At 46.9% G+C, this 70,413-nt stretch overlaps 4 protein-coding genes across 4 annotated transcripts; 1 reads left to right on the forward strand and 3 right to left on the reverse strand.

Moving 5' to 3' along the window:
• Positions 1-4,451: 4,451 nt before the first annotated feature.
• Positions 4,452-18,726, reverse strand: LOC309414132 (HORMA domain-containing protein 1-like; the record flags this gene model as incomplete). The annotated part of the gene is made up of 13 exons (XM_082011414.1): positions 4,452-4,532; positions 6,412-6,495; positions 7,223-7,299; positions 10,834-10,897; positions 12,059-12,312; positions 12,905-13,056; positions 14,944-15,011; positions 15,675-15,701; positions 15,803-15,823; positions 16,223-16,259; positions 17,791-17,854; positions 18,181-18,325; positions 18,694-18,726. 13 exons carry the CDS (start codon positions 18,724-18,726, stop codon positions 4,452-4,454), a joined length of 1,107 nt encoding a protein of 368 aa, XP_081867540.1.
• An 11,123-nt stretch (positions 18,727-29,849) lies between these two features.
• Positions 29,850-42,416, forward strand: LOC309414220 (uncharacterized protein; the record flags this gene model as incomplete). Its single annotated transcript, XM_082011517.1, is given in 13 exon segments — positions 29,850-30,058; positions 30,457-30,518; positions 30,899-31,058; positions 32,521-32,777; positions 33,614-33,687; positions 34,108-34,202; positions 35,079-35,196; positions 35,850-35,958; positions 36,321-36,482; positions 37,428-37,685; positions 40,492-40,705; positions 42,089-42,354; positions 42,357-42,416. Coding segments are annotated over 13 exon segments (1,938 nt in total). The 5' UTR covers positions 29,850-29,955.
• Positions 42,417-48,169: 5,753 nt separating this feature from the next.
• LOC309414133 (Golgi phosphoprotein 3-like) lies at positions 48,170-53,793 on the reverse strand (the record flags this gene model as incomplete). Its single annotated transcript, XM_082011415.1, has 4 exons — positions 48,170-48,597; positions 49,107-49,221; positions 49,431-49,562; positions 53,611-53,793. 4 exons carry the CDS (start codon positions 53,791-53,793, stop codon positions 48,170-48,172), a joined length of 858 nt encoding a protein of 285 aa, XP_081867541.1.
• A 2,231-nt stretch (positions 53,794-56,024) lies between these two features.
• Positions 56,025-70,300, reverse strand: LOC309414203 (HORMA domain-containing protein 1-like; the record flags this gene model as incomplete). Its single annotated transcript, XM_082011500.1, has 13 exons — positions 56,025-56,105; positions 57,985-58,068; positions 58,796-58,872; positions 62,408-62,471; positions 63,633-63,886; positions 64,479-64,630; positions 66,518-66,585; positions 67,249-67,275; positions 67,377-67,397; positions 67,797-67,833; positions 69,365-69,428; positions 69,755-69,899; positions 70,268-70,300. The coding sequence occupies 13 exons, from the start codon at positions 70,298-70,300 to the stop codon at positions 56,025-56,027; spliced, it is 1,107 nt and encodes a 368-aa protein (XP_081867626.1).
• Between the last annotated feature and the right edge of the window lie 113 nt (positions 70,301-70,413).

Here is a 70,413-nt window from a genome sequence, read left to right on the forward strand (position 1 = left end):
TGCACCCTTTAGGAACAAGTTCTCCAGAAAAGGGTGTGGAGGTGAACGAAAGTTTCAATTCACTGGGCTGAAAGGCACGTTACTCCTAGAAAATTTTAAGGGGTCTGAAATCAAACAAGTCAAAAGCTCCTGGGTTACTTTCAGCTTCTGGAATCAGATTAGTTAGAAATTACAGGCTAGTGTGCAGCCAGTTCATCCTAGACGGACATACTGGTTACTTAAAATAATGAAATTACACTGCGAGCTCATTGGATTTGGCTAAAATTGTCTTGGTTTTTTTCCAATCATCAAACCATGAGTGAACAACAGAGCTAGGAAAACCCAATGCCTGGGAGTCCAGCTCACGGCCAGGCTACTGCTGCCTCTGGTCTTCCTTTCGAGATGGAGGAATGTAGAAGGCCAGGGGGGGAAATTATGACATGTTTTTTTTCACAGCTGTTGTGCTCTCCTAACTTCCTGGTGGCTGAAGGACCGTTCCCAGGAATACGTTAACCAAGCCAAGAACACTAAACATAGCCCAGGAACAAAGCAGACCATGTCACGCTCCTAGGCTGCTCTCAAATACTTGCTCAAAAATTATTTGCATGACGTTCTCTTTATAGCCCTGCTCTCCTGTTACTTCCTATTCAGCTCAGCAAGTCCTAGATCTTATCTGGGTTCATTAAACAGGACAGCTACAAGCCTCGGTCACTCACACAACCCTCAGCCCTCCCCTGCCGGATCTTACAAGCGTGATCCACGTCGGAAGCCATGGCCTGAGCAGGTCTATGGGAGAGCAAGGCACCAGCTCAGACTAAGCCAGCAGCAGCAGGGCCCTATGTCAGGCACCTCGCAGGGGCTTAATTTCAACCCAGAGAAACAGATGAAGAGAAAGTGGCCCATCCACCACAGCTTTGACAACCACAGTCTCTCCTTTCCTCAGCGTGAGAGACGGGCTCATTGGAAGAGTGCTCCTGGAGCTGAAAAACCTGTGTTCAAGGCTCTCTGCCATTATATCACAAGAAGCACCCTGGGCAATTGGTTAGCTTCCCCTTGGTCTCGATTTCCCCATCTGCTTGACAGGAATAGCAATATCAGATTCTCCCAAAGGGATCAAGATGATGCATGCACTAAAGAAGACAAGGCAGGTAAGAGCCAAGCAGCTCAGAGAACTCAACACAAGATGTCTTCTCCTTTCCCCACGGCTCGTTCTAGGCAGAGTTGAGAAACGAGTTTCCACCGGCTGAGAAGCACGAAACAATTCAGTTTGATCAGGGTCCCGTTCTGCCAGAGAACAACCCCCTGAAAATAACTGCCTGTGAAGTCTGTCTGCTGCTGCCAAGGAAAGCCATCAAACCGGCACACGTGGGTGAGATGAGTGCCCAGCAAAGGGCTTCCCATCCAGCCCCACGCCCCGCAAGCCTGGAGCTGCACAACACCACTCTTGCCTGGCTAAGGAAACTACCGGCCTGAAAACAGAGATGCAGCTCCTACGTCCTTTACCATTGCTGTGTTCAGGCCTATCCTGCACCTACTTTCAACTCCCAGTCCAGCTGCCTTCCCTCGCCTTGCCCTCTTCTGCCCTTGCCGTTTATTCGCATCAATTTTTAACAAAGTGGAAACAGCGCTCCAAGCATCCCTGTGTTTCAGCTGATGGTTTCAGATAAGAAAGCGCACTTGGGCTAGGGAAGAGGACACTTACCATCTGACGCACAAAGGTGAGGCTCCTTTTACCCCATGTCTTTGACCCTGGCGAAAAACAAGCCCACCTTTGCTCTGCAAATGGCAGTCGCACAATACCATAAGGCATCCCTCGCCTCCAGCCGCTTCTCACAGTCCCTGTGGCAAAGCTGGTGGGACAGTACTTGCAAGCAATCTCCACAGATCAGTTTAAACTACAGACAAAGGGGGTCTGCACTAAGCAGGCTGGCTTTGTTGAAGCGGATTCAGAGGAAATCGTACAACCCCTTCTGCTGCTCACCGAGAACCTCACCTCCAAGTACACCAGCACAGCGCTACCACCACTGCACATGCAGCCATCAGAGACGCCTGCCTTACCTCCTTGTCCTTCAGCCCCAGAAGCAGCGCCTCCTCCATGAGCGTGAGGCGGATATCTTTGGGGTCCTCAGGATCATCCTCATTCAGGTCTCTGTCCACAGCTGCGTCTTCCTCACTGTCAGGCTTCTTGTCCGAGTTCCTTCCCACCTCAGCACGCCGTGCTCGGTGCGTTAGCGTTGTCATCTCCCCCCTCTGCCTGGGCACACAGAAAACCAAGGTCTACCCCATTTCTAAAAACCATGGAGTACGACAGTGCTAAGTCCCAAGACCCAAAACCCAGGCTCCAGGGAGGCACAGACAAGGACAAGGGACACTTGCCCCTTCTACCCAGGAATTTTCAGCTCCCCCGACAGCTGTACAAGAGTCACTCACAGGGAGCAGCCAGACCAGGTGCTTGAGGAGATGACTGCACATTGAAGGCGAGGGGGTAGATCTAAGCCACAGCCGAATCCTTTCACTAGGGGACCCCCCAGCCGTGCACTCGCAACAGAGATGAGGTCCCGCACCCAGACAGGACGTGGGACACCTGGCAGCGTCCCAGGGCCATGCAGAAAACCAGCACCCTCCTTGGCACGACTCTTTCTCACCTCCGCCCTGTGCAACCCGCTTGCAGCTGATTCCTTTTTACGGAGGTTAACGAGCTGCACATTCAGGTTCACACTGCCAGGCTGCCAACCCCAAACCTCCCACGAGCACCCGACACCCCACTCAGCAGTAACGAGATCCCACAACAAATTCCCTGCGACATGTACAACAGCAGCACGCGGAAGGAACAGCCGTGCCCCTCCCCGCACGGAGTTTCAGGGCTGAGAAGCAAAATACGGTTTCGCATCTCCCCCAACCTTACCCCTGCCCGGCGAGTCCGTGCCAAACCTCCCCCACTCCTTTCCCTGCGACCAAACTTCGGGGCCGTGCGGAGGAAAAGCTTCCTGGTGGGGCAGGGGGAGGGCGGGAGCGGCCCGGCGGCTTCCTGGGCTCCGGTAACCCAGCCCGCAGCGAGGCGCCGGCAAATGGGAGCCCGCACGGCCGGGAGCCTCCAATGAGCGCAGCCAGCGGGGGGATTTCCCCTCCTCCTCCTCCTCCCGGGGAGGAAGGCGGTGCGCGTGGAGCGTGTGCTGGCCCCGTGGGAGGCGGCGGTTGCGGCGGCGGCCGGACCGGGCAGTTCTCTGCTGTCGAAATAAACAAACGGGTTCGCAACCAGCCGCGGGCAGCGCCCGCGATCGCTCAGGAAATCCCAGGGAACCGGTTCAGCGCGGTGGAAAGAAACGCGAGCGCCGGCCTCGCACAGCTGCCTCCCCCCCCGAGGCCCGTTTCAACCTCTTTTTGTCCCCTCTCGCCTTGCTCTGGCGCGCTGCCCGCGCCCCAGCACCCCGCACAGGCGCGGCCCCAGACAACCGCTGGCCGGAACGGGAGCGAGCAGCCCGCGCCTGCAGAGCGAGAGCCCCCGGTGTCCGCCAACCGCCACAGCAGAGACACACACAGCAACCGGAATGGGCCCAGCGTTTTAATTAAGATAAAGACATTCTTGAAAGTAAAATGTCAAGAAGAGTCCAGCTATCCCCACCTGAAGACAGCAACAGCTCTTCATGCAGAAACAGCCTCACTCCAATTCACTTACAGTACAGAGAAAGTAACACTGTCTTGTTCGGAAAAGAAATGGCACCACATCCAACTTCTGCAATTAATCATTACATACACATTTCTTCAAATAATCTCACACCATTGTAACAGATGCCTGCCCGGTTAATACTTCATTTGTAATTACACATCTCACAGCTGTACAGAAATCCCTATGTTTTGGCATGAAATAATGTAACTGAAGGTATGAAGAATGCTTGTTTTTCACTTGAGTCTGGTGCCTTCAGCCTGGAAGAAATGCAAATAATCAAGCCCCCCCCAACTGTCCCAGTAATAAAAGCAAAAAATGTAGTATTGCTGTAACTATATGTAACAATATAGTCCTCCTGAACCCACTCAGCAAAGCTCTGGAAATCAGCCCATGACTTGAGGAGGTTCCAGACAAGGAGATCCTCAGCTTTGAAATACGGCCCAAAGTTACCCATGAAACCTCATGTGGTGGGTAATTAACATTATACAATCACCATCAGGCCTTAAACACATCATAAACAGGGCGTTCAATCCCCCAAATCCCCTTTGTTACAGAAATTATCAGTTACATCAGTAGTCAGGTACCTTCGGTCTTTCCTGATGGGGTACAACCTCCTAGAAGAAGTCAGTTCTGATGTCTTCAGCTAGGCTTCTTAACAGATTCTTTCATTAAAATACTCACTATTTTGACTACAAAAATGGAACAGAAAAGATACCTAAAAGATATTTAAATATGAACATTCACATTAAACAACAAAATGGCAGTGGTGTGCAGAACTCCAAACAAACAGCAGGAAGACAGGTATCTAAAACCGCTCCTTCGGTTCACTGATCTTTCTCCTTTTTGGCACCACATCCTGACTAGATGAGAGTTCAAACTGATGAACCTGCCAAGGAAAAACAAATATTGCATTACAGGCTGACACACAGCAGACTGTGGCCTGCTCCATGGCACTAGCAAGTTTAACATGAGAAAAGCCCACCCTGGACAAGACATCAAGAGCTGCATGTCGAGCATCCAGCTCAACCTTGCTATTACTTGGTCCCTGCCCAGACATGCTAAGCCTGGAGTAACACCTGGGTACTATTTTCTGTCAGAATTTACCTTCCCTCCAAACTACTGAAGGAGGGCTGGGATGCATTTATGCTGTAACAGCAGGACCTCATGTGTGTCACAACTTCAAGAGAACATAATGAAAGCCATTCCCCTTCCACAGAGGCAACACACCTCAAGTCCAATTCCATGACCAGCTGGCAGCCACCACAGTGGCCCCATCTGCAGAGTGCAGAGCCAGGCAGCACCAGGTGAGCTTCGCACAGCAGCAGAGCACCCCACACCAACAGGGGAGGGGGCTCAGCACCACACAGGCTCACCTGAGTTTAATCCAGTTATTTTTGACTTGCACACATGTGAGGAGATGACAATTCAGCCTTTAGCTCTGCTGTTGAGTATTTAAAGCAACTATGCTTTGTTTAAATTCTAGTATTAAGTTCATTAAAAAAACCCTTTTCAAAAGAAACAGTGATAGTGAGCATTTTTTTTTTGGCATCAGTGAACAACAAAAAAATACCGCATATGACCTTGGGCTTGGAAGTAAAAAACCCTCTATTCTGCAGTGAGCAGCACCTTTATAAGAAGATTGAATCTACTGGCTTTATTCTGAATTTTCACATCTCCACTCCATGCCTTTGTTGCGAACTCCGTTAGCCCTTTTCACATGCAGCTTCCATACATAGATATTTTTAAAACACAGACCAATTTATCTTTTGGATTTCTTTAGAGCATTCTGCTGAGGAATAAATTTTGCATGCTCCCGAGCCCAACTTCCATCAACCTTTACAGAAATAAGGCAACTATTAGTTTAGGAGAAAACTACTGGCAAAAGTTGAGCTGCACTTTACGAACCCTTACACAACAACTACTGCACTAAAAATGAAGGAAGGGCTTTCCTGGGCAGGCACAGGAGGGGTACCATTTTCCTTGGCCTTGACACACAACTTCCCATCCCGACTGTAAACGAAGAGCACTTATTTACTAGAACGGTAACATTCACCCCACATCTTCTGAGAAGAACCTACCAGTAACCCTGAACAGGCGCAAGCTGAGCGTTGCTGACACCTTGTCAGGGCCACCCAGAGCCTCACAAAGCTGAGGCCACCAAGCTCAGTTGGTAAAGGCAGCGACTTGGGGGCCCCCAATACCAGCCCCAAAGGCCAAGTTCCAGCCTGAAGACAACTTCTGCTCCACCTTGTGCAAGGCTGGAGGAATTTGGCTCCCTGAAAGGAGCACTGACTACAGGACTCATCTGCTGCAATGCAATTAAGCGAAGACAGACTGGATTTTTCTTGGTATGAATGAGTCAGATGAGGTTAGAATTTTGGCCTCATGTATTCCAAGTAAAATCACTAGCAAGCATATGGTACACCTGGCTGGGGATCTCTGCTGACACACACTCCTACCAAAAATGCCTTAAACCCGCAGGTAATTTGGCTAAATGCATTCTCAAGATGGAAGTCAATCCTAATGAATTTTTCTCAACCTGTGTTAACTGCATCAACACTCAGCTTTTAACTCTTTGGAACATATTTTTTTTTTGACACTAAGAATCCAGATGCATTGAATTTAATGGGAATTTTAGAAGTTATGAGAAATTCATTCTGTCAACATGAATTATAAAGCTTAGTGTTTTATTCACTGTTTAGAACAGGAAAAGGCTTAAAGAACAGAAATAGAAAGAACAGAACTAGATAAAAAACAGTACTAACAGTGCTGGTTTGAAATATCTTTCCACTTCTTGTCCTGCTCTCTGACACATTAAGTTCAGATGTCTTACTTGCCAAATGATCAACCTAAAAATCAGAAAATGTAAGTTGCCTTGTGATAGCAGTAAAAAAAAATATATTGGAGGCTACAGCAGGGTTCAGTGCTGTAGCATACAAAGAGCTCTGGCTCTGCTCACCACAGCATTTGAGCTGAAATTTAAATACAAGAGTATACCCACTGAAGTCAACAGCAGCATTTACAGCTGAATGTGTCAAAGAGCCCTGACAGATCAAAGCATCAGTTATTTTTGCACAGTAAGTCACTCAGTTACCTAGGGCTATTCCATTTTAAGAAGTCTTAAGGACCTGCGTTTGAAGTAGTCCTCCACATCTATACACCATTTTGATATAGGCAGGGAATATAGCCCGAGTTTTAAGTCTGAGTAGTAAACCTGCATTTTAAGTTTTAATCAACCTTTAAACAAGGCTTGGTCTGTCAGAATTCACAGAGAAATTTCTATCAGGCAGAGTGTTTAGTTATGGCAGTTTATAAACATGGAAATTGCATTCACATTTTTCTTAATTCATCAGACCAGCTGTTTGGTTTGAAAACTGTATGACGGGAACAGCCTCTTGTTATTGCTTTAGAATATTTACAGTGTTTTACAGAAACAGTTAAGTAAAATGTAAAGGCATTATTACTGGCTGCGGTAAATAAACCTTTAGCAGATTACCTATTAATCACTCGAAGTAGGAAAGAAGCTTCACAAGAGCTCTAGTAAAAATTTAAGGTGACGGAGTGCAGTTTTCATACCTGAGGATTAGAAACACACAGATTCTGGTTCCCTCCAGCCTTTGTAACTTCATCTTCTTCACAAGTCAAACTTAGTTCTATAAAAGAGTTGTCAGTAAAGCACACTGTCAACACCAGACTAACAGCCTCTTAACTGCTGTTTTGCCACAAGGAGCACATGTGCTTTATAAACACGGGGAACTGGTGCTTCAAAAGGGCTCCAATTCTCTGTCTGCAAGTCATTAATTCCACAACTATTACACTCTTACATCTTTAATTCAGCGATTTCCTATCACAACTTCCTATCACAGGAACACAAGAGATGCTTATTGTTATGTAGTACAGATTTATGCACAGGATCTTTGGAAGAGTGGGCTTGATCCCCAGACTCATTTATATACCGTACTGCTAAAGGCTCATCTACATTGGGATTTGCTTCCAAGCTAAAAAGCCTCACAAACCCGTTTTGCACTGCAGAACGGGCAAACGGTGCCACAGGGCCACGCTGGCACAGCTTCTGCATATTCCGAACTCGCTGCCAGCGGATGGCTCCCATTTTGTAACCCAAGCGAGCACTCTGGCTGCAGTGCCTGTAGCTACAGTTCCCCTTGTCACTGCCTGCAGCTGCATGAACAGGCCACGAAGAATAAGCAGTCAGCTCTGGAGGTTTTTTGTTGTTTCTAATCCATGCTGGTTTTTCCTAGGACACAGATAAAAGCATGTATTGGTTATAGACGACTATGCTTCAGACTGAAGAACATCGGGGTGTCATGCTTTTTCCTGTGTCTTGTCACTCCTGTAAATAAAACATTACACCAACTCAATAAGACAAGGAATTTGCTGCATTTTTGCATGGTTTGGGAACTCCTAAGAATTTCTCAAAGCACCACATACAGCTTTATGGGGTTATTCCAGTTCTGCCTGGAATAACCTATGCCCACCAGCATCGTCAAGATAAAAATGCTCATCTACACATGCTGTTTCCTACACGTTTCCATGATTATTTTCAAACAGCGTGGAAGCGTTACCTGTTTTTGCAAAGCTGCACATTTCTAAAAAAACAAGATAAATGCCACTATTTAAACACACAGCACAGTGTTCAATGTTGGGCTTGAATGACAGGACAGTCCAACTCATTTTAAAAAATCCAGGCTCAACTTGCTTTGTCCAACTGCCTTCACAAGCACTCAGACACCATGGTAGCCCCAACAAGCCGCTAGTCTTGTTCAGGTTGAGAGGACCAAAAGCCTCAGCACTGACACAGTTGCCACTTTCATAGTTCTGTAGAAAGCAGCATGTCAGGAAGTTTCTGCAAAAACTTAGCGTTTCTGAAGTCTGCAGAACCAGAGTTGTATTTCAAAGTAGATGCAAGCATTCAGAAGAGCGAACAGAGCAAGCAGCAGCACTAATGGGCATTTCTTCTAGGAGTGCCATATATTCATTATCTCCACAGAAGCCTCAACCTCTGCTACAGAAAAAAAACATTTTATATAGGCTTCTCATCCAAATAAAAGACTGTATTTGGATTTTGGTCATAAAGCTTGTTTGTTTACTTCAGTCTTGAGAATTCTGTTCCTTTAGCTATCCTATTTACATCAGCATATCAGAGCACTTCTGAGCATACTTATCTACATCATCTCTACTTAATCTTCTTCCAAAAAGGGCACTTATTTCCTCTTTGGACCTTTCTTTGCTATGTTTGAAGTGCTCTATGTACAGCACATGGGTACCAGTATAGTCTGGCTGCTTCCTATATGGCCTCTCCAAGATGGGGAGACCAACAAGCAGCAATTGATTCTTCAGTTCATTTGGTAGCAAAGCTCAATCTTTGAGCTCCTGGGCTATCTTGGGGAATCTGAAGATAAATAATCTACTTTTCATCCTAGTGTCTCTAAAATCTTAGAAGGGAAGCTTCTGCTCGGAGTCCCTGAGGACAGTTTGCTGTCTCATGTTTTGACTTTGAGACGGTCTGGGTCTGCATCTTGGAGCACAGACAAAAACACAGTAGAGAGGTTCCAGAGCATGTTTCTGGTAGTAGCTGCAGTCTGGGTGGTGTAGCCAGGACAGTTACTTTATTGGCACTTCTGCATTCAGAGCTCAGTGGAGGACATTTATATGATTGTAAGCAAACAGTACAGAACCTATCTCTTTATAAAGGCAAAGAAAAATCCAACAAAACAGGTGCTGCTGTTTTTCATCAGAAAGGATGAGCGGGTACTTCCTAATGTCTGCACAGCAGGAAGGGCATAACGGTTTATTTGATAACAAGGGAGAAGGCAGCTTTGCCTTGCAGTGTTAAGAGTCCTCAGAGTGCTTCCAAAATAGAAGATTTCCTTTATACTCTCTGCAAAACTCAGTTCAATTTCTTATTGAAATTGTTACATGAAACTTTTTAAAATAAAAAAAAGAAAGTGGTTTTGGTACCTTCTTGAGAAGTGCTGCCTTACAGGCCTCCACCTGGAATTTGCTTTTTGCTGCTACAGTTTTACACTGACAGATTTTACAGTGTTGGGATTTTACTTGAGGAAACTCAGTTTGCTGAGATTCATACTAACAAAAATGCTTTGCTAGAACTTGTACTTATTAAAACTAAAGTTAAAAGAGTTCCCTTGCAATTACCAAAATGCTCCATATAACACACAGTAAGAGAGAAGGGCACACAGGTCCAGAGTAGGCTGTGAAAGCAAGCAGCTAGAAAAGGCACTGAAAAAGCCAGCAGCACAGACATAATCACACAATTATTCATAAAACAAAAATATTGAGCTTAAGTAACCAATTGTATTAGGAATAGCAAGCCACAGTAATCATAGAATCATTAAGGTTGGAAAAGACCTCTAAGATCAAGTCCAGCCATCAACCCAACACCACCCTGCCCACTAAACCATGTCCTGAAGTGACACATCTACACATTCTTTGAACACCTCCAGTGACGGCAACTCCACCACAAGTAATGAACACCTTCCTTTGTACAGAAGAACATGCATCATACAGATAGATATTTATACATGGTATCATTCAGTCTACCACAATGTAAAAACTCTCTGTACACAAGCCCTGATGGTCTCAGTTCCTCCACAACCACAGACTGAAGCACACGTGGATTGTAGAATCAGACCACGCGCCTACTGTAGTCAGAGCTTAAGCAAAGAAGGTGGCTAAAGTGGTATTTCTGCTAAACTTATTTAGTGGCTGAAGCTGTGAGCGTACAGTCCAAACAGCCGATTTAAACAAAAATACTCTTGGACCATTTTTTGCATGGAGAAATCTGCTTCCCACATCTGCATTAATGGAATTCAAGAGCACAACACCTCTGCAAGCTTTATGTGGAAATTAAATATATTAGTAAAATAACAGAAACAGCAAGAGAAACCAAATAAAATTTACTTCTAAATATAACCCATTAAATTTAGCTTATCTGATAAAATGGAACAGAAGATCAGAATTTTACAACAGAAGCATGAAAAGGTGCATTTGCTAACCAAGTGCTTCACAGAACAAAGCCACGATAGAAAATAAAGGCACAGCAATGTATGCAAAGAAAAAGTGAATAGCGATCTACATCAGAAAATTGAGTTTTAGTAACATCAGGAAAGAAGCACAAACTGAATAGACTTGAAAAATGTAAACGTTACCTTGAGCTTCTGAAATATTTACATTATTCTTATCTTCTACTTTGTTATCCAAGACAGGATCCTCCTAGGTTAAGAAAAAGGTCTATCACTTACTGCAGTCAAGTAAGGAAGAGTGTTGGTACTCACACTTAGGGCCAGAGCTTATTACATGGATTCTCAGTGGAACAAACCGTTTTCAAATAATTGCATCTGACATGCAACGTACAGACTAGCTCAGTGTCAATTATTAATGCCAGCACACATTTAACTCACCAAGGAAAACATACGTAAAAAATACTAAAATTGGAACAATAGTATTGAAAGGATACATCAATTACCTCCATCCTATTGCCTATGGAACAGCAACTTAGAGGCATATGCAGATTTTGAGGGCCAAGCGGTTTATTTCCAACTCATCACCTACAGGGCTCCCTAGCAATGCTAACTGAGGGGGGACAAAACCCTGAAGCTCCACCTCTCTCACCTACGGACAGTATAAATTAGCACACATAGTTGCACATTCTCACATGATTAAAAGTATTTGCTGCCTGCCTCCACTGACCCTAGAAACATATGCCTCCAACTGCTGAAGCCTGCACAAGCACAGTCCCAAGAGCCATCTCGGGTGCTCCAGCATCCGCAGCAGGACACACAACTCTGACGCACTCGTGCCTTCAGCAAGCTTTGCTTTGTGCTTTTTTCTAGGCAAATTTCCCCAGGGAAAAATCCCAAAGCCGAACAGAGTTTGTTTTAACTTTAGCTGTGGCATCACTAGCTGTAGCTCTACATATACTGCTGTACAAGAGGATCCCAAAGCAAATTTATTGCCAGTCAATACTTTCTGGCTGCAGCAGCCAGAACTGGGACTGCCATGGGATACGTCCAGGGAGGTTCCACCCGTGTCCTGCGCGTGGAGCTGAACAAATGGCCCCGGCACCCACAGCACAAAGCTACCCCTCTGCTTTTCCTCTCAAGTCTGAGACATGACTACCAACAACACTGCTGCTGACAGGCATTATGCTGATACGCTTCTTCGATACTGCTTTAACAATGACAGATTATTAGCTGGAGCAGTAAAATTAAAGCAAAAAATGTCTCTAAGACATTGTCTTGCCTAAATGGATCTGGAAACAGAGTTTTTAAATAATGTTATAGTAAGACATGCAGTAAAACAATTAATGGCCCTTTTCTAGACCATAGGTCACACAAAAATTCAACAAGCTACACAAAACATTTGCACCCTTACATTCATGTCCTGGTTCTCTTCTGGATCATCTCTGTCAACTCTAACATGCCTCTCCAGGTGCTCAGTCTCTCTATGCTTTAGGATGCTTTTATCAACATTTTCCATTCGTTGTTTTTCAGTTGTAACTTTAACTTTCAGCATATGAAAAGGCGTTGGCACTTCACCCACATTCAGATACATAGGCTCCCCCTCAAATATCATCCCCTCACATTCACCCTCCTTAAAGCCAGGAGGTTGGTAATCAGATGGTGTAACTGCAGAAAAGAATTAAATGTGTTAGTTTTACAAGAACATGTTTCATTTTAATTTTAACTTGTGTGTCAAAGACTTTTCCCCTTTAAACAAAGGGCTACTCAAAGAACAGTGTGGGGAGGGGAATTACCAATATTCAACTTCTAAATGAAATTCTTTTCCCCCTACAGAACAGGCAAAACCCACTTAAAGCTATTTGAAACAGTTTTTACATGCAAAGAGATGAGCTAGCAGCTCTGATTTTGTTGTAAAGCAGTAATACATCCTGAAAGCAGAACTACATTTAAATAGTCATCCAGACTAGAACTAGTCTGGCAATCACGTTCTATACTAACATACTCAGGAAAACTCAGTTTGTTTTTAAAACACACTGAAAGCCTTGCTCCAACAAAGTCAGTGACAAGATTGTGTTCCTACAGCAAGACCAAATCCTTTCTCATGACAACTTTTAAAATCCAAGCAGAAAGACAGATGCAAAGTAACATCATTTAACAAGTCCCAGTAACCATAACGAATATACATTAAAATATTTCTTTGAACTTCTTTCCAATGTCTGAACACAGTTGATAAATTAAGGTAATATGGAAATACTACCTTCATCATAATAGAACAGCTTCATAGTCAGGCAAACATCATTTGGTAATGGACTCAGATTTTGCATCAGAACAAAAATCTTGCGAATAAGGAGGATACTGGCTTTCTTGGTGTCTGCACAGGTGATTGTGGAATCACTCCTTTTAGTCTTACTAAAAATGGACAAAGTATTCAGATTATTTTTTTAATGCAGAGTAAGCTGTTCCTCGTATTACGATACATGACCCTTTAACAGACTGTGAATGTCAGAAGCAGACATCACATTTATTGCCTGAGGTCTGAGATTACAAGCACTGCAATTCCTTATACTGTTTAAGTGACCTGCATGTTCTCTGCCCCTCAGAAGATCAAATCCTGAGACAGGGACATCACAAAAGCGTCATGGTTCAGCAGCTGTGGCCAACTTACTGTATTTTACATTACACAATGCTTAAAAAAACACCGAATCTGATAGAAAGAAAGAAGTAGGTACTTTTGAAAGCCCCAATTCTGCAAAGCCTTACGTACTTGCTCTCCCTTAAATAAAGCAAGTGACAAGAATGGTTACTGATAAGAAATGTGGGCCTAAGTGACTCTTGGCATCCAGCTCTGACATTTCCATGTCTCTGTTCTACCAGCAGCTGACCTAAACCCCATCTTATTGCCACTAAAAACACTCTCCCTCTACTCCCCTGCTCCTCAGCCACACAGCTCAGAGAGGGACTAGAGGACCTGAAGAGCCAGCACAAAGCAACTCAGTTATTCCATTGGATAACCCTGTGTTTCGGAAGCATGCAATGCTTATGGAAGCATGCACCTTAACTGCCGTGTTTCAAACGTCTCGCTCCTCTGCAGATGGTCATCTCCTTCCCTGCAGGGTGTCAGAAGTAGGCTCATGCCTTGTATTTTCAAATCAGTCTGGCATGACTTCATGCTAACGCACTAAGGCAACGTGGTGTGGCTGAGTCGCATCCCCTTCCACTAGTGTTTTTTTACATGACTTCGAACTTTTTTCAGAGGTAAGTAACTGACCTCAGCCCAAAGGGCTTAGGTCTGCAGCACTGCAGTCTTCTTTCTTTAATTTAAAAAGCATTTTACACAGGAGGAAAGTCAGGAGAAGTTTGTTAGGTATGAACTTGCTACATTTCAAATACTTGTCTTAAAATAAGCCATTTCCTTGCAGCCGTGACTGACCAACAAGCCCCTACAACGGAATGAGGCCCACTGGAGATGGGCAAGGGTGATGTGCTCATGAAGCTAGGGAATAACACAGGGCATCAACCACCACAGCTGTTGCAAAGGAAGCCAACTTTATCTCAACACACAGGGGACCCGAGCATGGCCTTCATTTTAGATAAACAGCTCTATGTCAGATGAGTGAATCAACTGGTGGTGTAACTGTTTCTTCCAGAATTCATTAAAAGCATGTGAATGTCTCCTTGAGTCAGCCAAACCAGTATGGGGGGGAAGTGAGTATGTGGCTCAGCCCCAAAAAGTATAAAAACTAAAAAAACAAAAGAATTCCAGAGAGCAATGGGCTGGAGCTGGCTTCAAGCTGCATATTCCTTCCCCACGACTGGGGATGCCCGGCATCACGGCAGTGAGCACATTAGAGACCAGTGACGGGAATCACATTGGTATTGATTCAACTGTGTATTGCAATAGCTATGCTTTGCTAAGCACAGCTTACATTTGTATTGTGTTTTCACTGTATTTTGTATCATCTCTGCTAAATAAGAAACCCCATGTAACATCAAGTATCTTCAGATCAGTAAATCTGATATTAAACATTTCACCCTCCAGGCATGGAATATCTTCGAGGACCTGGTCAGAGAGCATTGGACTCTGACACTAACAGTCATCTTTTGAGTGTGTATTTAAAAATACGAACATACTCTGACAAAGTTACCATTGTATTTTAAGAGTAAGTCTAACCTAGTAGTATCTGTTGATAAAATTAATCTTCAGATCCAGAATTAAAAAAGGAAACAAAGAGATCCAAAGTTCTTACTTTCAGCTGTATGCAAAACCACAGAGCAGAATAAAGTCTGTGACAGTACCTGCTGAAATCCAGGAGTGGCCCATTGTGGGTGTACTTGAATTTGAAGTGGTAACATTCCGTAATTGTCTGCAAACAAATCCAGTAATTAAATTATTAGCTGTCAAGCAAACTACTACTACTATTTCTGCCTAGTAATTATTAACTTTGCATTTAAAGAAAATGATAGTCCAACTCTTGATCCACTCACATGCGCTAAATACAGCTTTCCAATGCTACAACAACTAACAGTATTAATGTATATAGTTGTCATCAAATAAAATTAAGATCTACATTATTTTCCAGGAATCACCATGATAAACTCATGTTGCAAAACATTTTAAGTTTTTTTAATGAAACATTCATTCAAATTTTAATCACTGTGAAATGTTTCACCCACATTAACAGAGACGTAGTGACACCCAGTGGTTAGTTAAAACTTACTGCGTTTTTCAGAAAGAAGTTCCATAAGTTTGTTATGCAGAGTTAGGACAATGCATCTTTATTGGCCATTTAACTCTGCAACACCACCTTGGGTTTCTTGTACTGGCCTGAAAACAACCTGACACTAGATCCTCAAAGGCAGTTCACTACATGGCAATTCGGGTAAGCTCCTGTGATTCTTGTATTTGATATTTTAAGACAACATTCACATTAGCGCACACCAAAAGGACAAGTACTATTGCTTGTATACACATTTCACTATATCCATACTATCGTTAGTCATCCGGTAAAATATTCTAGCAGATTTACCTGAGGATCTTCTGGATGGGTATAGACCTGTATTTTTAAAGTAAACAGAGGAAACAGAGTAAGAACTGTACACATCTCTAAGCACCTACCTTAAAAAAACATGTACCTTACTTTTCAAGGATACTTACTGCTAGGACAATCATTCTTAGCTGTTGGAAACATAATTGAGGAAAAAGAACATTAAATGTATTCCATAGGCCATTTCTGTTTACCAAGTGTTCTGTTTCTATAGCTCTGGAAACCAATACAGACAACTAAGGCCTGTTTGAAGAGAAACCGCTTCATACACTTAACTCCTTATCTGTTTAAGAAAGGACTTAACTGGAAGAAGAAAATTCCTACATATCCCTGGCTTTAAGTGTTTCTGTTTACAAAGAACATTATCCTGAAATGTCTGTGCATCCCACATTGTAGCCAGCTGTTTAAACATATTGAAGCACAGCTATTCCCTAACCATAAAGTCCTATAACTACACTGGCAGCTAATGGACTTGCATAAATGAATGTTTCAATATTTTTAAAATAGCTAAATGATACTGGAAAACTTACGTATTTCTTCTGCAAGGCATCGTAGCATCCTAACATCCTGCAAAAATCAAACATTGTCCATCTACTACTAATCTCCATTTGCTTTGCTTCTGACTAAACAGTCCCCAAAAAAAGCCTTCTGATTTTATTAGAGCAATAAATACTCATTCCATTAGTGTCTTATTAGCAATGATAAGAAATTACTATCTCTGTAAACCAAATAATCTTAAACTCTTTGCAAAGTAAAAACATAATCTGTAAGTAAATAATTCATCAGTAAAAACATAATGCAAACGTACACCTACCATTTTCAAACTTTAACACGTGTATTCATAAACAAGTTTATAAATAAGTACTTCGGCTGAACATCCAACATCTCTGAAGCACAAAGGAATTATGGCCCTTATTTTGATGTTGCAATTTACTTTATGTAACATGCAAACAACAATCAAATAGTGAACCAAAACTTACCCTATTTTTTCCTAACATTTCCTTTGAATATAGTCAACAAGGAAAAATTGGGTTTGGTGTGTACCTGATGCTGAGTTAAAGGCTACTCACCTCTCAACTCCAAACAGGTAGCACACACCCTTCACAAAAAACAGGGAGCTTTTCCTTGTCAGCACCCATGCCACTGCCCTCACTAGTGTTTGACGCGTAAGAGTAAGGTGAAATGCACTTGGTGCCACTTCAGTTTCCTCTACCACAGAAGATCAATTAAGAAATTCCAGAGTACAGTAAAGGAAGTCTTCCCCCACCCCAGTGACAGCACATGGACAGAGTGGATGACTAATTTCACCTTTAACATCAGAACTCAGACCCACATCTCCAAACACCTCAAAACTGGCAGCAGCTGCAAACCCCTTCTGCTGAATGCAGCATTATTTCCAACACCCTACCTTGTACTACAACTAGTAAAAGTGTGGAAAGAAGAAAGCTGGTCTTTATACAGGTAAAAAAATAGGAATGTGCATAGAAAGCAAAGGCCTTATATACACCCTTTTTTAAAAAGCAAGAAGAGCAGCTGTGAATAAGTCTCACAATTACTGTGAGCAGGAAGAAAATAAAAATATCAAGTGACATCTTTACACTCAACTATGAGTTTACAAGTTGATAGACTCATTTGCAGACACAGTTCTGCCTTGAATATAAAGGCCAACAGTTACCACTTTCTTATACAAGTCTAAGAGCAAGATCTATAAATTCAAGATGCAAAATGGTAACACTGCAACTAGAGAGGATCTACTGGTTAGATTTCTGCATTTATGTGCGCCCTTCAGCACTCATACACCCACAGCTCACTCTCCAAACACACACTTGTGCTCTGCTAAGCACCGAGTTGTAAGTCTTTCTAATAAGAAAGGCAACTGTATAACTATTACATCTCTACTGAAAAACACACATTTTGACTTTCTTTAAAAAAAGAAAATTGTCAACATAGTAAATACCATGCACTAAAAGCACTGCCTGGGCAGTTGTTCACTCACAGCGAGTGAACTTTTCTATTTGTATATGCAAACAACCAAAAAAGGTATCTTTCAGAATTGACATGCTATGGAAGTGTTATACATGCACTGTAATTAACATACCATTTCACCAGCTGAGTAGAGCCAGGACAGTTCTTGTCCTCCCTCAGAATTTTGACAGAGACATCTCAAAAAAAGAATATATACATGCATATTTACTTAGGACAAAATATAGCTATGTGGCTAAGAAGGTGACGTTCATCCCCTAAAAGTATGTAATCAAAAGCAAACTAAAATTAACATTACCAGCAGATGTAGGCATGGTTTTAATTGCTGAGTTTGCATTTCGTTAGATAGCGGTGATGCTGCAATGAATGTATTAGTGAAGTTTCCATTACAATCATCGAAAATGGTTATTACCTTTAATGAAAAAGACCAAGCGGCTTTAAAAACACTCATCAACTTCATAACAACCCTATAATTTTGCAAAGAATCATGAAAACAGCTTGTTACCATCCATGTATCTTGTTCCGTAGGCACTTTCAGGAAAGATTCCTCTCAGGTATGTAATGCAGGATACTGCTACCGCCAGGAGCCTCTTCACTAGCATCAGGGATTGCTGTTCAGTAGATATTTTGTTAGGAAATACAACTGCACTCTGAAAGTTAGAGAAAAAAAGAATTAATCACTGCCCACAACAACAAGCTTGTACAGTCTACAGTCTGGTCCAACGCCTACTTAACATTTTAATTTAATGGAAAAGCATGACTCTTGTCATTTATAAAGTTAAGCTTATTCCTAACACTGGGCATTGCTATGTTTTTAGGACATAGCTGATTGCTACCAAGTGCATGACCACAAAGTTCAGACTCAAGCATCTTTATTCATAGTTAAAAGACTGAATCAGCCTGTAATTTTCAAATGAAAAATATTACAAAGCACCTGGGTGCCCTATTTCAGCTAAAATGCAGTTATTTCTCCAAATCAAATAACATACTGTGCTGAAATACACAAGAAAAATCATACCACACAATTCCTTTGCTTCTGAGCAGTTGCCATTTTGCAGATACTCTTCTATCTGCTAAGGAAAAAAACTGCATTAACACATGCATGGCCATCATTAACGAGTGCATACGAGCCCAGACCACAGCTATTCAGCTTCAACAAATCAGTAGGTGAACCTACAAACAGTTCCTGCACAACTAATCTGTATCAGTTCAAATAAACCCCATAGATTTAAGGAAACCAAGCAGGAATGGTTCATCTGGTAATCACCAGCAGTAGATTCCTGATTTTCACACCAGCACAAACCTGCCCCAAGGTCACAGTATGCAATAACTGGAATATTGTGGGCCTGTCTGTAAGAAACATGAGCCTTTGAAAGCAATGCTCTGAAGTGCTAACTGGCACCCAACCTAACAGACTTTGGAAGGACCCTTACAGGCTCTCCACATTTAAGTCACCTCCAGCCAAAGTTGAGCCATCACCTTCAGAAAACACCTCCAGGCTTCTTTTCCTCTGTAATTTAAACAAGTATTGGAGAAAGAGACACCTCTCCAGCTATTCTGTTGAGGCATGCTTCCAGTAAACCTTTAACCCTCAGCACCATCAGCCTGACTCCGTCAGACAAGCCTTCCCCAGAATGCAAAAACAAAACGCATCCATGCCTAAGGACATACTAAATACCCTGCCCAAGCAGAAGGCTCACCCTGCCTTCACCAGAAGGCACACAGGGAACTGAGCTCCCCCTCAGCTGAGCCTCCAGAAACCCACCTCATCTCAGGCAGCGGCTGCACTCAGGACCTCTGTGAGAAATGTAACACTAGACTAGCCCCTTCCCAGCAGCACCACCACCACTCAAAAAGACAACCCGCCCCCCCCCCCCCCCAAGGTGGCCACCCACAACCTTAGGCAGAGAGCAACAATATCGGGGGCGGGAGGGAAGGGGCAGCAAAACCCCGCAGGAGGCGAGGAACAGAAGAGCACCCTCGCACCCGGAAAGTGCAAGCCCGCACGTACTGACACACCCACCCGCGAAAACCGCCAAGCGCCGCCAGCACCCGCCCTCCCCCTCCGCTTTTATAAGGCAAGGCGTCGTGTGCAAACAGAGGGGCGGGGCTCGCCCTCCCGGCATGAGGGCCGTGCGCAGCGCCGCCACATAAAGCCCCCTCCCTCACCACCCCCACCACCCCCACCACCCCCAAGCCAAGACGGAATTGAAGTCGGCGGCGGGGTTGGGTTTAACCTACACAGGCGCGTTAAAGCAATGCGTTGTGGCTCTCTTACCGCTTTAGCCCAACTAAATACAGAAGTGATTCACAGCAGGTGTCGTTCACTAAAGCATTTTTAAGCCAGCGTGTAGGCCTTATGTCAATGTAATTTATGCTTCAATGTAAAGAAAAGGTTTTAATGAGATTGCAGTCTCAACCAACACTTTATACATGAAGACCTTTTTTCCTTCAGAATTGGTTTTATCTCCCCGTTCGAGGCAAGCACTGTACTTGATCGCAGGTTGTGCTGTGTGGGTGCGATGGCAGCTGAAAGTGCCAGTGACAGCATCTGTATTTCAGTGTCACGACCACCAGAGCTTGCATCAATGTGAAACCACGGCCAGTGGCTACTTTCCCTGCCCGCACTTTGGCAGCAGCGGGATGGTCCATATCTTCCACTCCCAAATAAGAAACAAAACAAAAATAAAGAGCAGCCAGCCTGGGTGAGGGCCTCAGTGGGATGATGGGAGGCCAGGACACTTGGCCTCCAGAGACACTGTCTTCAAGGAGATGAACCGCGCCTGAAGCTCTCCTCCAGCAGCAGGAGATGTGTGCAGAGCTTTGTGATCACCCAGTCAGCTCAGGGGATCTAGGCCCTGCTTCCTAAATAAACTAGACATATTAAATAGTGAAGGTGTGGGAGGGAAACATGGTTTGTGAGAGGTTTCCCACCTGGGGGAGCCCTTGAAACACCATCCTTTTCACAAGCAAATGTTTCAGTCCTGCTTTTTTAGCAAGAAGAATTCACCATGCCACAGGCAAGCAAACTACGGCATAGCTGCCAGGGACAGCAAACGGGCAAATTTGAGCGTCAAACAGCTGGGCTGTATGAAAAGGGAGCTGAAGCATTTTGTGAAAGGTACCCACTTGGGGGAGCACCGCTAGATGGCAAAGTACCAGCTTAGAGCCAGGCCAGCTGGAATTCCCTCTGCCACCTATTCCTGCCTCCAGATACACATACAGGATTTTCAGACAGTGAAAGTGATCTTTAATTCTTCAGCGAAAGTCTACAATTCCATCAACAATGCACAGAGGTAAAGTGATTTCTGTCTCATGGTCACAATACTCAGTACTGAACTGGAGGGAGGAAAATCAGAGAATCACAGAATCATTAAGGTTAAAAAAGGACCTTCAAGATCATCAAGTCCAACCGCTAACCCAACACCACCATGCCCCCGAAACCATGTCCCGAAGCGCCACATCCACACGTTTTTTGGACACTTCCAGGGATGGTGACTCCACCACCTCCTTTGGGCAGCCTGTGCCAATGCTTGACCACCCTCTCAGTGAAGAAATTTTTCCTAATATCCAAACCTCCCCTGGTGCAACTTGAGGCCATTTCCTCTCGTCCTATCGCTGGTTACTTGGGAGAAGAGACCAACACCCACCTCACCACAACCCCCTTTCAGGTAGTTGTAGAGAGCGATAAGGCCTCCCCTCAGCCTCCTCTTCTCCAGACTGTACACCCCCAGTTCCCTCAGCCGCTCCTCATCAGACTTGTGCTCCAGCCCCCTCACCAGCTTCGTTGCCCTTCTTTGGACACGCTCCAGCACCTCAATGTCTTTCTTGTACTGAACACAGTATTCGAGGTGCGGCATCACCAGTGCCGAGTACAGGGGCACGATCACTTCCCTACTCCTGCTGGCCACACTATGTCTGATACAGGCCAGGACGCTGTTGGCCTTTTTGGCCACCTGGGCACACTGCTGGTTCATGTTCAGCCGGCTGTCAACCAGCACTCCCAGATCCTTTTCCGCCGGGCAGCTCTCCAGCCACTCCTCCCCAAGCCTGTAGCGTTGCATGGGGCTGTTGTGACCAAAGTGCAGGACCCGGCACTTGGCCTTATTAAACCTCATACAGCTGACCTCTGCCCATCAATCCAGCCTGTCCAGATCCCTCTGCAGAGCCTTCCTACCCTCCAGCAGATCAACACTCCCACCCAACTTGGTGTCCCATCTGCAAACTTACTGAGGGAACACTCCATCCCCTCATCTAGATCATCGATAAAGATACTGAACAAGACTGGCCCCAGAACCGAGCCCTAGGGAACACCGCTTGTGACCAGCTGCCAGCGGGATTTAACGCCATTCACCATGACTCTCTGAGCTCGGCCGACACATTTCTTGTGTCCAAGAAATGAGCAATGTGGTGCAAAGGTAGCTACTATCAATCTGGGTAAGAGAAATACACATGGGGAGGGGGACACACTTTTTTCTGTACTGATGCTTTCAAAAGGAAAGACTGATACTTGAGTATGTGAAGTACCTCAGATCACTGAGTTCTCCTCACATTTACAGTTTTCATCTCAAAAAATGGGGATGGAGAGGGTAGATTAAAGCTGTAAGGGACCAGAACATCAAGTATTTGTCCCTACCTAGTCAGTCTGATCTGCTTGGTATGGCAAGGGAAGGAAAGTCCTTGGTCTTCCCTTGGAGAGGCAGGAGAATTCATGGCAGGTTCTCGCTTTGGGAAGGACGGCTTGATGTGTGATAGCTGGAGTACTGGAGTGGCTGCAGGCCACTGGGCTGTACAGATCCTCCCCTGTCTGCACTAATGCATGCTTTGGCCTCCTGACAAGGCAAAGGAGAGGCACTGGAGCTCTGTTGGTACCAACTGCCGAGCAGTCTGAGCTGGAGTAGCTCTGAAGGGGGGTGTCACATGCGGTTGGGGGGAAGGTCTAATGCACTGACAGTATTCAGAGCTGCTGGAGGTGGATGCACTAGCCCAGATGTGTTGGGATCACCCTGCATGGCTCGACCTTAAGGAGAAGGAGCTGTGGCACTGAGAAGCTGGTAAACAGCTGGATATCTGCACGGCTCGGCCTTGAGGAGAAGGAGCTGTGATAAACAACTAAGAAGAAGCGAGGAAAACAGGAACACCTGCAAGCAACAATCCTGACTGTGTGAGGGGCGCGTGGACAGCGCGTGATATTTTGTATATAGCCAATTGCAATAGTGTGTGTAACAAGTTGTAACCAATCATGAGTGTGTGCGCAGTGACTAAGCGAAAATTATGATATATATTGGAGTCAGACAAGACAATAAACGGCTTCGGAATATAACTCTCATAGAGTTGTGAAGTCCATCCTTCTCCCGCAACTGGTGACCCCGACATGATACGATCTCTGGGATCTCATCGTTGAACACCGGTCGAGCGCAGAGGACGCCGCAGGAGAAGCCCGGTTGGAAGAATTGCAGTCAGCGGGACTGACGCAAGGAAAAAGAAAAAGGAATACGTTGCAACGGAGAAGCACCCAGCGAGGTGAGGTGAGCAACCGGGGCGGCATGGGGCAGAACACATCGCGTGAAGAAGGGGCGATAGTCAGACTCCTGCTGCATATGCTCTCTAAGAGAGGACTGAAATATGATGAATATACACTTAGAAGGCTTCTAATTTGGAGCCGAAAGAAAGGGTACCCCCCCGATCCGTCTGTGGCGTTTAGGGCAGAGACGTGGGAGGAGATAGGAAAAATGTTATGGGAGCATATTGAGAAAACTGCTGCAGAGTTAGTGACGGCGTGGAAGTTGATATTAACCACATTAAAAACCTTAAAGGCAGAGAGAAAAGCTGCAGCTGATGTGGAGGAGGCTGTTAAACTGCTTTCAACCAATCCCTTCTTAACCGAGTCAGAGGGTCCGGGACCTTCAGCGACTCCGAATGCACCGCCTGAGGTGCCAGATGCACCGGGTGAACTGGCCGCATTAGATAAGTCAGAGAAACAGATCTACGATGATATATATGAGGGCAAGACGGGACAAAGCTGCCCAGAACAATGTACTCAATGTTCCTCTGTGTGCCCATGTGAAAGATTGATGGGGCGGGCTTCACCACCCCCGAAACCACCCAGACTTAACCAATCAAAAGCCGTAGTTTTGAAGCCCTCAGCCGAGCCCCTGCCACCTTTACGGCCCCCGTTGCCTGATAGCAGCGACGAAGAAGAGCCTGTTGTAGAGACTATAGGGAGGCAAGAGCCTAGAATGAAAGGCGACCCTAGAGAGCGGTGGAAAGACGTTTTTTTAGGAGCGATGAAAGACGAGGAAACAGAGTTACCGATGGCATTTCCTGTTAGTGTACAGCCTCACGGGCCCAATCGCTGGGACCCATTTCACTGGGACTTGATTAAGAAAGTGCGGAAGGCAGTACAAAATTACGGCTTGCAATCACCTTTCACGCAAGCTCTATTAGATAACATATTCACGGGAATGATTCTTACACCATGGGATTGTCGGCAGATGATAGATATGTTGTTGACACCAACCCAAAGGTTATTGTGGGCAGACAGATGGTATAAACTCTGTATGCAAGAAGCCCTGAGAAACCTGGAGCGTCAAGACGGCGATCCACTCCAGAACATTACTATGGAACAAATGACAGGCCAGGGACTGTTTGTGGATGTTAGATTGCAAGCTCAGCTGCCCTTAGAAGCCTTGCAATTAGTTGGGCGACTAGCATTGAATGCGTTGTGAACAGTCCCTGAGGAGGGAAAGAGGCAACCATCTTACACTCAAATTAGACAAGGGAGAGATGAACCATATATGTCTTTTGTTGATCGTCTGAGAGACACTTTGAATAAAGTGTATACCAATGAAGAGGCAAAACTAGCAGTGTTGTTGAATTTAGCAGTAGAAAATGCCAATGTAGATTGTAAAAGAATTTTGTTAACTTTGCCAAAAGAAGCAACGTTAGTACAAATGGTAGAAGCCTGCAACAGAGTAGGCTCTGCCACACATCAGGCAGAAACACTCGCAAGTGCCTTTGCAGCAGCAATTAAGCCATTTATAAATGGAAAAGGGGAGAAAAAATGTTTTAATTGTGGAAAAACAGGCCATTTTAGAGCTCAGTGCAAGGCCACAAGGAAAGAACCTAGGCAGATTGAGACAGGTCATAAATCCTTCCAACAAGGACCCTTTCAGCAAGGAATAGGCCCAGCAGGAGCACCGTGTGGTCGATGTCAAAAATTTGGTCATCAAGCCTCAGAACGTTGTTCAAAGTATCATCGGGATGGTATGAAATTGGGAAACGGGCGACCGAGCACGAAGGCACCCCACACGACGACACAAATGGGGAAGCACCACCAGGCTGCTTGGCAAGCCTCAGCGCCCAAACCAGAGGGAGCGCCGGAATGGACGTGGAAACAACAGTAGAAGTTACCTTATGGGACATGTCGGTTTATGATGTCCCGACTAACGCAAATGGACCATTAGGATATGGATTGAGTGCTTTGTTATTAGGACGATCTTCAGCAACAAAGTAGGGACTTTTTGTTCTACCTGGAGTCATTGACGAAAAAGGCCATATTGTGCCAACCACTAGTCCTTGGAACACACCTGTTTTTGTGATTCCAAAGAAAAGTGGAAAATGGAGACTATTACATGACTTGTGAGAAGTCAATAAGGTATAGTGGACATGGGAGCCTTGCAACCAGGGCTACCATCTCCCTGTATGATACTGAAGTATTGGAAGCTTTTGATCATAGATCTCAAAGATTGCTTTTTTACAATCCCTCTGCATGAAGATGATGCCAAACATTTTGCATTCTCAGTCCCAAGTACAAACAAGGCGCAACCCATGCAAAGATATCATTGGACAGTATTGCCACAAGGCATGAAAAATTCACCCACGATGTGTCAAATTTATGTAAATTGGGCTTTACAGCCAATCAGAAAAAGGTGGCCTCAATATCTCATCTATCATTATATGGATGACATATTGTTGGCCGGTGATCAATTAAATCCGGAAGAAATGATCAGGGAGCTCGTTGAGCTTTTAAGACAAAGTGGGCTGCAAGTGGCGCCAGAAAAGATACAAGCTGAAGCGCCTTGGAGGTACTTGGGGTGGATGATCACTGAAACGTCGGTAACCCCCCAGAAGGTTGAATTAAGAATTCAGATTAAAACATTAAATGATGTACAAAAATTGGTAGGAGATGTTAACTGGATTCGACCTATTTGTGGGATCACAAACCAAGATATGGAGCCCTTGGTTCAGCTCTTGCAAGGGGATAGCAGGTTAAACTCTCCTCAGCAATTGACCAAGGAAGCCTGGGAAGCAGTAGCAAACATTTCTGAAAAGGTAACTCAAGCATTTAGTTCTAGGATAGACCCCTCGATAGGGATCACTTTGGCAGTAGTCAATCATGAGCGACATCCCTATGCGCTTATAATACAGTAGATAACAAAGCTGGAATCAAAAGCTGAGAATTTTAGAGTGGGTCTTTTTACCTCAGTAGCACAGAAAAACCATCACCATGAAAGTAGAGTGTTTTGCAAATTTGATTATGAAAGGGCGCAACAGAATTATTGATATGTCGGCAAAGGACCTGAAAACGATTTTAATACCATTACAACAAGAATATTTGACTTGGGCTTTGCAGCACTCGGTTCCCTTCCAAACTGCATTAGCAGAATTTGAGGGTGACATTTAGATTCATTATCCATCACACAAAATGTTTACCTTTAAAAAAACCAAAAAAACTCCCCAAAAACCCCCCCAAAAACAACCCAAACATGAAGTAGAAGAAAAATCAAAGTGTAGTCAATATCCAGTTCAAGGTGCTACAGTATTTATGGATGGTGGTGGGAAAACACGCAAGGCAGCAATAGTATGGCGAGAGCATGGCGAATGGAAAGAACGGGTACTTGTCGTGCCAGGATCAGTTCAAAAGGTAGAACTACAGGCAGTAATTGAAGCCTTTAAATTATGGTCTGAAGAACCTGTGAATATAATTACTGATTCTTTATATGTAGTTGGAGTACTCCAAAGATTGGAAGGTTCAATCCTCAGACAGGTACAGCAGGAACAGCTATATCAACAATTCAGAACGCTTTGGGTTTTACTGCAGAAAAGACGACATCCTTATTACGTTATGCATATACGCAGCCATACCAACCTTCCAGGGGAATTGGTGGAAAGAAATGCAAGAGCTGATCGGCTGACTGCCGCAGTATGGGCTGAACCTGCTCCGGACCGTTTAGGTCAAGCACAAGCCTCTCATGCCTTTTTCCATCAATCTGCCAAAGTTTTAGCGAGACAATTTAATCTAAGTGCAGGTGACGCTAGAGCTATTATACAGACTTGTGCTGATTGTCAACAAATAGGCCCAGGAATCGCAATTACAGTTAGTCCCCGACGATTGCATTCGCTACAACCTATGGCAGATGGATGTGACACATGTTGCTGACTTTGGAAGATTTAAATATGTTCATGTTTCAATTGATTTCTATTCTGCAATAGTTTGGGCCACTGCACAAACAGGAGAAACTAGTAGATATGTACAAAAGCATTTGCGAGCTGCATTCGCAGCCCATGGTATACCCCTACAAATTAAAACCGATAATGGTCCTTGTTATGTAGCCCAGTCAACCCAAAGTTTTTTTGCTCAATGGGGAGTGACACATGTTACTGGAATACCACATTCCCCAACTGGACAAGCTATTGTTGAATGAATGAATCATTTCCTGAAGTGTTTATTGCAAAAACAAAAAGGGGGAGAGGCTACCATACCACCCCAAGAACATTTGAATAAAGCCTTATATGTGTTAAATTATTTCCGTCTAGCAGAAGGAGAAACATGTAAAAGGAATGACAGGAAGTCTGTTTGAGTTAACACAAAATGTGCAAGTAAAAGTTAAAAATTTGGAAAAGAATATGTGGGAAGGACCTTTTCAACTGCTAACCTGGGGACGAGGTTATGCTTGTGTCATTGCAGATTCTGGAACTCGTTGGGTACCCACAAAATGGGTAAAACCATGGGTGAAACAGTCACCATCGTCATCGTCGGACACATCTTGACACTATCAGGTGTCATCGCAATCTGGATGCCACCTCAGCCAAAAGAAAATGTATGGGTAAATCACACTGAAATTAGCAGTATCATGAGAGGAACATGGAAAGCTTTTAGGGCAAACCGCTCTATAACTACAAATCCTTTGGTAAGATATAATATTGGTTTTCATAGCTTTATACAAGCACTTTTTCCATCACTAGAAGTAGCTTCTATCGCTAGGAGTAGTACAGCTAGAATTGTTTACCTTGTAACATTCTGCTATTAATTTAAGCATAGTTGATATGTGACTGCTGGATTATGGTAAGATGCCGTGTGAACAAAGCCTTACGAACCAATAGACGGGGTGGCTGTGGCGCGTGCAGCACGTCTGGCCAGCGGGCACATGCGCCATAGGTTCCCTGTGTTGAAAGGTGACAACCGAGGCGTGTTCCGACACTCGCTGGCCACGTGTGTCGAAACTTGTTCCTTGGCAAATGTATAAATACCGGGATTTCCCGAAGAGCAGGGGGATCGGTGTATGGCAAGGCCATCGTTGCCTCCGTGGGGACGCCCACGTAAAGCTGGCACCTACCGACTGCTGGGCTGAGTTCACGGCACAGGACAATACAAGCATGTACAGATGGTCCATCTTCCTCACAGTCCTTAGGTTGCAAATGATCCATCAGGTTTTGTTTTTAGATAAACAAAAAGGGGGAGATGTTGGGATCACCCTGCATGGCTCGACCTTAAGGAGAAGGAGCTGTGGCGTTGATCTGCATGGCTCGACCTTAAGGAGAAGGAGCTGTGGCACTGAGAAGCTGGTGAACAGCTGGATATCTGCACGGCTCGGCCTTGAGGAGAAGGAGCTGTGATAAACAACTAAGAAGAAGCGAGGAAAACAGGAACACCTGCAAGCAACAATCCTGACTGTGTGAGGGGCGCGTGGACAGCGCGTGATATTTTGTATATAGCCAATTGCAATAGTGTGTGTAACAAGTTGTAACCAATCATGAGTGTGTGCGCAGTGACTAAGCGAAAATTATGATATATATTGGAGTCACACAAGACAATAAACGGCTTCGGAATATAACTCTCATAGAGTTGTGAAGTCCATCCTTCTCCCGCACAGATGGCTTACTTCCACAGTGCTGTTGCTGCTGTAATAACAACTGCAACATCAGTTAATATATGGAACCATCCCTTTTCCCTCCTGTCCCCCTCATCTACCACATGTTCTCATCTTTGTTGTATCAGAAGCATCAGGGATGCTGGGCAGACTTACCACTGGAATACACCCCTCCCCACCACACAGCCTTCACTCAGCTGATACCTATTTCTAGTGGCCTAGCATAGGTGCTGCTTGATGGTCTTTTGTGAGTAGTTTGGGGCTCTTGCACAACTTGCCAGTGGTGTTACTGGGGTGGGTGGGTTGTGTTTTTAAGCTCCAGATTGTTTTTAACTTGTTACCAGGTTGACTCCCTAATTCAGCTTCATCACCTTGAGGACCTGTGGTAGGTAAGGCAGAGCCTTCACTACTCCTGCCTGTTCTCCACATTCCTTTAACAGCCACAGCGCTGCGGGGCCAGCTGGACAGCCAGAAAGTACAACCTGGCCTGCCTGCCATGTGCCCTTGCTGCTGCAGGATTCCCTGGACCAGTCCCTACTCTTGGCATAACAAATGGGATGTCCTTTATTACTGTAGGCACCACAGTTTTACTCGGAAAAAAGAGGTGGCCCTGCCTGAGCAGCGGGGTTAGATCAGAAGACCTCCAGACGTCCCTTCCAACCTCAACCAGTCTGTGATCATGTAATTCTGTGTCCCCGTTTCCACTATGTGGTGACATCTTGGAGGCTCTCCCTGCCCCACAGCCTTCTCAGGGAGTGAGGATTGTGTGTGTGTTTTAGGGAGCAGCCCCCTTCTTACTGCAGGACCAAACCTGGCCACACCAGTGGGTGTGGGGTCATGTGGGGACATCCCTCTGTGACCCCAGTCCGTGTCACAGAGCCCCTTCTCATCATAAGCCCCAGACCCTCCCTTCACTTCTCTGCAAGGCCCCGGCAACCTCTCAGATCCAGGGGACGTGCAAAGTCTCTCCTGTACCTCAGAGACTCAGAGGACAAAGGGAGAGAGTGGGATAGTGCAGGAGCTGTTTGGTAAAGCACAGGCAAGGACATTGGAGAGGGAGTGTTTCCCACTAGGAGACATCAAAATCCTTCCCTTGGCAGCCTTGCTTGCTGACCCAAAGCAAGAACATGACAAACGTGGAAGCGCTGATCACTAACATCGAGCTCTGCAGCAAGGTTGATAGCTACGGCATGGTCACATTTCCCACCCTCAAGAAGCTTTCCTTCAGTGGTAAGGACTTTGGGAGCTCTCCGACGAGCATCACCACAGACAAGCTGAATGGCACAAATAGTTGTGGGAAGTGGAGTTTGTCCCTAGGGGGGAGGCCCTTAAGGACACCCTGAGCCCCGCGGAGTCCGGTGCACGTAGCACCTTCCCCTTGCTGTGGTGGAAGTCCCATGGATGGGTTTCCCTCAGCAGTGGGTCACACCCAGGGCTCTGGCTCTGAAGGGAAAGATGTCCTGCTGGAAGAAGACCGAGGCCAAAGATTTGGGCTGTGTCACAGATGGGTTTATCCCATGAGCCTTGTTGAAACACACTTGCATCTACAATCTGCTTGTCTACAGATGTGCTGACGGGACGTGAGCTGGCTGACTTAGAGCTTGACGTGTCTTTCCCTTGCTTTCCAGATGTCGTTACTATTTGGAGCACTGTGTCTAAGCATGTTCGGCAACAGCTCCTGCAGAGAAAGGTGGGATCCTACCCTACTCCTCCTCTCAGCCCGATGGCTTCAGGGGTCACAGCATCCCTGTGCCAGCAAGTGCCATTGTTCTTCCCAGAACTGCATTGCCATTTACAAATTTGCCACAAATGTGCCAAAGACCAGCTTCTCCGTAAATTGAGACACATTAAATAAATAACTAAATAACTAAATAAATAAAATCAGTACCATAAAATACCTGTTTTATACATATGCAATATATAAATACAGAAATAAAAGTCTGGTTGAGGTGTGCAAAAGTGTTCTGCACCAAGAGTCGGCCGGGCACAAGGTGCGCCCCTTGCAAGCTCTCACAGGTCCTCACTTTGCTTTTCAACCTACAAATGCTTGCCCTTCTCTTCTTTTTCCAGCCTCAGGCTGTCAGCATAACAGGACTGGGGACGTTTTATATCCAAAAATGGCGCTCTCTTGAAAATGGCGAGGTGCACACATTTCAGAGACCTATGTTTTCACTGTCCAGGACTATTGCAGAGATCCGTGAGCTGCAACATGCTTCTGCACCTGTTCCTGGTAAGAACAGCAATGAAATTCTTTGTTTTCCCCTACGTCCATATATTTGGGGTTTATACTGGTTGCTGTTTAGAGGTGTGATAAATGATTTAGTCCCAAACAGGATTCCAATTCAAGTTTACAATTTATTAAACGAATAGAGGCAAGCAAACAGTGCTGGGTGCACCGGGAGTCTCCGCTCCACCAAGACGCACGCAGTACAGTTCCTGTTCTTGGTTTATATCCTGTCTGCTAATACATATTCATGAATAGGCGTGTCATCTTCTTCGGCGCATGCCCTCTTCTCCTTCTAGAGTCTTCTCGAATCTTCCTCGGTGTGCCCCCAGGATGACCCCAAACTTTATGCATGCACTTTACAAGTTTCTCTTTACACAATACTATGCGGTCAGTGGTCAAACTGGTTTGAGCTGATATACCAGCAAAGTAGTTTAACTTTCTCCTGTAAAATACCCCTTTTTATGGTGCAGGAGAAATCCATAAAAGTCCAGAAGGTTACACTTCATCACACGAATCAGATGAACATATTTCACAGAGGCAATGATGGACACATCAGAGGCCTTCTGAAGGCCCCGAGAGCAACCTCTGTGGGATGACACAAGCAGCCCACCAAGTAGTAATGCCTAGAAAGGGGCCATTTCTTTCGTACTAGTTTTTATTAAGGCTGTACAAAGTTAGACCATCTCTCCATGATCTGCTTTAGCAACTGGCTTCATGCCAGCCACGTTATTGATTTGTAGGATGCCTGCTGGCTGATGGTCATTTATTGGAACTGTTTAGCATAAAGCTGTTGAGGTGATGCTGATGCTTTGTTCTTGTACCACGTTGGATTTTGTTGAGGCAAATGCCCACAGGCCCATAGAGCTTTTTTTATGCAGAGAAGTCAAAAGAGGTCAAAGTCAGCTGTGAAGAGCCTTGAACGAGAGATGGAAATGATAGCTAGCACAGAAAACTGACAACAGCCAGATTTGCTGCCATTTCTGACCATTGCTGCCATTGCTGAATCTGCAGTGTGCCATTGATGAGGCCTGCACAGCATTAAGAGCTTGATGGTTTATTTGTGTTTATATCCAAATCTCCCCAGACCAGGAGTGTGCTACATGTGGGCTCAGCTCCATGGCCCAGCACGCTCCACTCTTCCCGTGGGAACCAGCCCCATTCTTCCCTCCTTGTCCTGCCCTCCTCTGCAGTGTGGACGCAGATGGCGAAGGTCCTTGGACACAGATGGCCAAGGTCCTTGGTTCCTGTATCTGTTTAGGGAATCATGGCTGCAGCTTGGCACATCCATTAATGGAGTGATTTGACCTTAACTTGAGGAGGGGCCTACATCAGCTCCTTTAAGGAGCTGCACCAGGTGGTTAGACCAGTCAGTGCTATAGCAGTGTATTTTGCCTGGGAGCTGCTGGCACTTTCTTTGAGTCTGTTCAACTGCTGCCTGAGTTACAGTCTTCCTCCTCTTTTCCAGGCGAGATTAAGAAAGTGTCTGTGAGCTACAAGAAGATCCACTCAGATGTCCCCTATTCTGAGGAAGTCGTGCAGAACTGTGTGCAGGAGACCCTGAACTTTCTCTACTTCATCCTAAAAAACAGACAAGACGTGAACTTCATTTTAAAGGATTTTGGCACTCTTGCTATCCGGGGAACAGAAGTGACAATGGCATTTTGCAAAGACTTTTTACTAAGCCTCAACGAGTCTACATACGTGGTAGAGAAGTTGCTCACTGTAAGTTTATTGTTTTTCCAGTGCTACTTAGGGTGGGTTTGACATCCCATGAACAGACTGAGGAACTAAGTCCTGCTGGCCAGCTGTAACCTGCTGGGTCACTTGGGCTAGGCATGGTCTGTAGCAGTGAAAGCTTTCTGTAGCTTCTTTCTTTTATTTGCTGTGGTTCAAGGTGCTGGACAGGTACGCAGTACTACTTTTGGTGGGCAAGGGAAAGCGCTGAAAGGGCCTTGCCATGAAATAAGAAAAAGGCTAAAGCAATGGCAGGGGTGATGGTGTCCACCCAACACTCTGGACATGAGGCTGAGGTGCAGAGACAGCAAGGCCTTGCTGAGACCAGCCCCTCGTGGCTACTGGCACGCTCTTGGTGTAGTTCTTCTGGCCTGACGGAAGAGAAGGAGCCGGTGGCTGGGTTCCTCCATACTGCAGAGGCATGCAGGCTCTTTGGAAGTCTTTGGAAGGATTCTGGGGATAAAACCAGCTCAGAACCATTTGCTCTCAGTTCAGCAATAGTTAAAGCAAGCCACCTCACTGCAACCAGCAGCCAGGAACCCAGGCTCATAATGGGTCTTCCCTTGTGTTTGCCTCCATTGACTTCTTCCCTGGTAAACAAGGAGTCTCCTGCCTGACACCATCAACTCTTGTCCTTGCAAAAGGGCTGGCAATGTTCCTCACCCTAGCAGATTCTATGCTGCGCAGCTTTTTTAGCAGGGGGCTGAGGCACTTGGCCAGAAGTTTGCTGAGAGGCCATTAATTCTTGGAGCTATGGAAAGGCCATTGTGAGCAATGAGTTAGTTTCCCTGGAGTCACATCAGATGTTCCTGTCCTTGTTGCAGAAGAAATGGGTGATATTGGACAAAGAAGTCACTCTTTCTTCAAGCCATTTTGGCCATGTCCACCAGTTTCCACAGTGAGTATATTTGTTTCTGCAGCCCTTGTCTGACCAAGCACAGATGTGCTCTTTCCACTGGTAGAGACTGCCAAAACATTTAACAGAAGTAAGAACCTTCTATTTCTGTTGTTCTGAATATAACATGGAAAGCTCCTCTTAGAGGGTGGATCAAAGACCAGATGCATGCAAGTCCTCTGTCTGTGATATTTCTGTGCCTTCTGTGAAACTCAGGTGAATCAAAGTATCTCCAAAACATCTTCCTGAGTCAAAATGGCACAGGAGGACTGAGGCAAAAAACCAAAACATCTGTCTAGCAAGGGGCTGCTGAGCCGTTCCCGAGGCCAGCACTGCTCGGTGGTTCCCTTAATGGCCTAGGACGTGAGGCTGGCTCTACAGAGAAGCCCTTTTCTCAGAATGGTGCCTTCCTCCTGCTTCCAGGTTTGAGATGAGGGCAGTGCCTCGAAGAGCTTCTCTCACAGATGAAGAGATATTTACAGGAGGCGAGAGTGCTTTGAGCAGCACGGGAGTAAGAGGTAATGTTAGCGACTGATTCCTGGCAGATATTTGTGCATTCGTCTGTCTTCATTACTGATAGGTGTTTAGGGCCCAGGCTACAATAGATGCCTGGGATGGCAGACGCACCCTGTGTGCCTCTGTTTACCTCTCTTGATTGTCTCAAGGGACTCGTTTTGGAGCAAGATCCCAGGGGGCCTCAGTACCACCAACTGCAGTTGATGGTGTTGAAGTATGTCTTACCCCTGCACTCCATGACCTGGAGGATACCTCTTCCATTTCAGGAGTTTGTTTGTGCAGGGAGGAGTAAATGTTTGCGGAAGTAGATCAGCACTGTGAATCACAAACTGCCTTGAGTTGTGGGATGCTGGGGGGGTGGTGTATCTCTTGGAAGCACTGTGGCGTGATTCAATAGAAAAATCACATAGAGAACAACTGTGCAAAGGTTGCTAAGCTGTGCCAAGACCTCACTTCTCTTTTAAAGTTGGGAAGTCTATCTCCTCAACCTAAATTTCTCAGGAACATCAGAGCTATAATGTATTTAAGTTGAATGTGCCAGGATAGCAAATTTTTTTATACCAAACATGTCTGCAACACCAAGAAATTGTTCCTCCAAAAGAGACTGTTAAGCACCAGGACCCGTCTCCCCCTGAAGGCCACTGTGTGCAGAGGAAAGACTAGCCACAGCAGGAGAAAATCACATCAAAGAGAATAATGTGGCTATCAAGTGCTGAACAGGATCAAAGGCTAGTGTCAGGAAGGGCTTAAGATCTCCCTCTGAGAAAACAGGTCTCAGAAGGAATGCCAGTGAGGCCTCAAACAGCTTCTAACATTGCAGAGCAGATCTGTGCCTCCTCCTGCCTGTTCTAAGAGGTTTTCTCCTTTCATGCTTGCAGCAGCTGTTCATCGCACATTGCACCTTCTGCAAAGGCGCGTTTCTCCAGACCACTTAGCCAGAGCTGAGATGGAGGAAGAAGCAGAGGAGAAGACAGAGGGAGGAGGGCCTCCTGGCAGGTGAGACTCTGAAAGGACTCAATTAGAGTGGTCTTGTGCTCTAGTGCTTGTGCGGGATGTTTTATAGGTTTATACAATAATGGAGGTTGGAAGGGCTCTTGGGAGGTCCTAGTCCAACTGGCTGCTCCAAGCAGAGTTAGCTATGAGCTCAGGGTCAGACCAGGTTGCTCAGGATGTTATCCAGTCTTTCTTCAAAGCTTTCAGGGACGGAGACTACCCAAGCTCTCTGAGAAACCTGTTCCCTTTGGACCCAGTGTTTGTATTAACTCAGGGCCGTTAACACATGTCACCACACAGTGCATTTCCTTGCTGGATGGGAAGTCCCACAGTATTTGGGACTGCTTTGCAGTGGTCCATGTAATGGCCAGGAGGGGGATGCCAGTATCTCCAGATGCCTGTCATTGCACAGGATGCAAATCCTCTCATCTTCCATCAAGAGGGACGCATGAGGTTGCGTGTCCCGGAGCCTTCCGTATGGAAAAAGCTCATCTTGATTTCCTTGGTGGACATCTGAGCATTACAGCTCAGGGTTATCCCTGTCTCTGTGGAGGGGAAGACAATTGGGTGAAGCTCTGCTGCTGAAGCAGGTGAGCAGCGTGAGTACAGGATGGAGAAGAAACTCTTCCTGCACTCACCCCAGTGTATACTTTCAGACTGTTGCCACAATGTGCAGGCACAGAAGGAAGGCAGCACAAAGACACTCCTTTCGAGAGCCCTGAATTGCCATTACCTACTTCTGAAGAACAAAGGCAGACAGGACAGGTATGTAGTATGGATTGAGGCAATTGTTGTGTCACTTGGTTGTAGAAAATCAAGTGGGAATATCTTAGGAGAAATAGGTGCATAAAAAAATACCCAGATACTGATGCTGAGTTGCTGTCGTACTGTGGCTCGTTTTCCCATTGTTACCTATGTTTGGTATTGTTGATCTCAGAAAAGGAACTGTAGCCCTTTTCAAAAGTTAGCTCTTTGGTGACTTAGTTCATCGGTCGTGGCTGTATCTGTAAGAACTGTCTGTCGACAGAAACTGCGAAAAAAGGGAAGATGAGGGAGAGAAGAGCATTACTTAAAAAGAAAAGGCAGGTGAGACTAACAGCTGCTATTGCATTTGTGGATTCCTGTAGAAAGGACAGTCTGTATTTGGGCTGAACAATAGAAGAAAACTGGAGGCGTCCATGGCCAAAAGGAAGGAGAAAGAAGAGAACACAAAAGCAGGAAGGGTCACCTTGCCAGCATTGCCTCAACAGCAAGCTGAGAGAGAAAGCAACAAGATGCAGAGGGCCCAGGTACGGGAGTATCAACAGAGCAGCCTTTTTCTGGTTGGGGTGGCACTGAGTTGGGAAGGTCTTCCCACGTCCCAGCAGCATCACTCCCTCCAAAGAGCACTGCGGCCGGCTGTGGTTTTCGTTCTCACCTGCTCACTGCTGTGAGGGAGAAACTGCCAGTCGAGGCCAAGGGGCAAAACAAGCAGCTGGCCATGGTGAGGGCATCAGTGGGCCTGCTCCATCCCTGGAAAGGAGGCCACCTCTGCCCGGGTGCCAACTCTGGAGCTCAAGCAGGATCTCTCCCAGTCACATGGCCTGAGCCAGCTCCAGACAGCAGTGTGGAGCGGGAGAGCTGTCTCTCCAAGTAGCATGGAGAGCACTCTGGCCATTCTTCATAAGTAAAATGGCCGACACGTTATTTCAGCTGCTCCTTGGTGTCAGGGACCCAGCATTCTGTGAAATGGCAGGACCCACCTGTTTTCGTGCTACTCTGATGGCCCTGTCTCCACCCCACCCCACCCGGTCCAGCCCGAAGCACGTCAGAACTGGAGGCCCCTGCCCACTACACACATGGAGGCCCCACTTTTGACCACATCCTACCACATGTGTTTCCCCACTGTTCTGTGATGGGCTTGCTGTTGTTTTTGGAAACAACCATACCCACCTGACTCCAACTCTCAATTCTGCAGGAAGCGCATCTGTCACATAAAGCAGCGGTGTTAGCTGCGAGGATGTGATTGAGGGTTTGACTAACGTCGGGCCAGAGGTGGTCTTGGAGCATGGTTTCCAATTACACCACTGGAGAAATATGCATCCAACTTTTCCCTTTAAACTGAAAGCAAGTAGGCCCCACAGGGCCATCCAAATCTAGACATCACATTCTTTTTGTTCCACCTGTGGCAAGACCAGCTTCTCCCTTTTTGAAACCAACTTGGGCCACAGACTTCTGTCATGTCTGTCTTGCAGCTGACCCACGAGGAAGAAGATAGCCTCAGCTCCCCCAAGACCACCTCTGATACAGAAGAAGGTCTACAAACAGCAGAGGCTTGGATTCAGGCGAGGAGGCAGTTTCGCACTGAGCTGGAAAGCTTAGGGGACATTGAAAAATGGCTGACTCAAAAACCTTCCCTCAGCAATCAAGAAGAAAGATGCTGGCAAAGAATAAAGGCACACAGAGCAGACAGGAGGGCTGCTGTCAAATCAGCCATGACTGACAGCCTGGACGTAAGTACGGAAGTGCATGGGAAGTAGCACCTGCTGTCAAATCAGTAGAGTGATGCTGCTTTACCCCAGCTGATGCCACACTGACAGGCATGGTGCTCCTGGATAATGGTGATCTCAGGGTATTTTATAAACCTTTTCAGCTCTCACCACCAAAGAGCAGCCAGCCTTGGAAGAAGGGTAGCATTCCCCTTGTTTGTGCACCATATCCCCAGGCTCTTGTCACACTGCATAACCTCCTGCAACAAAAGAAGCTGAGGATGGTGGACATATTCATAAAGGCTGGTATGGACAGGAAGAAGATCAAGAGAGTGGACTTCATTAAAATCATCAAGGAGGTACGTAGGGAACAGAAAAGTAATGAACTGCTGCAATTCTGCCCTATTTTCCTGCATGCCAACCCAGAGCAAATGGAAGAGCTTCAGCAAGGGGCGTTTTTGCTTGCCTTACTCTCAGAGAATGGCTCTGACAACCTCTGAAAAGCTGAAGGGCAAAGGGAAGGGAAAGCAGCAGAGATGCACCTAGAGCGAGTCCCAGGGGGGAGTGAAGAAATCCACTGCCTCACAGACTCGGAAGACAGTCACTGCTCAGTAATGTGGCTGTTGGGATCCTGCTGTAGGCTCTGAAAGTGGCATTGAGTTTCCCAGCATTGATGCTTGGTTCTTCCCCTACGAGGCTCCTACATCTCCCCACCGCTCTGCCTTTCAGTACATGTTTGCACAGCACGGCTCACACTGGGCCTCACTTTCAGTGAGGAAGCGTCACTGAACGTGCCGCAGCATTACAAAGCTGTGAAGAACACGTTCAGGTTTATTAGGGTTTAGCAGTTCAGATGTTAACTGATATTCTAGTCTGAGCCAAAACATCTTCCTGAAACCCAGAGGGCTGGGAAGTTTGTCACAGTAAAAGCCGAGAGCTCTGCAGGGGGCAGCAGAAGACCGGTCAAGTTGCGAATGCTTCATAAACCCAAGGAAAACTCAGCAGGTTGCCTTTGTGCCATGCTTCCCTGCAAAAGCATCTGGAACAACAGCAAAGCTCACCCCTCCCATGCTGGGGGCAAGCCTTGACCTTTTGGTGATTCCACTGTCATTTTCTGTTCTGGTTGCCAGACCAAAGTTCCCATCAGCGACAAGGATCTGGAGGATGTGGTCATCTTCTTGACTTCCTCAAAACCAGGGAATTTTATAAGCCCCAAAGATCTCATTGACTGTCAAAAGCAGTGGCTGGAAATGAGAAAAGGACAATCCCAAGAGACCAAAACAGGTGAGAGGAGAGCACTGGTTGGGAAAGCATCTCTATACAGACAGGAAATGCCAAAGTGAGTCCAGAATATGGCTTCTTGAGACCATTGTCCTAGAGCAGTGGCCAGAAGGAGACTTCTAGGGAAAAGCTGAAGAATCCGGAATATGTGCAATACTGTAGTCAGTCCAATTGCAGCAGACAGGTTATCCAATCTTTCAGGTTGGGATCAAAGTTTGAACCCTGCAGCTTAACATACTGTACTGCATTTTGTTTGTTAGCATTCATGATCCAGCTCATCCAAAACAAGACCCTTTCTTCAGCTGTTGATGGCAGCTGGAAAACACCAATTCAGAAGAGCTTATTCTTTAGTAAGCTCTGTTGGGAGTTCCAATGACCACAACGTGCCAACACCCTTTGTGTTAAATATGGATCAGGTGTTCCTTTCTGCTACACTCTAACATGGCTTCTCTGGGCTTTTTCTTTGTTTTTTAATCTCTGCTAGGAGTAGAAGCTCAGTTCCAGAAAGCCACCTGCAAAACTGCCACTTGTCCACCTTCTGCTGGGGGCACAGACAAAGGGATGAAGCCTACCAAGCCTGAGAAACAGTTAATACACTTGGAAGTTCCACCAGTCAACACCGAGCCAGAGCGACGACATCTGAGCTATGATGAAATGGAAGGGACTGGAAAACTCTTAAGAGACAGGAGACGGTGGGAGAAGGTACTGTGTATGGCAAGAGAACAAGCACACCTGCATGCCTTGGCAAATGTGGGATGGGTTAGAGGACAGTGCAGCAGTAAAGGAAAGGGCAAGGGGTTACTGTGAGTATTAGCTTCTCAGTATTCCCTTGGCCACATGGTGCCTTGCAGCTGAGGTGCTACAAGCCATCTCAAACGATTCGTTTGGCTTCTGAACACTCTGGTGAGATAAACACTTCCTCTGGATGACTGGCAAGAAGAAGAAGAAGAAGAGGAGGAAGAGGAGGAGGAGGAGGAGCTGAAGCAGTTTCTCTGTCTGGGGACAGAATCATTGACCTGTCCACCAGACTGTGATTTGTCCCTTAAGGTGCTGATAAGCACTTTTGTCCTGTTCACTTGCGAGGCTCAATGCAGGACAGTCCAATGGAAACATAACAGTGACTCACTCATTCACTCAGTCCCATATGTCTTCTTTGGAGCATCTTGTGTTGGATGAACTCTGGCAGAATCCAGGGCTACCTCCTCTTTGCCTGTGTGCTGCCTCACAGTCACCAGCAATGGCGAGAGCCTCCGGCTCCCTGACACAATCGGAAACGAGAAGGTGACTGCAAGGCTTCTTCATCTGAGGCACCTGTGCCCGGTGTGCTGTTCTTCTGCTAAGTCCTCCAGGAAGTATCTGTTTGAGGACCCAGCTCTGGCTGGGAACTGGACTCCCAGAGGAGTGCCTGTCCCTGTGATCCCATTGCAGGGTGCCGACTCCTGTTTGCGCACACTTTTGAGATGAATCCCTGCCTGTAGGTTCTCTGAAGGGAACGCAGCAACTCCAGGGCCCCACTGGATGCTAATCAGGACGTGCCCTTTACTTGCAGAACAAAGACAGCCTGATAGAACGGAAAGAAAAGTGCCGGATGGTGAGATCTGGGGATGGCCCCATTGATGAGCATTGCTTGCCGTCAACTGTAGAGGCTGACTTGGGAGAACTGGTTGACCGATATCGCAGGAATGCTTTCATAAGCTATCTGAAGAGCTCCAACCGGTGCAAAGAGCGCAATGTTCACATCACTGAGCCAACGCTGCAGAAAGGTAAGGCAAAGACCAAGGGCCTGATCTCAATGCACTAAATCTGACAAGTTCGTGTCTCTTCCCAAGCCCAGAAGCATGACTAACGTCAGGGGGCACTGCTGATGGAGGATGTTTGCAGCCCTTGGAGGGCCATGGCAGATGCTGCTGGTTAGGATCAGCAATATCATCAGCAGGGCCAGAGCAGGGCTGAGATATCAAAGGGTGCTGCAGATCAGGCAGGACCGTCCCGCATTGCCCCTGGGATGGTAGCCAGGTTCAACTGAGAGTGCAGCTCACGAGACAGGTTCGTGGTAATGGGGCCGGGAAGGTCAAGCCGGGAAGTCAGACCAGTGCCAGGATCAGCAGGTCCATAGCCAGGAACAGACATGGCTGTGGCTGAGCTGCAGACTGCTACGGCTACAACATCTGAGCTGATGGGCTCCTGATCCCAGGGCGAGGCATGACTCTCTTCTCTGTGCACTTTGCCAACAGCCCTGCTGCATCCAGGAGACAAGATCATCAAGGAAGGAGAAGAGATAAGGAAGATCAGGCAGCCTGGAGGATACTACAGCACAGGACGTGATGCTCCATCATCTAGGCACACCTCCAGATCAGGAACTGCATCTGGCAGCCAGGCCAAGGAGGCAGACAATAGGTTTGTTCAAAGAGTGCTTAAGATCACTTCCCTCCTGCTGCCCTGCTGTGTATCACCCCTCTGTGCTCAGTCCCCAAGGCATCAGAGGCAGTACTGAGGTATTGGAGTGAACCATTAGGATGCTACACGGGAGCAGTGAGCGACAGCAAAGAGGCAGATCCTTTTCTCAGCTACATGGCCACTCCTGTGTTTTAGCTAAGTCATTGGGTTGCAGCGGTGCTGGTGAACAGTTTGCGGTGCCTGGCAGGAGCCTTGCAGACTAGCTGGGACTAGCTCTGTGCTCTGAACTACAGAGGTGACAAAACTTCTCCTCGGGCAGACCCAACACTTGTCTGAAATCTCCTCAGAGAAGTTTATTATTGTGGAAGGAAGACAATCCTGAAGATCTGAACTTTGGATGGCTGGAAAAACCTTTGGAGAGAAAAAAAACGTTGCAAAGCAGAGCACAATCTTCTTTGTTTCTCTCAGTTAAAATGTTTAGATACTACAGTGATGGGCAACATACCAGCTCTTAAGATAGCTTCACAGGCTGGCATTTCCACTGTCAGTCATGTCTAATAAGGACCGACACAGTCTGCATGGGTCTGGCAGATCTTCCCAGAGCCTGTAAGCCCAGAGAGCTGGTTCTTGTCAGGCTCACTTTTGCCCTTACTAAGAGAAGCAGTGAAACTGTTTATTTCTGTAAAGCATGCTATTCTCTCTTACATTTTTTTTTTCTTCCTTCCCTCCCTCCCCTTTTTATTGCACAGGCATCTTCAGAGGAATAAGATGCAAAAGTCAAGTGACAATAACTTCTGGCCAGGTCATCTCCTGGACAAGCTATGCCTTTACTTTCCTGAAAAGCAGCACGACAGGGCACATGCCTTGTTCAGCTATGTTCATCCAACCAGGCCTGCTTACCATGGCATCTAAAGCCCTGACTGCAGCTAGTTCCTCAGCGAGCCAGGACACTTGGCCTCCAGAAACACTGCCTTCAAGAAGACCCATTCCACCTGAAGCTCTTCTCCCAGCAGCAGCAGCAGTGTGCACAGCCTCAGTTGGCTCAGGGGATCTGGGCCCCACTTCTGGATAAAATAAAGATATTAAATAAAAAAAACGTATACTCAAGCTGAAGGTGTGGGAGCTGGGCTGGCCACAGAATACAATGCTCAACTGGGAGCTTTTCTGCTTGCCTCGTAACAAAAGTCCTCAGCACTTTGTGACATATAACGATCACCACGATTCCTGAGCCCAAGAGCTGCGGCTGAAGTAGACAGGATCCAACCCTTCCCCTTGTGGCATCTGGCACTGCCAGTTCCCGAAGTCTGACCCTGTCTAGGGACAGGGGGACGCTGGGGGCTCTGTGGAGCAGCCATCTGCAAAACACACGTGGCAGGGCTCAGAGGGTCGCCAAGTTGCTGAGCCTCTAGTTCAGTCCCAGCAGAGATCAGACTGGAGGATCCTGGTGAAGGATTGCAGGAACCCCAGTTATGAGTGCAAAGAACAAAGCCATCATTAATTAGTTAATGCAGATAAATGACACTTCTGCAGGAGCCTGTCACAGCACTTGGTGCCACAATGGTCCCCTTCCCTTGTGGCACCTAAAGAGTCATTACAGGGTCAGCATTCATCAGTCCCATCAGGGGACAGGGCCAGCTCCCACTGCCGCCCTTGACATGGCAAGTCCCCAACTGACTCCTTCCTGGCTTTTTCCCTCAGGAATAGGGTAATAATTTGGAAGGAAACCATTTTTGTGGAGAGGTTTCGCTCATGGGGGAGCCCTTGAAACACCATCCCTTTCCCAAGGAAATGCTTCTGTCCTGCGTCTTGAACAGGGATTCACCATGCCATGGACAAGCAAACTATGGTGTAGCTGCCAGGGACAGCAAACAGCAAACTGGAGCATCAGACACCACATACAGGATTTTAAGACTGGTCTGAAACTGATCTTTAACTCCTCAGAGAAAGTCTCCAATTCCACCCACACTGCACAGAAGTAAACTGGTATCTGTGTCATGGACACAGTACTTTGTACAGAACTGGAGAGAGCAAAATGGGATGCCCTTTATGACAGGAAATCTTTTTTTTGCTTGGGAAAAAAGAGCCCAAAGACCCTCCCAGTGCCCCCCAATCCCTCCAAAAGGCTCTCAGTACGGCCTAGGAAGTCCAAAAGACATCTGCTCCTGGTGACTTACAGCGACCTTTTCTTTGGAAGTGAAGCTCAAGAGAGAGAGGGAGAGACCAGGCACCTGCGCAGTCCCTCCAGCACCGCCTCTTCTCCACACCACCAGCACACGGGCAGGCCTGAAGCGTCTTGGGGGACCTGGAGCAGAGTTGGGGGCGGCGGGGAGAGGAGTTCACAGGCCCTTCGGCGCAACGTGGCCGCACCTCCCCCTGACCGGCCCCGGCTTAGAAGCGGCAGCGGGCATGCGCCAGGCGGTAAGCGCGGAGAGCGACTCGCGCCAAGCCGGCAGCGGGCACTGCGCTTGCGTCAGCCTCCCGGCTGCAGTACCGGTGTGCGAACAGCTGACGGCGCCAGTGTGACGGACAGTGGTGCGCATGCGTCAGCCGCGCAGCTTACAAGTAGCGGTAGGCCGCCTGCTAGGGGCAACAGTGCGCATGCGTGAGGCCCCCCCTTCCCCCCGCCTGCAGTGTCCGGAGCGCGCGTGCTCGACGGCAGCCACCGTATTCGGTGACGTCATCGGCGGTAGCCCCGCAGTGTGGGCCCTCTCCGGCCTGTCTCGCCCCGCCTTTGCCGCGGTGCTGCGCGGTCCGTGGGCGGTTTCCCGCCGTCAGCCGCAGAGAGGACCGTCCGCTAGGAGAGCAGGGGCAGGTACTGCGTCCCGTCCCGGTCCTGTTCGCCCGTCCGGTGTCGGTTCTGTGGTTTAGCACCTGTTTCACAACCACAGTTTCAGGATGTTCTGAGAAGACAGCCAGCCCGTGTGAAGCCTGGGACCCCTGGGGCCAATTGTGGCAGGAGGTCCCAGGTCCTGGTTGCCACCTGGCCCTTCTGCGGGAGCTCTGAGACACGCTGCCCAACCTAGCTGTTGAAGAAGCATCAGTTGAGCAATGACACCTGAATGTGGGTTACAAGTGCAGGGCTTGGGATCTGCTCCCCAACCACCAGCCTCTCTCTTCAGGGAGATGCAATTCCCCCATTCAGGGGAGGGATGCAGGCCTGAGGACAGAAGCTTTGGTTTTGGGTGGGAAGGAGTTGGGGTCCCAGCAGGGCTTGAAGAGCCTCACTTACGGCAAGGCCTGAGTTCTGGCTGGCTACCAGCCCAGCTCCAATGGGAACATGTCACTGCTGGCCATTGTCTGCCAGCGGCCACCTGGGGCCAAGCCACTCCAAGAGCACAAGTCACAGTTTCACAGGATGTTGGCAAGGGGTATTTTTCATTGCTGTTCGTCTTTCCAGCACACTTGGCAGCAGCAGCTCTGCTCGTGCCAGCCCGGTTGCGCCAATGGATGCCATGTGCATCTTCTCCCCAGTGCTGAGGTCCTGAACTGCTCCCAGCCCACCAGAGATGTCACGCTTCACGCAATAAGCATGGCAGAACGCTGCTACCACAAGCATCCGCCCTGTCTGTGCAGCAGGAAAGCCCTTGGAATTGGATGGGACCAGCAAGCTGGCAGGATGCAGCTGACAATCACGGAGGGTGGAAGGCAGGTGGCATGGGAGTCTTCGGCTGCCCAAGGACAAGGCGCTGAAGCTCAGCCTGGTGGTATTAAGGGGACATGCTCCTGTGCACTCCGCTGCCGGGACTTCCCTTCTCAGGTGGCCAAGAGTGGAGCTGGAGCCTGCGAGCCTGCAGGTCGGAAAGCATTGCTGGCACTGCAAGAGGTTTCCAACATGATCTTCCACTGGTGCTGACCTGGGGGAGCAGCTCTTTGCAGCGTGGCTGCGGCCCTGGGGGCTAGCAAGAATTTGTGTGCAAAGGCTGCCATGAAACAGCTCCTCAGCTGCATCTCAAAAAGACAAAGCAAACCTGAGTTAATGGCAGCTCACAACAGTCACAACTGGGACAACTGGAGCTGGGAGCAGCAGCGTGATGCGGAGGCTCAGCACATCTCACCTGGAGCCCCAGCCGCACAGTGTCCCCCTCACACCCCTGTCCATGGAGGTCCCCAGGGGAAAAGAAGCAAGGAGTGAAGGCGGGGGAAGGTACCGAGAGCCTCGTCACAATCTTCAGCTTCTGCATGCTGCAGGGCTTCGCCCACACACGGCCTGAAAGAGCCCGGCTCTTCTTACCCATCTCCGTGACAACGCCAGGAATAACAGCCACAGCCAGTGCACACCACTCGGCCCTGCCACAGAGCCAGGCGCCGCACGAGCCCCAACATCAGACAGGTTGAGGGGGTTCTGGATGCAGGAGCTGAAGCTTTGCTCCCTGCAACCCTTGCATCATCTCAGCCTGCTGTCCTCAGTTCTTCATCTCCAAGTCTGCTTCCTTTCTGCCCAGCTGCAAATGCCACTGGCTCCCACCACCCTGCCTCTCTTGCACTGTCTGGGGCGCGCCACTGCACCCCATTGCTCACCCACCTCCTGGGCACCACTTCTGTGGCATCTGGCAGAGCCAACTCTGTGCCAGCAGCCTTATCACCTGCCAGCAGATCCTGGGCCCACCCACGGCAGTGCCTCTCATTGCATCCCTCCACCACAGGAGAGTGCCCACCACCTTCTGCTCAGCGTCCTCTACGTATGGGGTTTAATAAGGCCAAGTGCAGGGTCCTGCACTTTGGCCACAACAGCCCCATGCAACGCTACAGGCTTGGGGAGGAGTGGCTGGAGAGCTGCCCGGCGGAAAGGGACCTGGGGGTGCTGGTTGACAGCCGGCTGAACATGAGCCGGCAGTGTGCCCAGGTGGCCAAGAAGGCCAACAGCGTCCTGGCCTGTATCAGACATAGTGTGGCCAGCAGGAGTAGGGAAGTGATCGTGCCCCTGTACTCGGCACTGGTGAGGCCGCACCTTGAATCCTGTGTTCAGTTTTGGGCCCCTCACTACAAGAAGGACGTTGAGGTGCTGCCATGGCGGGGGGAGGGGGGGGAAGTACCTCCGCGCTCCCTCCGTGCCCCGCGCTCCCTCCGCTCCGTCCAGCCCCCGCGCTCTGCTCCAAAATGGCCGCCACCGTCCCCTAACGCCTCATCTGCCTGACGGACAGGGGTCTTGCCCAATAGAGGGCATAGGGAGGCGGCCACGGTGGCATCATGCTTGACCAACCAGTGCCCGCGGGGGACGGGGAGAGTGGCGGGGCGGGGCCGCCCCAACTGAAGCGGCCACTTGCCAATGGGAAGTGAGTGAGCGCCACGTGGGCGGGGCAAAGGGCCAGGGGTTGCCGGGCCTGAGCGCGGCGCTTTCCCTGTGAAGGAGCGGGAGGCCGGGGCCAGCGGCACCCTCACGCGCCCCCGGCCTTCCTCCTCCCGCCGGTCCCCCACCTTCCAGGTTCCCCACCGCGGCCACCCCCAAGTGCTGCCGGGGCTGGAAGAGCTGCTGGGGCCTTCGGCACCCACAGCAGCGCGAAACCACCAGCGCAGGGCCCGGCGGGTGGCGGAATGGGGGTGAGGGCTTGACGCGGCTCCTGCCCTCTCCCAGCCCCGCAGGCAGCAGGGATCCCGGGCGGCAGGACGCTCTGCCAGCCGCAGGCCCCCGCCGGGCGCGTGTGTGCGACACCCCGGGACCACACTGCAGCACCGGCTCCCATCGAGGCACGGCAGGGGACAGGCGTGTGTGCGAGGAGGCGGCCACCCCTGCCCACGGATTTTGGGGACCCCCTGGCAGCATCCACATGCAAAGGGGATGGGACGACCCTCGGGAACCCGAAGCAGATGGAGGGCCAGGAGGGAACAGGCCCATAGGGAAGCAAATGGATCCCAGGGTGATGCCACCTGCAGCCCAAGGTGCCCCCCAGGCCTGGGCCACGCAGGATGCGGGACACAAAATGTCACTCGGCCCCGCTGCCTGCAGACACGGCACTTGGTGCAGGCAGGGAGCAGCAGCTGGGACCAGCAAGCAAGTTCATGACTCAAGTGCCACCGACACCTCTGCGGACCCAGAGTACTCCCTCCACCATGCCAGAGCCCTGCCAGTGCCCCTTCAAATGCAAACCCCGTTATTAGAAAGGGCAGCTGGACCCACCACAGCTACAGACAACAGATTTAAATACCCAGGACTCCCTCAGGCTGCACAGAAAGACATTTAAATGAACTACAGGAGACTGAAGTAGTGGAGACGGGGGGAGGGAGGGGGGGTGAAAAAAAAATAGTCACAGTTTAACTTTTCCCCTTACTAGAAAGAGTGGATGTGCGATGGGGGCACAGCCCGGGGCAGGGCTACATGGTCTTTGCAGAGCTGCTCCTCAATGGCGACACGTGCCAAGGGCTTTGGGCTGCCCCATGCCAGCCAGCACGTGGGGTGGTCCCAGCCCCTGGGCACCCCTGAACCTGCCTCCTGCCCACTCCCCTGCCTGTACCCTGCCCCAGGAGGACATCAGCGTGCTCTGCTGGGGATTCCGCGCTGCCCAGGCAGCTCAAAGGCAAGACCTGTGTGTGGAAGAAGGAGCCATGGAGGCAGCTGGACAAGCTGGTGCACCAGGAGTGCAGGCTGCTCCACAGCCCCATTTCTGCTGGTGTTTGGCCCATCTGAGCAGCTCAGTTTCCACACGCAGAGGCAGGGCTGGGCTCTGCTACCTCCCAGCTCTGCACTGGCGCAAGAAGGAAACCAATGGGCAAGGAGCACCAGAAGGGGAACGAAGAGCCCACCTGCTGCTGCAGGAACTCCGTGCCCAAACAGCCCTAGCTTCGTGTCGAGGGGGTGAGGTTCCCCCACCTGGTTTGGGGGGTTCAGGGGCTTTTTAAGACTTATTAAAGGCTGCCAGGACAGCCCAGATCATCTCTGCACCCCTGGCTTTGGCAGCTTCCACCTCAGGGTCCATATCAAGGAGGTCCTTGGTCCTGTTCATTGCCACATCATACTTGTCATCTGCCAGGCTGGCAAAAACGTTCTCCAGCACGTCTGAGGAGTGGGCCAGCACCAGGAGAGCCAGCGTCCTGCGGTCCATGCGGTGGGGATCATTCACCCACTGCTCCAGCACGCTCTCCTGGAGCTTCTTCACCAAGCGTTGCTTCTCGGTGGCGTTGCTGACAGGGTGGGTGGTCATGTCGAAGAGCAGGAAGTTCTGCTTCTCTGTGGTGAGAATGCCCTTCTCCACCAGCGCCTTGGCGAGGCGCTCGCGCACATTCCTCAGCTGGTACTGCAGCTTGAAGGGGTTCCAGGTCTCCCCTGCAGAAGAGGAGACCCTGTTCGACACTGGGGCAGCATGGCTTTGCCACCCAACCCCGGTCCCAACTGCTTCCAGCCCAGGACCATCTGTGCTTGCATGGACACCAGTCCCCGCCGCAGGAACCCTCTCCCTCCCCTTTGCCTGACTCTGATCCACTTCTCCCATCAGTCTAAGCTGGCAAAGCTCCCAGTGGCCACAGGGCATAGCAGCCTGGGGCAGATCCCTTTGGAAAGCCCCTTCTACCCAGGACCTTGGACCCCAGACTCAGGGAAGACTCAGCACGAAAAAAGAGGCAATGAGGAGCAAGGTCCAAGTTTTCCACTGAGCTCCCAACAAAGAAGACCTGGAAAACCATTCTCTGCCCCCACATTCAGCCTTCCTCTGTTCTGCTGTCAGTATTCTGCCCACGTCCAATAAAGCAAGGGGATGGCAAAGCCATGGAGAGGGGACAGGCGGCAGGGACAGGCCCCAGGGGAGCTGGAAAGATGGTGGCTCTAACTGACCCTACCAGTGAGCAGCTCTATCCAGGTCTGCACCGTTTCTGCAGACTCTGTGGCCTTGATGTGTCGGAGGGTCTCATCCAGCAAGACATCACCAGTCGGCGCATCCGACTTCAAGAGCACCTGGAAGGACAAAGTGGAAACGTGTCACAAGGCTGGACACAGACCTGACACTCCCTCCCTGAAAGAATGCCACCAGCCCCGGCGTGCAGTGCTGCCTTGGCAAAGGTCTCTGCCAGCTTTGGCAAAGCTTGCTGCCAGTGGGCTCAGCTGGGGTGAACAGAGCCCTGAAGCCTGTCAGGCTGCCAGCCCGGCTCCTGCGGCACCTTCACCTTCCTCTCCAGCAGCCTCTTCTTCCTCATGGAGAGTGGCTCCAGGCGGATCCGGCCACGCAGAGCCAGCTCAATGAGGATGCCGCCCCGCAGGCCTGAAGAGATGCAGTCATTCCAGAAGGAGGTGTAGCCCTAGGAGAGAGGGGATGGATGGAAATGGGAGAAGAGACATGGGAGGGGGAGCTCTGCCAAGCCCCTCACCCCTCCTGGCCTGCTCAGGCGACTCTCCCAATTCCCATTAACAGCTCTGCCTCCCTGCTCTGCCTCCCAGGCCAAAGGGAGAAAAGGGCTTTTCCCACCAGTTGAAAAGTGTCCGGCAGCCCCAACTAACCCCCTCCCTGCCCAAAACCTACCTGTAAACATTGAGCAATTCAGGCTATGCCCTTCCTGCTGCACCCACAACCACACAGCACACCCCTGCACCGGCCAGGCAGCTGCGCCCAACCCCGATCGTAAAAAATCCAAGCGAGAGTGGGAAAAGCGGGGCCCCTGCCCCTGCAAGCCCCTGGCCACAGAAGGATATTGCTGCTGCTGTGGGGCTGCAACGAGCAACGTCAACTCTGCTCTGCCCTGCCTCAGCACCTGCTGCAGGCATGCCTACGGGCAACGGGAGGTGAAATCCGTCCTTTTCCTTGCAGAAAATCCCCACCAGCTCCAGGCATGCCCTGAGAGTAATTAGCTCTACGGAAAAATCACTCATCAGCCCCTGAAGAAGAGCTTCCCCACTACCCACAACGCTGCCCCACGGGGCACAGCGGTACCAAGCCCCAGCTCCCACCACAGGGCACAAAAGCTTCCCCAGCCCCTTGACCACCCCACCCTCATCGCAGCCCCCCCCAGCTCAAATCCGCCCGGAGACTTCTGCGAGGGAAGAGAAGATCTCCAGCCAGGAATGAAGGACAGGAAAATACACCCCACCACCCCCCCAGAGCGGGCACCTTGGGGCTGGGGTGCCGCGGGGGCAGTGCTAGGGCTGCTGCTGGCCAGATCCGCTTGGACTTGGCATGTTCCGCACCTGGCCTCAAGCCCTGTTCTCCGAGTCCACCACGGGACAGGGTTCTCGTCCCGGGAAGCGCAAGCTCCAAAATCATTAAGGCATTTGACAAAGCAACAAGAAGGTGCAGCGGTCTGGAAAATACGACCCACAAGGAACCAGCAATTTAATCGGGGTTTTCAGTCCAGGGAAGAGAAGACGGAGGGAGAATAGCCTAAAGGGGGTCAGACACATAAAAGGTAGCAGCAAAAAGGAAGGGAATGGCCAGTTCCCACTTCCACCGTGCATGGGACAGAGTCCTGGGCTAAAATTGTAGCCAGAGAGATTGGAGCTGGTTCCAGGAAGAAATAACCATCCGGACAAGAAAGCCCAGGAACGGTTCGGCCCTGGAAGGAGGGGGCAGGGAAGGGAAGTCTTTGTCCCTTGAGGTTTAAATAACTGATTCAACTGATGCTTCTCAGGAGTAAGCTGACCCTGGTTTGAAGCAACAGGACAGTGTAGGCAACCTCTCTGTTTCCTTCTTCCACATGTCTTTTATCCCCTGGTTAGAACAAAGCCCAGTTGTTCCGGCCCGCTCACTGCTGCATCGTGGCACAGACGCAGGGCAGCAGCCCTTGGATTTCAGGGCAAGTGGACAGCAGGGAGAGGCTTGTCCAGGCAGGCAGCGGGTTTTTAAGATGGGCCCAAGGGAAAAGGGGAGCCAAGCAGCATGCAAAGTCACAACATGCTTGTTTGCAGGGGGACACCAATACACCAGAAATGCTACGGCCCGTTCGTAACTCCCTTTTCGTTGCTTTTTTTCCTCTGGAGGGAGTGGGGGAGGAGGAGAAAAAGGGCAGGTCTAAGAGCTACCAGGAGACTGCAGACAAAGCAACTTAACAAGCCCCCTTCCTAAGGAAAAAAAGCTGAGAACATGCAGTCCTCTTACATGGAAGTTTTTACAGTCTGTATGGGTAAACTCTTGTCCCCAGCATGTCTGTTTATACAGTGCATCCGGACACCGTATTGCCCAGCTCGCGTAGCACAGAGAACCATAAAATAAATTAAAATCTTTATTTGCTTTCTTCATTTCCTTGTGCGGAAAGACAAAGCAACCTTTCATCCTTGCCCTACTGATTTCCGTCCATGGGAGACGCACTGTTTTTTGCATGCACCCTTTAGGAACAAGTTCTCCAGAAAAGGGTGTGGAGGTGAACGAAAGTTTCAATTCACTGGGCTGAAAGGCACGTTACTCCTAGAAAATTTTAAGGGGTCTGAAATCAAACAAGTCAAAAGCTCCTGGGTTACTTTCAGCTTCTGGAATCAGATTAGTTAGAAATTACAGGCTAGTGTGCAGCCAGTTCATCCTAGACGGACATACTGGTTACTTAAAATAATGAAATTACACTGCGAGCTCATTGGATTTGGCTAAAATTGTCTTGGTTTTTTTCCAATCATCAAACCATGAGTGAACAACAGAGCTAGGAAAACCCAATGCCTGGGAGTCCAGCTCACGGCCAGGCTACTGCTGCCTCTGGTCTTCCTTTCGAGATGGAGGAATGTAGAAGGCCAGGGGGGGAAATTATGACATGTTTTTTTTCACAGCTGTTGTGCTCTCCTAACTTCCTGGTGGCTGAAGGACCGTTCCCAGGAATACGTTAACCAAGCCAAGAACACTAAACATAGCCCAGGAACAAAGCAGACCATGTCACGCTCCTAGGCTGCTCTCAAATACTTGCTCAAAAATTATTTGCATGACGTTCTCTTTATAGCCCTGCTCTCCTGTTACTTCCTATTCAGCTCAGCAAGTCCTAGATCTTATCTGGGTTCATTAAACAGGACAGCTACAAGCCTCGGTCACTCACACAACCCTCAGCCCTCCCCTGCCGGATCTTACAAGCGTGATCCACGTCGGAAGCCATGGCCTGAGCAGGTCTATGGGAGAGCAAGGCACCAGCTCAGACTAAGCCAGCAGCAGCAGGGCCCTATGTCAGGCACCTCGCAGGGGCTTAATTTCAACCCAGAGAAACAGATGAAGAGAAAGTGGCCCATCCACCACAGCTTTGACAACCACAGTCTCTCCTTTCCTCAGCGTGAGAGACGGGCTCATTGGAAGAGTGCTCCTGGAGCTGAAAAACCTGTGTTCAAGGCTCTCTGCCATTATATCACAAGAAGCACCCTGGGCAATTGGTTAGCTTCCCCTTGGTCTCGATTTCCCCATCTGCTTGACAGGAATAGCAATATCAGATTCTCCCAAAGGGATCAAGATGATGCATGCACTAAAGAAGACAAGGCAGGTAAGAGCCAAGCAGCTCAGAGAACTCAACACAAGATGTCTTCTCCTTTCCCCACGGCTCGTTCTAGGCAGAGTTGAGAAACGAGTTTCCACCGGCTGAGAAGCACGAAACAATTCAGTTTGATCAGGGTCCCGTTCTGCCAGAGAACAACCCCCTGAAAATAACTGCCTGTGAAGTCTGTCTGCTGCTGCCAAGGAAAGCCATCAAACCGGCACACGTGGGTGAGATGAGTGCCCAGCAAAGGGCTTCCCATCCAGCCCCACGCCCCGCAAGCCTGGAGCTGCACAACACCACTCTTGCCTGGCTAAGGAAACTACCGGCCTGAAAACAGAGATGCAGCTCCTACGTCCTTTACCATTGCTGTGTTCAGGCCTATCCTGCACCTACTTTCAACTCCCAGTCCAGCTGCCTTCCCTCGCCTTGCCCTCTTCTGCCCTTGCCGTTTATTCGCATCAATTTTTAACAAAGTGGAAACAGCGCTCCAAGCATCCCTGTGTTTCAGCTGATGGTTTCAGATAAGAAAGCGCACTTGGGCTAGGGAAGAGGACACTTACCATCTGACGCACAAAGGTGAGGCTCCTTTTACCCCATGTCTTTGACCCTGGCGAAAAACAAGCCCACCTTTGCTCTGCAAATGGCAGTCGCACAATACCATAAGGCATCCCTCGCCTCCAGCCGCTTCTCACAGTCCCTGTGGCAAAGCTGGTGGGACAGTACTTGCAAGCAATCTCCACAGATCAGTTTAAACTACAGACAAAGGGGGTCTGCACTAAGCAGGCTGGCTTTGTTGAAGCGGATTCAGAGGAAATCGTACAACCCCTTCTGCTGCTCACCGAGAACCTCACCTCCAAGTACACCAGCACAGCGCTACCACCACTGCACATGCAGCCATCAGAGACGCCTGCCTTACCTCCTTGTCCTTCAGCCCCAGAAGCAGCGCCTCCTCCATGAGCGTGAGGCGGATATCTTTGGGGTCCTCAGGATCATCCTCATTCAGGTCTCTGTCCACAGCTGCGTCTTCCTCACTGTCAGGCTTCTTGTCCGAGTTCCTTCCCACCTCAGCACGCCGTGCTCGGTGCGTTAGCGTTGTCATCTCCCCCCTCTGCCTGGGCACACAGAAAACCAAGGTCTACCCCATTTCTAAAAACCATGGAGTACGACAGTGCTAAGTCCCAAGACCCAAAACCCAGGCTCCAGGGAGGCACAGACAAGGACAAGGGACACTTGCCCCTTCTACCCAGGAATTTTCAGCTCCCCCGACAGCTGTACAAGAGTCACTCACAGGGAGCAGCCAGACCAGGTGCTTGAGGAGATGACTGCACATTGAAGGCGAGGGGGTAGATCTAAGCCACAGCCGAATCCTTTCACTAGGGGACCCCCCAGCCGTGCACTCGCAACAGAGATGAGGTCCCGCACCCAGACAGGACGTGGGACACCTGGCAGCGTCCCAGGGCCATGCAGAAAACCAGCACCCTCCTTGGCACGACTCTTTCTCACCTCCGCCCTGTGCAACCCGCTTGCAGCTGATTCCTTTTTACGGAGGTTAACGAGCTGCACATTCAGGTTCACACTGCCAGGCTGCCAACCCCAAACCTCCCACGAGCACCCGACACCCCACTCAGCAGTAACGAGATCCCACAACAAATTCCCTGCGACATGTACAACAGCAGCACGCGGAAGGAACAGCCGTGCCCCTCCCCGCACGGAGTTTCAGGGCTGAGAAGCAAAATACGGTTTCGCATCTCCCCCAACCTTACCCCTGCCCGGCGAGTCCGTGCCAAACCTCCCCCACTCCTTTCCCTGCGACCAAACTTCGGGGCCGTGCGGAGGAAAAGCTTCCTGGTGGGGCAGGGGGAGGGCGGGAGCGGCCCGGCGGCTTCCTGGGCTCCGGTAACCCAGCCCGCAGCGAGGCGCCGGCAAATGGGAGCCCGCACGGCCGGGAGCCTCCAATGAGCGCAGCCAGCGGGGGGATTTCCCCTCCTCCTCCTCCTCCCGGGGAGGAAGGCGGTGCGCGTGGAGCGTGTGCTGGCCCCGTGGGAGGCGGCGGTTGCGGCGGCGGCCGGACCGGGCAGTTCTCTGCTGTCGAAATAAACAAACGGGTTCGCAACCAGCCGCGGGCAGCGCCCGCGATCGCTCAGGAAATCCCAGGGAACCGGTTCAGCGCGGTGGAAAGAAACGCGAGCGCCGGCCTCGCACAGCTGCCTCCCCCCCCGAGGCCCGTTTCAACCTCTTTTTGTCCCCTCTCGCCTTGCTCTGGCGCGCTGCCCGCGCCCCAGCACCCCGCACAGGCGCGGCCCCAGACAACCGCTGGCCGGAACGGGAGCGAGCAGCCCGCGCCTGCAGAGCGAGAGCCCCCGGTGTCCGCCAACCGCCACAGCAGAGACACACACAGCAACCGGAATGGGCCCAGCGTTTTAATTAAGATAAAGACATTCTTGAAAGTAAAATGTCAAGAAGAGTCCAGCTATCCCCACCTGAAGACAGCAACAGCTCTTCATGCAGAAACAGCCTCACTCCAATTCACTTACAGTACAGAGAAAGTAACACTGTCTTGTTCGGAAAAGAAATGGCACCACATCCAACTTCTGCAATTAATCATTACATACACATTTCTTCAAATAATCTCACACCATTGTAACAGATGCCTGCCCGGTTAATACTTCATTTGTAATTACACATCTCACAGCTGTACAGAAATCCCTATGTTTTGGCATGAAATAATGTAACTGAAGGTATGAAGAATGCTTGTTTTTCACTTGAGTCTGGTGCCTTCAGCCTGGAAGAAATGCAAATAATCAAGCCCCCCCCAACTGTCCCAGTAATAAAAGCAAAAAATGTAGTATTGCTGTAACTATATGTAACAATATAGTCCTCCTGAACCCACTCAGCAAAGCTCTGGAAATCAGCCCATGACTTGAGGAGGTTCCAGACAAGGAGATCCTCAGCTTTGAAATACGGCCCAAAGTTACCCATGAAACCTCATGTGGTGGGTAATTAACATTATACAATCACCATCAGGCCTTAAACACATCATAAACAGGGCGTTCAATCCCCCAAATCCCCTTTGTTACAGAAATTATCAGTTACATCAGTAGTCAGGTACCTTCGGTCTTTCCTGATGGGGTACAACCTCCTAGAAGAAGTCAGTTCTGATGTCTTCAGCTAGGCTTCTTAACAGATTCTTTCATTAAAATACTCACTATTTTGACTACAAAAATGGAACAGAAAAGATACCTAAAAGATATTTAAATATGAACATTCACATTAAACAACAAAATGGCAGTGGTGTGCAGAACTCCAAACAAACAGCAGGAAGACAGGTATCTAAAACCGCTCCTTCGGTTCACTGATCTTTCTCCTTTTTGGCACCACATCCTGACTAGATGAGAGTTCAAACTGATGAACCTGCCAAGGAAAAACAAATATTGCATTACAGGCTGACACACAGCAGACTGTGGCCTGCTCCATGGCACTAGCAAGTTTAACATGAGAAAAGCCCACCCTGGACAAGACATCAAGAGCTGCATGTCGAGCATCCAGCTCAACCTTGCTATTACTTGGTCCCTGCCCAGACATGCTAAGCCTGGAGTAACACCTGGGTACTATTTTCTGTCAGAATTTACCTTCCCTCCAAACTACTGAAGGAGGGCTGGGATGCATTTATGCTGTAACAGCAGGACCTCATGTGTGTCACAACTTCAAGAGAACATAATGAAAGCCATTCCCCTTCCACAGAGGCAACACACCTCAAGTCCAATTCCATGACCAGCTGGCAGCCACCACAGTGGCCCCATCTGCAGAGTGCAGAGCCAGGCAGCACCAGGTGAGCTTCGCACAGCAGCAGAGCACCCCACACCAACAGGGGAGGGGGCTCAGCACCACACAGGCTCACCTGAGTTTAATCCAGTTATTTTTGACTTGCACACATGTGAGGAGATGACAATTCAGCCTTTAGCTCTGCTGTTGAGTATTTAAAGCAACTATGCTTTGTTTAAATTCTAGTATTAAGTTCATTAAAAAAACCCTTTTCAAAAGAAACAGTGATAGTGAGCATTTTTTTTTTGGCATCAGTGAACAACAAAAAAATACCGCATATGACCTTGGGCTTGGAAGTAAAAAACCCTCTATTCTGCAGTGAGCAGCACCTTTATAAGAAGATTGAATCTACTGGCTTTATTCTGAATTTTCACATCTCCACTCCATGCCTTTGTTGCGAACTCCGTTAGCCCTTTTCACATGCAGCTTCCATACATAGATATTTTTAAAACACAGACCAATTTATCTTTTGGATTTCTTTAGAGCATTCTGCTGAGGAATAAATTTTGCATGCTCCCGAGCCCAACCTCCATCAACCTTTACAGAAATAAGGCAACTATTAGTTTAGGAGAAAACTACTGGCAAAAGTTGAGCTGCACTTTACGAACCCTTACACAACAACTACTGCACTAAAAATGAAGGAAGGGCTTTCCTGGGCAGGCACAGGAGGGGTACCATTTTCCTTGGCCTTGACACACAACTTCCCATCCCGACTGTAAACGAAGAGCACTTATTTACTAGAACGGTAACATTCACCCCACATCTTCTGAGAAGAACCTACCAGTAACCCTGAACAGGCGCAAGCTGAGCGTTGCTGACACCTTGTCAGGGCCACCCAGAGCCTCACAAAGCTGAGGCCACCAAGCTCAGTTGGTAAAGGCAGCGACTTGGGGGCCCCCAATACCAGCCCCAAAGGCCAAGTTCCAGCCTGAAGACAACTTCTGCTCCACCTTGTGCAAGGCTGGAGGAATTTGGCTCCCTGAAAGGAGCACTGACTACAGGACTCATCTGCTGCAATGCAATTAAGCGAAGACAGACTGGATTTTTCTTGGTATGAATGAGTCAGATGAGGTTAGAATTTTGGCCTCATGTATTCCAAGTAAAATCACTAGCAAGCATATGGTACACCTGGCTGGGGATCTCTGCTGACACACACTCCTACCAAAAATGCCTTAAACCCGCAGGTAATTTGGCTAAATGCATTCTCAAGATGGAAGTCAATCCTAATGAATTTTTCTCAACCTGTGTTAACTGCATCAACACTCAGCTTTTAACTCTTTGGAACAGATTTTTTTTTTGACACTAAGAATCCAGATGCATTGAATTTAATGGGAATTTTAGAAGTTATGAGAAATTCATTCTGTCAACATGAATTATAAAGCTTAGTGTTTTATTCACTGTTTAGAACAGGAAAAGGCTTAAAGAACAGAAATAGAAAGAACAGAACTAGATAAAAAACAGTACTAACAGTGCTGGTTTGAAATATCTTTCCACTTCTTGTCCTGCTCTCTGACACATTAAGTTCAGATGTCTTACTTGCCAAATGATCAACCTAAAAATCAGAAAATGTAAGTTGCCTTGTGATAGCAGTAAAAAAAAATATATTGGAGGCTACAGCAGGGTTCAGTGCTGTAGCATACAAAGAGCTCTGGCTCTGCTCACCACAGCATTTGAGCTGAAATTTAAATACAAGAGTATACCCACTGAAGTCAACAGCAGCATTTACAGCTGAATGTGTCAAAGAGCCCTGACAGATCAAAGCATCAGTTATTTTTGCACAGTAAGTCACTCAGTTACCTAGGGCTATTCCATTTTAAGAAGTCTTAAGGACCTGCGTTTGAAGTAGTCCTCCACATCTATACACCATTTTGATATAGGCAGGGAATATAGCCCGAGTTTTAAGTCTGAGTAGTAAACCTGCATTTTAAGTTTTAATCAACCTTTAAACAAGGCTTGGTCTGTCAGAATTCACAGAGAAATTTCTATCAGGCAGAGTGTTTAGTTATGGCAGTTTATAAACATGGAAATTGCATTCACATTTTTCTTAATTCATCAGACCAGCTGTTTGGTTTGAAAACTGTATGACGGGAACAGCCTCTTGTTATTGCTTTAGAATATTTACAGTGTTTTACAGAAACAGTTAAGTAAAATGTAAAGGCATTATTACTGGCTGCGGTAAATAAACCTTTAGCAGATTACCTATTAATCACTCGAAGTAGGAAAGAAGCTTCACAAGAGCTCTAGTAAAAATTTAAGGTGACGGAGTGCAGTTTTCATACCTGAGGATTAGAAACACACAGATTCTGGTTCCCTCCAGCCTTTGTAACTTCATCTTCTTCACAAGTCAAACTTAGTTCTATAAAAGAGTTGTCAGTAAAGCACACTGTCAACACCAGACTAACAGCCTCTTAACTGCTGTTTTGCCACAAGGAGCACATGTGCTTTATAAACACGGGGAACTGGTGCTTCAAAAGGGCTCCAATTCTCTGTCTGCAAGTCATTAATTCCACAACTATTACACTCTTACATCTTTAATTCAGCGATTTCCTATCACAACTTCCTATCACAGGAACACAAGAGATGCTTATTGTTATGTAGTACAGATTTATGCACAGGATCTTTGGAAGAGTGGGCTTGATCCCCAGACTCATTTATATACCGTACTGCTAAAGGCTCATCTACATTGGGATTTGCTTCCAAGCTAAAAAGCCTCACAAACCCGTTTTGCACTGCAGAACGGGCAAACGGTGCCACAGGGCCACGCTGGCACAGCTTCTGCATATTCCGAACTCGCTGCCAGCGGATGGCTCCCATTTTGTAACCCAAGCGAGCACTCTGGCTGCAGTGCCTGTAGCTACAGTTCCCCTTGTCACTGCCTGCAGCTGCATGAACAGGCCACGAAGAATAAGCAGTCAGCTCTGGAGGTTTTTTGTTGTTTCTAATCCATGCTGGTTTTTCCTAGGACACAGATAAAAGCATGTATTGGTTATAGACGACTATGCTTCAGACTGAAGAACATCGGGGTGTCATGCTTTTTCCTGTGTCTTGTCACTCCTGTAAATAAAACATTACACCAACTCAATAAGACAAGGAATTTGCTGCATTTTTGCATGGTTTGGGAACTCCTAAGAATTTCTCAAAGCACCACATACAGCTTTATGGGGTTATTCCAGTTCTGCCTGGAATAACCTATGCCCACCAGCATCGTCAAGATAAAAATGCTCATCTACACATGCTGTTTCCTACACGTTTCCATGATTATTTTCAAACAGCGTGGAAGCGTTACCTGTTTTTGCAAAGCTGCACATTTCTAAAAAAACAAGATAAATGCCACTATTTAAACACACAGCACAGTGTTCAATGTTGGGCTTGAATGACAGGACAGTCCAACTCATTTTAAAAAAATCCAGGCTCAACTTGCTTTGTCCAACTGCCTTCACAAGCACTCAGACACCATGGTAGCCCCAACAAGCCGCTAGTCTTGTTCAGGTTGAGAGGACCAAAAGCCTCAGCACTGACACAGTTGCCACTTTCATAGTTCTGTAGAAAGCAGCATGTCAGGAAGTTTCTGCAAAAACTTAGCGTTTCTGAAGTCTGCAGAACCAGAGTTGTATTTCAAAGTAGATGCAAGCATTCAGAAGAGCGAACAGAGCAAGCAGCAGCACTAATGGGCATTTCTTCTAGGAGTGCCATATATTCATTATCTCCACAGAAGCCTCAACCTCTGCTACAGAAAAAAAACATTTTATATAGGCTTCTCATCCAAATAAAAGACTGTATTTGGATTTTGGTCATAAAGCTTGTTTGTTTACTTCAGTCTTGAGAATTCTGTTCCTTTAGCTATCCTATTTACATCAGCATATCAGAGCACTTCTGAGCATACTTATCTACATCATCTCTACTTAATCTTCTTCCAAAAAGGGCACTTATTTCCTCTTTGGACCTTTCTTTGCTATGTTTGAAGTGCTCTATGTACAGCACATGGGTACCAGTATAGTCTGGCTGCTTCCTATATGGCCTCTCCAAGATGGGGAGACCAACAAGCAGCAATTGATTCTTCAGTTCATTTGGTAGCAAAGCTCAATCTTTGAGCTCCTGGGCTATCTTGGGGAATCTGAAGATAAATAATCTACTTTTCATCCTAGTGTCTCTAAAATCTTAGAAGGGAAGCTTCTGCTCGGAGTCCCTGAGGACAGTTTGCTGTCTCATGTTTTGACTTTGAGACGGTCTGGGTCTGCATCTTGGAGCACAGACAAAAACACAGTAGAGAGGTTCCAGAGCATGTTTCTGGTAGTAGCTGCAGTCTGGGTGGTGTAGCCAGGACAGTTACTTTATTGGCACTTCTGCATTCAGAGCTCAGTGGAGGACATTTATATGATTGTAAGCAAACAGTACAGAACCTATCTCTTTATAAAGGCAAAGAAAAATCCAACAAAACAGGTGCTGCTGTTTTTCATCAGAAAGGATGAGCGGGTACTTCCTAATGTCTGCACAGCAGGAAGGGCATAACGGTTTATTTGATAACAAGGGAGAAGGCAGCTTTGCCTTGCAGTGTTAAGAGTCCTCAGAGTGCTTCCAAAATAGAAGATTTCCTTTATACTCTCTGCAAAACTCAGTTCAATTTCTTATTGAAATTGTTACATGAAACTTTTTAAAATAAAAAAAAGAAAGTGGTTTTGGTACCTTCTTGAGAAGTGCTGCCTTACAGGCCTCCACCTGGAATTTGCTTTTTGCTGCTACAGTTTTACACTGACAGATTTTACAGTGTTGGGATTTTACTTGAGGAAACTCAGTTTGCTGAGATTCATACTAACAAAAATGCTTTGCTAGAACTTGTACTTATTAAAACTAAAGTTAAAAAAGTTCCCTTGCAATTACCAAAATGCTCCATATAACACACAGTAAGAGAGAAGGGCACACAGGTCCAGAGTAGGCTGTGAAAGCAAGCAGCTAGAAAAGGCACTGAAAAAGCCAGCAGCACAGACATAATCACACAATTATTCATAAAACAAAAATATTGAGCTTAAGTAACCAATTGTATTAGGAATAGCAAACCACAGTAATCATAGAATCATTAAGGTTGGAAAAGACCTCTAAGATCAAGTCCAGCCATCAACCCAACACCACCCTGCCCACTAAACCATGTCCTGAAGTGACACATCTACACATTCTTTGAACACCTCCAGTGACGGCAACTCCACCACAAGTAATGAACACCTTCCTTTGTACAGCAGAACATGCATCATACAGATAGATATTTATACATGGTATCATTCAGTCTACCACAATGTAAAAACTCTCTGTACACAAGCCCTGATGGTCTCAGTTCCTCCACAACCACAGACTGAAGCACACGTGGATTGTAGAATCAGACCACGCGCCTACTGTAGTCAGAGCTTAAGCAAAGAAGGTGGCTAAAGTGGTATTTCTGCTAAACTTATTTAGTGGCTGAAGCTGTGAGCGTACAGTCCAAACAGCCGATTTAAACAAAAATACTCTTGGACCATTTTTTGCATGGAGAAATCTGCTTCCCACATCTGCATTAATGGAATTCAAGAGCACAACACCTCTGCAAGCTTTATGTGGAAATTAAATATATTAGTAAAATAACAGAAACAGCAAGAGAAACCAAATAAAATTTACTTCTAAATATAACCCATTAAATTTAGCTTATCTGATAAAATGGAACAGAAGATCAGAATTTTACAACAGAAGCATGAAAAGGTGCATTTGCTAACCAAGTGCTTCACAGAACAAAGCCACGATAGAAAATAAAGGCACAGCAATGTATGCAAAGAAAAAGTGAATAGCGATCTACATCAGAAAATTGAGTTTTAGTAACATCAGGAAAGAAGCACAAACTGAATAGACTTGAAAAATGTAAACGTTACCTTGAGCTTCTGAAATATTTACATTATTCTTATCTTCTACTTTGTTATCCAAGACAGGATCCTCCTAGGTTAAGAAAAAGGTCTATCACTTACTGCAGTCAAGTAAGGAAGAGTGTTGGTACTCACACTTAGGGCCAGAGCTTATTACATGGATTCTCAGTGGAACAAACCGTTTTCAAATAATTGCATCTGACATGCAACGTACAGACTAGCTCAGTGTCAATTATTAATGCCAGCACACATTTAACTCACCAAGGAAAACATACGTAAAAAATACTAAAATTGGAACAATAGTATTGAAAGGATACATCAATTACCTCCATCCTATTGCCTATGGAACAGCAACTTAGAGGCATATGCAGATTTTGAGGGCCAAGCGGTTTATTTCCAACTCATCACCTACAGGGCTCCCTAGCAATGCTAACTGAGGGGGGACAAAACCCTGAAGCTCCACCTCTCTCACCTACGGACAGTATAAATTAGCACACATAGTTGCACATTCTCACATGATTAAAAGTATTTGCTGCCTGCCTCCACTGACCCTAGAAACATATGCCTCCAACTGCTGAAGCCTGCACAAGCACAGTCCCAAGAGCCATCTCGGGTGCTCCAGCATCCGCAGCAGGACACACAACTCTGACGCACTCGTGCCTTCAGCAAGCTTTGCTTTGTGCTTTTTTCTAGGCAAATTTCCCCAGGGAAAAATCCCAAAGCCGAACAGAGTTTGTTTTAACTTTAGCTGTGGCATCACTAGCTGTAGCTCTACATATACTGCTGTACAAGAGGATCCCAAAGCAAATTTATTGCCAGTCAATACTTTCTGGCTGCAGCAGCCAGAACTGGGACTGCCATGGGATACGTCCAGGGAGGTTCCACCCGTGTCCTGCGCGTGGAGCTGAACAAATGGCCCCGGCACCCACAGCACAAAGCTACCCCTCTGCTTTTCCTCTCAAGTCTGAGACATGACTACCAACAACACTGCTGCTGACAGGCATTATGCTGATACGCTTCTTCGATACTGCTTTAACAATGACAGATTATTAGCTGGAGCAGTAAAATTAAAGCAAAAAATGTCTCTAAGACATTGTCTTGCCTAAATGGATCTGGAAACAGAGTTTTTAAATAATGTTATAGTAAGACATGCAGTAAAACAATTAATGGCCCTTTTCTAGACCATAGGTCACACAAAAATTCAACAAGCTACACAAAACATTTGCACCCTTACATTCATGTCCTGGTTCTCTTCTGGATCATCTCTGTCAACTCTAACATGCCTCTCCAGGTGCTCAGTCTCTCTATGCTTTAGGATGCTTTTATCAACATTTTCCATTCGTTGTTTTTCAGTTGTAACTTTAACTTTCAGCATATGAAAAGGCGTTGGCACTTCACCCACATTCAGATACATAGGCTCCCCCTCAAATATCATCCCCTCACATTCACCCTCCTTAAAGCCAGGAGGTTGGTAATCAGATGGTGTAACTGCAGAAAAGAATTAAATGTGTTAGTTTTACAAGAACATGTTTCATTTTAATTTTAACTTGTGTGTCAAAGACTTTTCCCCTTTAAACAAAGGGCTACTCAAAGAACAGTGTGGGGAGGGGAATTACCAATATTCAACTTCTAAATGAAATTCTTTTCCCCCTACAGAACAGGCAAAACCCACTTAAAGCTATTTGAAACAGTTTTTACATGCAAAGAGATGAGCTAGCAGCTCTGATTTTGTTGTAAAGCAGTAATACATCCTGAAAGCAGAACTACATTTAAATAGTCATCCAGACTAGAACTAGTCTGGCAATCACGTTCTATACTAACATACTCAGGAAAACTCAGTTTGTTTTTAAAACACACTGAAAGCCTTGCTCCAACAAAGTCAGTGACAAGATTGTGTTCCTACAGCAAGACCAAATCCTTTCTCATGACAACTTTTAAAATCCAAGCAGAAAGACAGATGCAAAGTAACATCATTTAACAAGTCCCAGTAACCATAACGAATATACATTAAAATATTTCTTTGAACTTCTTTCCAATGTCTGAACACAGTTGATAAATTAAGGTAATATGGAAATACTACCTTCATCATAATAGAACAGCTTCATAGTCAGGCAAACATCATTTGGTAATGGACTCAGATTTTGCATCAGAACAAAAATCTTGCGAATAAGGAGGATACTGGCTTTCTTGGTGTCTGCACAGGTGATTGTGGAATCACTCCTTTTAGTCTTACTAAAAATGGACAAAGTATTCAGATTATTTTTTTAATGCAGAGTAAGCTGTTCCTCGTATTACGATACATGACCCTTTAACAGACTGTGAATGTCAGAAGCAGACATCACATTTATTGCCTGAGGTCTGAGATTACAAGCACTGCAATTCCTTATACTGTTTAAGTGACCTGCATGTTCTCTGCCCCTCAGAAGATCAAATCCTGAGACAGGGACATCACAAAAGCGTCATGGTTCAGCAGCTGTGGCCAACTTACTGTATTTTACATTACACAATGCTTAAAAAAACACCGAATCTGATAGAAAGAAAGAAGTAGGTACTTTTGAAAGCCCCAATTCTGCAAAGCCTTACGTACTTGCTCTCCCTTAAATAAAGCAAGTGACAAGAATGGTTACTGATAAGAAATGTGGGCCTAAGTGACTCTTGGCATCCAGCTCTGACATTTCCATGTCTCTGTTCTACCAGCAGCTGACCTAAACCCCATCTTATTGCCACTAAAAACACTCTCCCTCTACTCCCCTGCTCCTCAGCCACACAGCTCAGAGAGGGACTAGAGGACCTGAAGAGCCAGCACAAAGCAACTCAGTTATTCCATTGGATAACCCTGTGTTTCGGAAGCATGCAATGCTTATGGAAGCATGCACCTTAACTGCCGTGTTTCAAACGTCTCGCTCCTCTGCAGATGGTCATCTCCTTCCCTGCAGGGTGTCAGAAGTAGGCTCATGCCTTGTATTTTCAAATCAGTCTGGCATGACTTCATGCTAACGCACTAAGGCAACGTGGTGTGGCTGAGTCGCATCCCCTTCCACTAGTGTTTTTTTACATGACTTCGAACTTTTTTCAGAGGTAAGTAACTGACCTCAGCCCAAAGGGCTTAGGTCTGCAGCACTGCAGTCTTCTTTCTTTAATTTAAAAAGCATTTTACACAGGAGGAAAGTCAGGAGAAGTTTGTTAGGTATGAACTTGCTACATTTCAAATACTTGTCTTAAAATAAGCCATTTCCTTGCAGCCGTGACTGACCAACAAGCCCCTACAACGGAATGAGGCCCACTGGAGATGGGCAAGGGTGATGTGCTCATGAAGCTAGGGAATAACACAGGGCATCAACCACCACAGCTGTTGCAAAGGAAGCCAACTTTATCTCAACACACAGGGGACCCGAGCATGGCCTTCATTTTAGATAAACAGCTCTATGTCAGATGAGTGAATCAACTGGTGGTGTAACTGTTTCTTCCAGAATTCATTAAAAGCATGTGAATGTCTCCTTGAGTCAGCCAAACCAGTATGGGGGGGAAGTGAGTATGTGGCTCAGCCCCAAAAAGTATAAAAACTAAAAAAACAAAAGAATTCCAGAGAGCAATGGGCTGGAGCTGGCTTCAAGCTGCATATTCCTTCCCCACGACTGGGGATGCCCGGCATCACGGCAGTGAGCACATTAGAGACCAGTGACGGGAATCACATTGGTATTGATTCAACTGTGTATTGCAATAGCTATGCTTTGCTAAGCACAGCTTACATTTGTATTGTGTTTTCACTGTATTTTGTATCATCTCTGCTAAATAAGAAACCCCATGTAACATCAAGTATCTTCAGATCAGTAAATCTGATATTAAACATTTCACCCTCCAGGCATGGAATATCTTCGAGGACCTGGTCAGAGAGCATTGGACTCTGACACTAACAGTCATCTTTTGAGTGTGTATTTAAAAATACGAACATACTCTGACAAAGTTACCATTGTATTTTAAGAGTAAGTCTAACCTAGTAGTATCTGTTGATAAAATTAATCTTCAGATCCAGAATTAAAAAAGGAAACAAAGAGATCCAAAGTTCTTACTTTCAGCTGTATGCAAAACCACAGAGCAGAATAAAGTCTGTGACAGTACCTGCTGAAATCCAGGAGTGGCCCATTGTGGGTGTACTTGAATTTGAAGTGGTAACATTCCGTAATTGTCTGCAAACAAATCCAGTAATTAAATTATTAGCTGTCAAGCAAACTACTACTACTATTTCTGCCTAGTAATTATTAACTTTGCATTTAAAGAAAATGATAGTCCAACTCTTGATCCACTCACATGCGCTAAATACAGCTTTCCAATGCTACAACAACTAACAGTATTAATGTATATAGTTGTCATCAAATAAAATTAAGATCTACATTATTTTCCAGGAATCACCATGATAAACTCATGTTGCAAAACATTTTAAGTTTTTTTAATGAAACATTCATTCAAATTTTAATCACTGTGAAATGTTTCACCCACATTAACAGAGACGTAGTGACACCCAGTGGTTAGTTAAAACTTACTGCGTTTTTCAGAAAGAAGTTCCATAAGTTTGTTATGCAGAGTTAGGACAATGCATCTTTATTGGCCATTTAACTCTGCAACACCACCTTGGGTTTCTTGTACTGGCCTGAAAACAACCTGACACTAGATCCTCAAAGGCAGTTCACTACATGGCAATTCGGGTAAGCTCCTGTGATTCTTGTATTTGATATTTTAAGACAACATTCACATTAGCGCACACCAAAAGGACAAGTACTATTGCTTGTATACACATTTCACTATATCCATACTATCGTTAGTCATCCGGTAAAATATTCTAGCAGATTTACCTGAGGATCTTCTGGATGGGTATAGACCTGTATTTTTAAAGTAAACAGAGGAAACAGAGTAAGAACTGTACACATCTCTAAGCACCTACCTTAAAAAAACATGTACCTTACTTTTCAAGGATACTTACTGCTAGGACAATCATTCTTAGCTGTTGGAAACATAATTGAGGAAAAAGAACATTAAATGTATTCCATAGGCCATTTCTGTTTACCAAGTGTTCTGTTTCTATAGCTCTGGAAACCAATATAGACAACTAAGGCCTGTTTGAAGAGAAACCGCTTCATACACTTAACTCCTTATCTGTTTAAGAAAGGACTTAACTGGAAGAAGAAAATTCCTACATATCCCTGGCTTTAAGTGTTTCTGTTTACAAAGAACATTATCCTGAAATGTCTGTGCATCCCACATTGTAGCCAGCTGTTTAAACATATTGAAGCACAGCTATTCCCTAACCATAAAGTCCTATAACTACACTGGCAGCTAATGGACTTGCATAAATGAATGTTTCAATATTTTTAAAATAGCTAAATGATACTGGAAAACTTACGTATTTCTTCTGCAAGGCATCGTAGCATCCTAACATCCTGCAAAAATCAAACATTGTCCATCTACTACTAATCTCCATTTGCTTTGCTTCTGACTAAACAGTCCCCAAAAAAAGCCTTCTGATTTTATTAGAGCAATAAATACTCATTCCATTAGTGTCTTATTAGCAATGATAAGAAATTACTATCTCTGTAAACCAAATAATCTTAAACTCTTTGCAAAGTAAAAACATAATCTGTAAGTAAATAATTCATCAGTAAAAACATAATGCAAACGTACACCTACCATTTTCAAACTTTAACACGTGTATTCATAAACAAGTTTATAAATAAGTACTTCGGCTGAACATCCAACATCTCTGAAGCACAAAGGAATTATGGCCCTTATTTTGATGTTGCAATTTACTTTATGTAACATGCAAACAACAATCAAATAGTGAACCAAAACTTACCCTATTTTTTCCTAACATTTCCTTTGAATATAGTCAACAAGGAAAAATTGGGTTTGGTGTGTACCTGATGCTGAGTTAAAGGCTACTCACCTCTCAACTCCAAACAGGTAGCACACACCCTTCACAAAAAACAGGGAGCTTTTCCTTGTCAGCACCCATGCCACTGCCCTCACTAGTGTTTGACGCGTAAGAGTAAGGTGAAATGCACTTGGTGCCACTTCAGTTTCCTCTACCACAGAAGATCAATTAAGAAATTCCAGAGTACAGTAAAGGAAGTCTTCCCCCACCCCAGTGACAGCACATGGACAGAGTGGATGACTAATTTCACCTTTAACATCAGAACTCAGACCCACATCTCCAAACACCTCAAAACTGGCAGCAGCTGCAAACCCCTTCTGCTGAATGCAGCATTATTTCCAACACCCTACCTTGTACTACAACTAGTAAAAGTGTGGAAAGAAGAAAGCTGGTCTTTATACAGGTAAAAAAATAGGAATGTGCATAGAAAGCAAAGGCCTTATATACACCCTTTTTTAAAAAGCAAGAAGAGCAGCTGTGAATAAGTCTCACAATTACTGTGAGCAGGAAGAAAATAAAAATATCAAGTGACATCTTTACACTCAACTATGAGTTTACAAGTTGATAGACTCATTTGCAGACACAGTTCTGCCTTGAATATAAAGGCCAACAGTTACCACTTTCTTATACAAGTCTAAGAGCAAGATCTATAAATTCAAGATGCAAAATGGTAACACTGCAACTAGAGAGGATCTACTGGTTAGATTTCTGCATTTATGTGCGCCCTTCAGCACTCATACACCCACAGCTCACTCTCCAAACACACACTTGTGCTCTGCTAAGCACCGAGTTGTAAGTCTTTCTAATAAGAAAGGCAACTGTATAACTATTACATCTCTACTGAAAAACACACATTTTGACTTTCTTTAAAAAAAGAAAATTGTCAACATAGTAAATACCATGCACTAAAAGCACTGCCTGGGCAGTTGTTCACTCACAGCAAGTGAACTTTTCTATTTGTATATGCAAACAACCAAAAAAGGTATCTTTCAGAATTGACATGCTATGGAAGTGTTATACATGCACTGTAATTAACATACCATTTCACCAGCTGAGTAGAGCCAGGACAGTTCTTGTCCTCCCTCAGAATTTTGACAGAGACATCTCAAAAAAAGAATATATACATGCATATTTACTTAGGACAAAATATAGCTATGTGGCTAAGAAGGTGACGTTCATCCCCTAAAAGTATGTAATCAAAAGCAAACTAAAATTAACATTACCAGCAGATGTAGGCATGGTTTTAATTGCTGAGTTTGCATTTCGTTAGATAGCGGTGATGCTGCAATGAATGTATTAGTGAAGTTTCCATTACAATCATCGAAAATGGTTATTACCTTTAATGAAAAAGACCAAGCGGCTTTAAAAACACTCATCAACTTCATAACAACCCTATAATTTTGCAAAGAATCATGAAAACAGCTTGTTACCATCCATGTATCTTGTTCCGTAGGCACTTTCAGGAAAGATTCCTCTCAGGTATGTAATGCAGGATACTGCTACCGCCAGGAGCCTCTTCACTAGCATCAGGGATTGCTGTTCAGTAGATATTTTGTTAGGAAATACAACTGCACTCTGAAAGTTAGAGAAAAAAAGAATTAATCACTGCCCACAACAACAAGCTTGTACAGTCTACAGTCTGGTCCAACGCCTACTTAACATTTTAATTTAATGGAAAAGCATGACTCTTGTCATTTATAAAGTTAAGCTTATTCCTAACACTGGGCATTGCTATGTTTTTAGGACATAGCTGATTGCTACCAAGTGCATGACCACAAAGTTCAGACTCAAGCATCTTTATTCATAGTTAAAAGACTGAATCAGCCTGTAATTTTCAAATGAAAAATATTACAAAGCACCTGGGTGCCCTATTTCAGCTAAAATGCAGTTATTTCTCCAAATCAAATAACATACTGTGCTGAAATACACAAGAAAAATCATACCACACAATTCCTTTGCTTCTGAGCAGTTGCCATTTTGCAGATACTCTTCTATCTGCTAAGGAAAAAAACTGCATTAACACATGCATGGCCATCATTAACGAGTGCATACGAGCCCAGACCACAGCTATTCAGCTTCAACAAATCAG

Source organism: Phaethon aethereus, assembly GCF_964289735.1.
Source record: "Phaethon aethereus genome assembly, chromosome: 28".
NCBI classification, from domain to species: Eukaryota; Metazoa; Chordata; class Aves; order Phaethontiformes; family Phaethontidae; genus Phaethon; species Phaethon aethereus.